Genomic DNA, 70,486 nt, shown 5'->3' with positions numbered 1-70,486 from the left:
TCAGGTTACTTTCTGAAAAACCCCTTTTTCATCCACAATGTGAATTACAGGGGGCACGTTCAGACCAGAGCAACCTCTATGTTTCCGTGTTGGTGGTTCTCAACTGGGAGATGATTTTACCAACCAGGGGATATTTAGCAATGTCTGGGGACATTTGGGTGACAACTAAGGGGTGAGGGATAGTGCTACTGATATCTAGTGGGTATACTACAAACTTCCTACAATGCACAGACAGCCCCTCACAACAAATAATTATCTGGCCTAAAATGTTGATAGTGCCAAGGTTGAGAGATTCTGCTCTAAGCAATAAAATATGGGACTTCACAAGCACCAGTCAAGGACAAGGTATTTGGGCTTATCTTCACTGCAACTTATCATTAGCTTTGAGAAAAGCGTCTTTCCCTTTTACCTGGTCCCATTTCTCTGTGTGTCAACAAATGAAGCAGGATTTGGAGATTTACAGATTCACTTGTTTGCTACCTCTGAATCTGGACATAAAAGTGATTCCCAGTGCTCATGTGTTCACAGCCCTCAGGTGCCTTGACAATTATTTATGAAGCCGTGGCTGGTTTACTCTTCCTTAGAGAAATGGGGGATCAGAGAAAAATGTTAGCCTGGCAATCTTAAAAAAAAAAAAAAGGAAATGGGAACATTCCAGAAAGATTCTTCAAGGGAACCTCCCACTGGGGTAAAGAAAAATGTACAATTCAAAAAAAGAAAAGTAAAACAGGCAAACACCAAATAAACAATCAAAGTCATAGGTGTTGTCTTTGCAACCTGGGACTTTTGCAACCTGTCTTTGCAAGATGGGGAAGGGCACCACTGTGCCAGCCTAGCCAGAAGTTCCAGAGCAAGGGCTGCCTGTAAGAGGAGCCCTGCCTGGAAGGAAGGGGCCAGGCCCCGTACCTTCACCTGGCTCAGTCTTTAGCCAGGGGCCACTTCCAGAATAGCACATCATCAGCCAACCACACTCATGACAGCACCTCTTCCCTACAGGATGGACTGAGTTATGTCTCAGGCTGGCTCTCCAGAAGCAGACCCTGAGATACAGATTTTGTGTGAAAAAGATTTATGAGGAAGCATTCCCAGGAAAAACCTGGGAATTCGATGGTAAACCAGAGAAAGGAGGGAGGCTAAGCAAGGTGAGATCTCAGACAAAATCCCACTGAGGGCAACTTTGGCTCAACCATGGTGAAGGTCATGCTTGGAGGTGACTAATCAGTTTCTACCCTGCCCTACCTGCCCCCAACCCCTGAGTCACAGGCACTTCTGTTCTCTGTGCTGCAGGCAAAGTGAGTTCCCGTAGCTTAGTGACAATCCTGACAGAGACTCAGGTGCTGGCTGTGGGCAGTGAAAGCACCCCAGAAGTAGCTGTGCTTGAAAATGCAAAAGGCCGGAGAGCACATGGGTGGAGCTCTAAGCATCCAATACAGACTGAACCCAAATTTATAATGATTGATGCAGAGAAGGGAATTGAAAATGAATCATTTATTTTAAAAGTTTGTAAAACTGTTAATTTAAAAGTCAACCCTGACATTTTTTTTTTCCTTTAAAAGATCAGGGTACAGAGGCTGGGGGAAATAGGGAGAGGTTGGTAAAAGGGTACAAACTTTCAGCTCTAAGTTCTGAGAACATAATGTATAACATAATAACTATATTTGATAACATTGTATTGTATAATTGAAATTTGCTGAGAGTAGAACTTAAATATTCTGAGCAATCAGACAAAAAAAATAAATATGTGAGGTGGTGGATGTGTTAATTAACTAGATGGTGGGAATCCTTTCACAACGTTTACATATATTGAATCACCACGATGTACTCATATACTTTAAATATCTCACAATTTTGTCAATTATAACGTAATAAACCTGGAAAGAAAATCAGGGTACTATTATGAGGCTTTGAGCTTGTGAAACAAGTGGGAGAAAGCATGTCATCCTGCTTTAGGTTCTGTAGGACTGACATGTCTGCCTAACTATGAGACTTCTAGCAACTCAGCCTGAGATATTGGTGGGGCTGTAGGACACAATGACTGGTCAGTAAGATTTTCCCTAGCAGAGAAATATCTACAGAGAGCAATTCAAAGGGGGTGGGATGCCAATTGCTTCACTGAACAAGTTAAATGTTTTTTCCTTAGTTACAGTAATGAATTTTGCCTCAATAAGTCCTTTGGGTTGTGAAAAAGAAAGTCCATCAATGACTTCAATAGGGGCTGAAGGATTTAGTTAAGCTAAATCAGGAATTATTCTCAAAATGCTTTACCCCAAAGTTATATTGAAAATGCTTACTTACAGACTTATTTTTCTTTCTCTCAATATTTTTTCCCCTTGGGTTGCTAGAGAGAACTTCCCAGAAAGAAACTTCAGAACTCTTTATTTCTCCAGTTCTTGTAGGGGTGGGAGATTAGTCAAAGAGGTCTCCCCACCACCATCAAAGCTCAGATCTGGATTTTTCACAGTTAATTTGATCAGTGTCAATTGTGGATTGACTCTCCAGGTAACTCTGAGCCAAATTCCACCCCCCTTGAAATCCACGTTACCCATCTGGATGGCTTATATAGGTTAGCCAAAAATTGTCAAACCTCTACGAAGGTTTGTAAGCACATGCGATGTAACTCAATTTGCTTTTTCTTTTATTTTGCCTATTATTGTATTTCCTTATTTGCTTTTTGATTTATTTAGAACAGTTTTAGATCTACAGAAAAATTGAGAAGGTAGTACAAAGAGTTCCGATATAGACCCCTGCCTACAGATTCCCCTACTATTGACATCTTACACTAGTATTATATATTTACTACAACTAATGAACCAATACTGACACAAAGTTCATAGTTTATTTGGATTTCCTTAGTTTTTAACCTAAGGCTCTTTTTCTGTCCCAGGATCTCATCTAGGACACCACATTACATTTGGTTATCATGTCTCCTTAAGCTCTTCTAGATTGTGACTATTTTTCAGACTTTGTTTTTTATTACTTTGACAGTTTTGGGAAGTACTGGTTAGGTATATTGTAGAATGTCCCTCTCTTAGGATTTGACTGGTGTTTTTCTCATGAGTAGATTGGGATTATGGGTTTCAGGAGGAAGAGCTCAAAGATGAAACGTGTCATTTTCATCACTTCATATCAAGAGTATACACTATCAACATGATTATGACTGTTGATGTTGCCTTTGATCACCTGGCTGAGGCAGTGTTTATTAGATTTCTTTTATTTCCTCTTTCCTCTTTTATTTCCCCTTTCCCTACTGTGCTCTTTAGAAGGAAGTCACTATGTGCAACCCACACTTAAGGAATGGGGACTATGTTCCAAGACCCTAGGGCTGGACTACCTACACAATTTACTTGGAATTCTGCCTAGGAGATTTGTATCTTCTGCCCCATTAATTTATTCATCATTAATTATATCAGTTTGGGCTCATAGATATTTATATTATATTTTACTACTACTTTATTTAATCTTATTTTATTTATTTTTTTGCTCATATTGTTTTATATTTGGCCATTCGGAGCTCTTTCAGCTGGCTCCTCTGGTCCTTTGACATGCCCTATCAATGTATGTTATATTTTTTCATGCTTCCTTATTTTATAACACTACAAGATACTCCAGGGTCATCCTGTATATTTCCAGCCCCAGTTTTAAAATAAACTCTTTCCCCAAGGAGCTCTATTCCCCTTTAGTGGAGAATGGTATTAGGAGCCAAGATCTGGGCACTAGGTATGCCTGTTACTACTGGAGTGTCATTGCTTCTAAGCCATCTCAGCTGACAGAGCAAAGAAATATATGTGTACACACACACACACACACACACACACGTAACCATCTGTTTTTATATTGAGTTAAACATGGGTTCTCAATGATATCGCTAACTCTAATCCATTATCATATGGATTATTCTAGCCTACACCCCTTGCTTATATGTAAATTCCCACTCCAGTGAGAAACCTGGTTTCCACCATTGCCATCCTGAACATTAACTTAAGTGTTCAGTTCCATATACATGCATAACAGTATCAGATTTGTTAACCCATACCCCTATGTGAAACAAGTTTATCAGCTGGAGTACTGTGACTATATGCAGTTTCTTTTGCTTTTAGACTTACAAACTCCATTCACTTTCAAAATTACTTAGGTTAACACCTTTTCTCCCACTCCCTTCAGTGAAGTTGTTTCGTACTTTTGTAATATATTAGATTCTCTTGTTATAGTCTGCATTTCCCTCCCTGGGATTTTACTTAATTTGATATGGATTTACAACTTTGAAGTAATTTTTCTTTTCCCTTCAGAATGTATCAAATAGAAAACGAGTAGCAAAATTATTTCACTACTAATCCAGCTACATAAAAAAAGTTGTCATTGCTACCAAGGCTTAGAAAATATAAGTTGCCATGCCAGGTGCCAAGGAGAGTAGAAAATTGCTTAACTAATATGTACCTCAGTTTCCCTTCTGTATTAGTAGGATGATGATACTAGTTCCTACCTCCCATGGCTTTTGTGAGGTTTAAATAAGTTTAATACATCCAACATCCTCAGAACAGATCAGAACACCTAGAAAATGTTTCATAATGCCCTTGTTATTTTCAGCACCACAAGTTTTCAGAGGAGTGCTGTGACATGATTAACATCTTAAAAGATCATTCTGGAAGCTGGAGGCAGGAAGATTAGTGGAAAAGTTATTGTAGAAGTCCAAGTGAGGGATAAGAGAAGCATTGTGACAGGCATGGAGAGAAGTTGAGTTGTGAATGGATATGATGAGCTATGAGATGAAAATGGAAGAGTCAAGGATAACACCTAGTTTTGTCTTGAACAACCAGGCGCCAGGACAGTGGTGCTATTTACTGGGGAGAGAAGACTGGGAACCTTGGTTTGGGTAATCCTGAAAGCAGAGCTTGCAACAAGGACTTGGGTACCTGAAGTTTATTTGGAAGGTAATTTCAGAAAGCTGGAGTGAGGGGTAGTGATCTGGAAGGAGAAAAGCTAATTAAGGATGTGTCATTGGGCTGGTCATCACTCCAGGCCACCGGGCTAAGTCCTACTTGGGACCCTCTTAGGTACCATGCAGAACATGCCTCAGAGTTGTCCTCTGAAGGACCAGAGGCTGTGATATTTACCCAACAGCCCCATTCCCTTTATTGGAGAGCTACCCCTGGAGGTATAAACTCCCCCCTGCCCTTCCAGCACTTGCCACAGACTGTGTGGTCTTCCATGGCTTTGGAGAAAGCCCTGGGGCAGCAAAGTGAAAAGGTGCTGTGGTGGCAAAGGCAGGATAAGTATACTCTTGGTGTGCACTAAAGCTGCAAGAACAGCAGAAGTGTGTGGAGGAACTCAAAAAAGTCAGCTATATAGAGAAAGATCAGGTTTCCAAGGGTAGGGTGGAGTACGAATTAAGACCTTTTCATTTTCAATTCAATAATTATTTCTTGAGCATGTATTATATATAGGGTACAAGTATTCTGCTCAGGTGCATGGGAGATAGACATGAAATAGACACCAAAGGGAGTAAAGACATGCTCCCTTCTCTCAGAAAATTGCATCTAGTAATATAATGTAATTTAATGTAATATAACATAATAAAGAACACTGGCTTTGGAGTCACACACATCAGGCTTAACAGGCCTGATAAGGAAAATACTTAGTAACTTAGCTGCTACTAAGCAGGGACCTGTTAAGGAAAATACTTACTAATTTAGCTGCTATGATTGTTGCTGTTGTTAAGAAGAGAGAGTAGTGTGCCATAATCATTATAAGGCAAAAGGATTTTTATAAGAAGACAAAAATCTTATCTCTCATCCATCTCCTAATTATTTCTAGTTACTCCTAGAATTCTGAGGAAGACAAACAAAAATAGGCCTAATACATGATTATTTAATAAATTTTATAGCTAAAAAAATGGATAGTCACTCAAGGGAATCATTTAGGAATATTTCACACAAAATCTTGTCCCTTTCCAACTTCAGAATTGAGTCATTGTATCCTTAAAATCTCCCATTTGTATCAAGAAATGGCCTATAAAACAATTTTTTTCCATAAGAACTGTAGGCCATATTAGCATTATTTAATTGCCCTGATATCTTCATAGTTTATTTCTCTCATTTTTAATCTTTTCTCTGTAGTTGAAATCAGCAATTCTTAATTTGGAGTACGTGTGTGTGTGTGTGTGTGTGTGTGTGTGTGTGTGTGAAAGAGAGACAAGGAGAGAAGAAAGATGGGGGCTGTATCAGTTATCTATTGCCACAATAATACTACATAAATACCTATCACAAAACTTAGCACCTTAAAACACGAAGCATCTATTTAGCCCAAGCATCTATGGGTCAGTGATTCAGGCTTGGCTATGCTAGGCAGTTCTGATTTTAGTGGGACCCACTCAAGTCTGGGGGACAGTTAGTATTGGCTGATCAGAATGAACACAGACTTGACTGGAGAGACTGGGGCAGTTGGACTTGGCTTCACACTTTTCGTCTTCCAGCAGGCTAACTCCAGCATTTTTTCATGGTGAAGGCACAGAAGAAGAGAGGAAGCGCAAACGAAAAAGTGCTGTCTCACACCACTGTATGCATCATATATGTTGACATCCCTCAGCCAAACCATATCAAAGACTGGTAACATGGACTCACTTCTTTAGTGTAAAAACTGAAAAGTCACATGGATGAGGGCCTAGATAAAGGGAGGAGTGTGGAACTGACGCCATTTATGCAAAATCTATCATGGGGTAGGTATCAAGCTGCCTTGGGAAGTTTTGTAATTCCCTACACGTGATATCCCTCTGCCACAAGGACCTTGTCACACTCTGGTCCACCCATATCCCATCTTGCTGGGTGAGAAACACTTCCTCACAGGCCCACACAAACTCAGTTTCCATGTGGGTCATGGACTTCCATTAGCGCAGGGATGTTGAAAAGAATAACATTTGTTGGACCCTGTACTACTAGCTCTGGAGATCCAGAAGTGGGTAAGGAACTGTTACTGGCTCCAAAGGCACTTGACTGATGGGAATAACAATGTGACAAATCATTCCATTGCAACACAGCAGAAAACACGTAGAGGAAAAGGGCAAATGCTATAGTACCTGGGAGATTTGGGGGTAAAACATTTTATTCATTCATCTATGTGCTCTTCTTATACTTTAAAATGCAATTAAAAAAATAAACTCCAGTTTCTTCAACAGACGTAGTGCAAGGAAAAGAATGAAGGGAAAATCTATAAATTAAGAAACTTAGAGACACAGAATAGCACCCTAACCATAGTGTGAATCTTACTTGGATCCCGATTCAAACAAACTGAAAAAATTATGTCATTTACAAGACATTGGAAATTAAAATGGTAATATTAAGAAATTACTGTTATTTTTTGTCTGAAAATGGTATTATTGTAGTTATATTCAAAATCATGCTTATTTTTAGAGCTATATACTTAAATATTTATGAATGAAATCATATAATGTTTAAAATTTGCCACACAATTATATAGGAGGGAGTGTGAATGGGGCAGAACTGGCTGATGGTTATTGGGGTTGGTGAACAGCAAGGGTCCTTCATATGGTTCTATTGACTTTTGTGTATGTTTCAAATTCTCTACAATAGAAAGTTAAATAAATAAATTCATCTTCCTTAGGAAAATTGATGAAATTAACCCACCCAATTATTATTATTATTGTTATTATTATTATTTAAAGATTTTATTGGGGAATTGGGGGAGGAGAACAGCGTTCAGGAAACGGGAAAGGAAACAGACAAGTTGCTGTCCTTTTGTTTTTCAGTCTAGTTGTGGAGGATGTCGCTTCACTGGCCCATGCTGGTATTACGATCATTGCACTCTTCCCGGCTGCAGCAGTTGCTCACCGACCATTGGATGACAGCTCACAGTGGCTCACAGCAGCTCACACCAGCTGCCGGCTGCTCATGCTGGCTGCCAGCCATTCACGGTAGCTCACGGCAGCCCACTGCAGCCCCACTGCAGCCTATGCCATTGCCGGCCACTCATGGCAGCCCAGCTCCAGGTGGAGCTGTTGTTCACCATCCTAGCTGTAGAGGGCGCAGCATCACTGGCCCCCATTTGGAATCTAAACAGGCAGCCCTGCTGCTCAGAGCTCGTGCTCCCAAGCCAACTCTTAACTAACTGAGCCCTTGGCTGGCCTCAACCCACCCAATTCTGATGGGTTCCAGGACCTCCCACATTCACAGTTCAGTCCACACACAACCATCACTGAACACCACATGGTGCTTTGTCGTTAATGTATTTCTCTCTTATTGGTCTGGTACCCAATGATTCCGTCTATGCAAAAACAGTATGTGGTCCAGCATCCCTTCTGGGCCCCTAAAGGAACTGTGAACCTTGTTCATCTCCCTCTTATCCAGGGTCCCCATGGATGTCTCTGCCCTTACTGACCAACTCCTGTCAATCAAAGTCTTGTCAAGAATCTTTATGACTGTGCTGCATTCTCTCTTATTGATGGAGAGTCACAGGTTCTTAGACCCATTCATGCAAATATAAAAAAACATTTAAAAAAAACCAGCCCACCCATAACTCCCCAAAAAGCTCCCTAAGAGTAAAGCACATTCCTTTGCAAATTATTATTTTAAGCATAAATGCCTGGACCATTTCATGTTCAAAAATGTTCATGGTTTTCTATCTTTTATCAAGAAAACCTTGGACACTGATATAACCAAGTCCTTTTACCTGCTCAGGTGGTCATCAGGTTCTTAGCCTACAACAATAAATATTAGTTGGAATTGAAGTTTTAATAAGAATAAGCAAGCAAGTGTATATACCTCCAGGATGCATGAAGCCAGAAGCTGACGCAGCCTCATAACTAAAATTGACAGTCTTAATGCTTCATCCTCTTCTTCAGTGTCTTTGATATGATGCCCCAGAACACTAGTTCTGAGCAAACTGCCAACCCCACAGGTGCAGCGACACATGTAACGGTAAACTGTCCTTTCCTGCAATACAACCCCCTTGCCTACCACCAGATTTTTCAAAAATGCTTCTTCCTGACAAACATGTGAGTTCAGCTTTGGGGGGGATGAGAAATCAGACACTGAAAGCTGAGAATGGTCTCATGTGGAGCCCAGTCTAGAAGCCAAGGATCATCACAAGTGGAGGCTGAGGGAATGAAGAGGTACGATATGTAGCTTTTAAGCCAAGAATCTCATTACTGTTTTCCAGGTGCCTTAGCTACAGAGGCCTTCAGCAGAGGCTTGATGTGGTTTACCTAGACTTAAGATTCTGGGATATAAATGGGTGTCTTCAGGAAGCAGGCAGGCAATGTCTAGGAGTAAAGTGGCCAGAGCAATGTATTTCATATTAAGTAGGCATGTCCTTTGTTTTTAAAAGAGTCATGAATTCTCCTATTTTTCTGAAACACATTGCTTCCTGTAGCTATCATTTTCCTCTTTAGGAGAGACGTGGGTATAAAAATTATTTTATTTCCCTCTTCCTTATATGTGAAACAACAGAGCAAGTGAGTTGAAAATTGACAACTTATATTTAGCCTAGATATGAGGAAGGGGATGAAGAGGGGGTGGGAACTGGGGTGAACTGGGGTCAGTTTACTTTTTGTCAAAAACAAATAAAGTTGGACACTACTTAAAGTGGTAAGGACAGATTTTAATCGGTTATAACTACTGCTATAGGGAAGAGTGCAGTGTGACCTGAATTCAACTTTGATTTGTACAGAGGAAATGGGGAGGGGGTGACGGGGGAATTTTTTAGGGAAGTGAAAAATTATAAAAAGTGGGAAGGGGGATTGGTCCATGTGAAGCCCATCTTAATTTGTTAACTGGCGCTTATTGAAGTTAGGCTCCTACGCTACGGTGAGAGACTGGGAGACAGGCGCCCTATCCTCAGGTGGTTGGCTGAAACAAACAGGAAATTATTTTAGCAGCCTTGAATTTTCCCAGGAAGACACTTTAAGGGAGGCTAGGGTCATCCTAACAATGTGGCCTTGAGCTCATAGAAAATATGTTAGTGTTTGTTCGGTTCTTTATGGGCCAAGGTTGAGGCTCAGTTGAGAAGAGAGCTCAGAGGATTCTGGCGAGGATTTGGTCAAGGAGGGAATCTGTCAATCTCAAGGTAATGTCCACTGCTCAGCGCAAATGGGTTATCACCATTTGGAATTCAACATTGTCAGGTCTTTCATTGCTGAAGGAAAGCCAGAAATGCAGCTATTCACACAAAATCTCCCAAATTTAAAATTTTGGTAACTTATTCCAGTAGGTGTATTTTTAATACACCTACTAATGGTGGAGACAAGCTGGTGCAAAACCTGCCTGTGGGTGAGCTCTGGTCCTCAGACCACCAGTTTGCAGCCTCAGCTGAAACTAATGGGGGAAAAAAATTAAGCCTTGATCTTTATTCTTTCCTCATAAAAATGTCACTCTTTGGCAATGTGCTTTCCTAAATCTTTATTTTGTGTTCAGTTTGATTTACAAGGCATAAATAAAAATGCTTCCTAGCATAAGAACTTTTTACCTCCCAGGCAAGGTAGATGGGAACATTTTCCAATTTCATTAGTGGAATCTATGGTTTTTGAAACCTTTTCCTTTAAGACCTTGCCTTTATCTCACTCCTTTAGGCCACAAAGCTACTTTGCTGAGAAAACTTGGCAGAAGATTATACTTAGAAAAGCGTAGAGCCAAGCAAATTCCCCTGTCAGCTGCACTGAAACCCATGACCCTATAGGAGTGGGAGCTTGCATCTTGCTATTTCTGCTTGGCCTGTGAAGCACCTGTTATTAAACACATAATTGGGCATTTCTAGTTTGTATACCCGAGAGAGGTTTATAAGCACAGTTATTAAAGGTCATAATAAATACCTTGTTGTCATAATTGGAATTGCCTGTTTTTATTGTTACTTTAATGTCAGAATATTAAAAAGAAAGGTTTTTGCATAGTAGAAGGAAGAGTTTAGCGTCTCCTCTTCTTCCCCATCTAGGCCAAGAGCTCATTTCTTTTTTTTATTGGATTTTATTGGGGTGACAATGGTTAGTAAAATTAGATAGGTTTTAAGTGTACAATTCTGTAATACATCATCTATATATCACATTGTGTGCTCACCACCCAGAGTCAGTTCTCCTTCCATCACCATATATTTGACCCCGTTTACCCTCATCTACCACTTCCCACATCCCCCCTTACCCTCTGGTAACCACTAAACTATTGTCTATGTCTATGAATTTTTGTTTCTTTCTTTATTTGTCTTGTTCCTTTGTTGCTTTCAGTTTTATATCCCACATATCAGTGAAATCATATGATTCTCGACTTTTTGTGTGTGATTTATTTCACTTAGCATAATAATCTCAAGATCCATCCACGTTGTCACAAATGGCACTATTTCATCTTTTCTTATGGCAGAGTAGTATTCCATTGTGTATATATGCCACGTCTTCTTTATCCAATCATCTATTGAAGGACACTGGTTGTTTCCATGTCTTAGCCACTGTAAATAAAGCTGCAACAAACATTGGAGCACATATATCTTTATAGATAAACGTTTTCAGGATTTTGGGGTATACACCCAGGAGAGGAATTATTGGGTCATGTGGTAATTCTATTTTTAATTTTTTGGGGAATCTCCACACTGCCTTCCATAGCAGCTGCTCCAATCTGCATTCCCACCAATGGTATATGAGGATTCCTTTTTCTCTACAGCCTCTCCAACGCTTGTTATTATTTGTCTTGATGATAGCCATTCTAACTGGTGTGAGGTATTATCTCATTGTGGTTTTTATTTGCATTTCTCTGATAATTAGTGATGTTGAGCATTTTTCATATGTCTATTGGCCATCTGTATGTCCTCTTTGGAGCAATGTCTATTCAGGCCCTCTGCCCATTTTTTCATTGGATTGTTTGGGGTTTTTTGTTAAGTTGTATGAGTTCCTTATATATTTTGGTATTAGTCCCTTATCGGAGGTGTTGTTTGCAAATATCTTCTCCCATTTGGTTGGTTGCCTCTTTATTTTGTCAGTGGTTTCTTTTGCTGTGCAGAAGCTTTTTACTTTGATATAGCCCCACTCATTTATTTTAGCTTTTACTTCCCTTGCCTTTGAGGTCAGATTTATAAAATCCTGTATGAACCCAAGGTCCATAAGTTTAGTACCTATGTTTTCGTCTATGCAGTTTACTGTTTCAGGGCTTATGTTTAGGCCTTTGATCCATTTTGAGTTAATTTTGGTACATGGTGACAGGTAGCAATCTAGTTTCATTCTTAACCCCTTCTCCTTGCATCCACCTCCTTGTGAACTTGTAAGCAGGCAACATATGTTGCCATTCCAAGTGCTTTACATATTTAGCTTCAAGGAAAATCTACTCAGTTGGGTTATCCTCAAGTAACAGGGGTTTACTCCAAGGAAAGATGAGAAACAAGGCCACAGGAAACTTCTGGGAACTCCCAGCAAGTTGTGCAGAACAAGGCCTCACAGAGACTGAAATTCAGGATTCATGTCTGGAACCAAAAGGGTTTTGTGATCCCAGGAGTTCAGTTCCACCAATGAGGCAATTAACCCCGAGCCCACAAAAAGAGGTCATGAATCCCTCCTCCACTTAATGGGGTATTATAAACTGACTTGTCTCTCCACCCCAAATTCATACGCTAAGTCCTAACCTCTACACCTCAAAAAGTGACCTTATTTGGATAGAGTTTTGAAAAAGGGAATTACGTTAAAATGAAGTCATTAGGGTGGGCCCTAATCCAACATGACTGGTGTCCTTATTAGAAGAGGAGATTAGGACACAGACACATACAGAAGGAAGATCATGTGGAGACACAGAGAAGACAGCCATCTGCAAATCAAGGAAATAGGCCCCAGAAGAAACAAACCATGCTGACACCTTGATCTTGGACTTCCAGCCTCCAGAACTGTGAGAAAATACATTTCTGTATTTTCTTAGTCTGTGGTACTTTGTTATGGCAGCCCAAGCAGATTCATGTATGGGGCTCAGCTGCTTTCGCCCCTGCTGTTACTGGTGCTGCCATCACCCACCATCTTACCCTCTGAATAGCTCTAGACCATGGCTTATGCTGACTCAAAGCTTCTGCTTGTGTATAGTTGCTGTGACCTCAAGACTCCTGTTGGGCAGAGCATTGCAACCAACCCTCCCCTCAGACTGCTGGGTAAGGTATCCCACCCTCTTTCAACTCTGTGGCCAGGAGATCACAGGATATGCTCTGAAGCTATCTGAGGCTGTTTGTCTTGGGGTGAGGCTGTAGGGAAAGACCCCTTTAGGAAGGAATACATGCACGCACTTATCATATGCATGTATCAATGCATGTGTGTGCACATGTGTGTGAAACATGCTTAGATTTGGCCCACTGCCACACTCATTCATTCAAAAGCCAGTTTATTGCAAACTAGCCTATTGTGACAATGAGGTGGGACGGAGGTGAAAGAAAGGGTTTGATGAAACTTTGTGGATAAAGAAAATGTTTTGTTTTGATTGTGGCCAGGATTTCATGGACATAATTGTCTTTCAAAAACTCATGAAATTCTCCTTTTGGCTCTCTGGGCAGCACCATAGCAGTTGGCAAGAATAAGTGCCTTACAAAAGGCAGCAAGAAGGGAGCCAAGAAAAAAGTGATTGACCCATTTTTCTAAGAAAGATTGTTATGATGTGAAAGCACCAGCTATGTTCAATACAAGAAATATTGGGAAAATACTAGTCACAAGAACTCAAGGAACCAAAATTGCATCTGACGGTCTCAAGCATCGTGTTTTTGAAGTGAGCCTAGCTAATCTTCAGAATGATGAAGTTGCATTTAAAAAATTCAAGTTAATTACTAAGAATGTTCAGGGCAAAAGCTGCCTGACTAATTTCCATGGCATGGATCTTACCAGTGACAAAATGTTTTCCATGGTTGAAAAATGGCAGACCATGATTGAAGCTCATGTTGATGTCAAGACTACTGATGGTTATTTGCTTCAACTGTTCTGTGTTGGTTTTATTATACTAAAAAAATGCAACAATCAGATTCGGAAGACCTCTTATGCTCAGCATCAACAGATCCGTCAAATCCGGAAGAAGATGATGGAAATCATGACCCAAGAGATGCAGACAAATGACTTGAAAGAAGTGGTCAATAAATTAATTCCAGATAGCATTGGAAAAGATGTAGAAAAGACTTGCCAATCTATTTATCTGCTCCATGATGTCTTTGTTACAAAAGTCAAAATGCTGAAGGAGTTCAAGTTTGAATTGGGAAAACTCCTGGAGCTTCATGGTAAAGGTAGCGGTTCTGGAAAAGCCACTGGGAATAAGACAGGTGCTAACGTTGAATGAGCTGATGGATATGAGCCCCCAGTCCAAGAATCTGTTTAAAATTCAGACTTTTCACAGTGACAACTGAAACCCATTGGTGAAAACAAGCAAATAAACAAAAAACTCATGAAATCCTATCCTTTACAACATGGGAGCTAGTTATTGTATTAAATTAAATCTAAACAAAACAAAAATCTTCAAAAAGAAGTCTTTTTTTTTTAAGGTTTTATTGGGGAATTGGGGGGAGGGGAACAATTTTGAGGAATTGGGGAGGGGGACCAGGCAAGTTGTTGTTCTTCAATCTTCATTGTGGAGGGCACCAGTCGCCATCTGGCTGCCCATCAGCAGCTCATGGCCTCTAAGCTCAAGGTGCTGTGTTCAATCTTAGTTGAGGGTGGGTGTAGCCACCATCCCATGTGGGAGCCGAACCAGCAGCCTTATTGTTAAGAGCACAAGCTCTATCTACTGAGCCATCCGGGCGGCAACTCAGACAAGGTGCCGAGTTCAGTCTTAGTTGCGGGTGGGCGTAGCACACCATCGAACAGGCAATCTTGTTACATCAGCTAGCCATCCTGCCACCTGTTGGCAGCTCAGCGACAGCTCAGCTCGGGCACAGTGTCACTGGCCCATGTGAGAATTGAATGGGCGGCCCTGTTGCTCAGAGCCTGCGCTCTTAAGCCAACTCTTAACCAACTGAGCCACTCAGCTGGCCCAAAGAAGTCTTTTCTTAAAAGCCATTTTAAGAGGTTAGTTTCTGGATATTTGGCGCCTTGGTGTATGACAAAAAAAGGTGAAGGCTTAGGCCAAGCTTTAGAGATAGCTCAGAAACCTCCATCTGTGACATGAAAGTATAATTTCTCCACCTTCCTTGGCCTGGCAAACAATGAAGTCAATAGGCAAAGAGTGGCTGTATTGGGAAATAAGTGAGCAAGAGGGTCAGATGGAGGCATTAAGTAACGATGAATGAGGAAGGCTCAGCTTATTACAATGATTATTGCTTTTTTTAAAAGATTTTCTTGGGGAATTGGGGGAGGGAACAGCTTTGGGGACAATGATTTTTGCTTTTGAGAGTGTTCCAGAAACCTGATTCGGGGAGCGTAAGAAAATGCCCTCTAGTCTGAGTCCTACTTTTGTTCATCTCTGCTTTGTTCTGGAACTAAGTTTTCTCAAAACTCAAATGCAAACACAGCTCAGTTTTCACTTTGGAGTGCAGGCTTTGATACTCCCCTATCAGCACAAGTAATTAATGATGCAATGTTGACTACAGCAGAACCTGGAATGAATCCTGCTGGCATCAGAAGGGACATGCCCAGACTATGCCCAAGGACTTGCTTCATTCTTGTTGGTTTTAGTGTATGCTGAGGAGGGGGGGGCAAGGGTAGATAGAACCATTATATCATTGCTAATTTTAAAACAACAGAGTTCAAAGATACAGCCAATTTTTAAAAAAATGTTTAAAAAATAAAGATATTTTCACCAGATATTCCTTTTTAAATGAACTTTGTGCTGAGACATAGCATACATAGAGAAAAGCACACCAGTTATACAGGAACAACTTGATGAATTGTCACAAATGGCATATGCCCAGGTGAGCATCCAGATCGAGAAAGAGACCATTATTACCAGCATCTCAAAAGCTCCCTCATGCCACCTCGCAGTTGCTGTTCCCCTGACCCATGCAAAGATAACCACTATCCAGACTTCTAATAGAATTAAATAATTTTACCACTTCTTGACTTTTATATAAGTGAAATCATGCAAGATGAGTTCCTTTGTGTCTGGCATAGTTTATTCAAAATTATATTTGCAATATTTCTGTATTTTTACTCACAGTTGTAAATATTTACTCCCATCACTGGATAATACTCCACTCTATGACTATACCGCAATTTATTTATCCATCCAATCTTATTAGGCATTTGGATTGTTCCATGTTTGCAGCTAACATAAATAATGCTGCCATGAATGCTTTAGTACACTTCTGTATGAATACATGACCATAATTCTGCTAAGTATATATCTAGAAGCTGAATTTTTGGCTCAGATATTTAGTTTTCATAGATTCTATGAAATAATTTTCTAAAATGGCAATAGCAATGATCAATTCCACCATTTGTGTATGAGAATTCCTGTTGTTTCTCATCTTTGCTAGCATTGGTTTGGTCTTTTAAAAAATCTTTTTCATTATTGCCATTCTAGTGAGGCAGAAACTCTTTTGAGAAAAAAAAGGGGAGGGGAGGCTAGGAAGGAGTAGTCACCTTAAATATTTCCCCAACATTAGGCAAATTTTATTTCCTACAGAATTAAATATGTAGAAAGTTTTCTGACCTCAGTCAGTTGTACACTTAATAACAGAAGACCTTCCAATGTAACAATATTTAAGGCTCCAGTGTATTCTGTGAACAATATTGTGATGTGGTGGTAGGAATGGAAATTGGTACAGCCATTTGGGAGTGTAATTTGGAAGTATCCACCAAAGTTTAAAACGTGCGTTGATGAAACAATTTCCCCTTTAGAAATAATAATACAGAAATACCTAAGCATGCAAAGACTTTTATACAGATCTGTTCCTTGAGCCATCATTTGTGATAGCAAAAAATTGGAAACCACCTAAATGTTTGTAAGCACAGAAGTGGTTTAATATATCATGGTGCGTCCATACCATGGAATACTGTGCAGGCATTAAAAATAATGACATAGATATTTTGTACTTCCATGGAAAAATGTCCATGATGTGTTGTTAAGTGAAAAAATGAAATTTAAGAACAATATGTATAGTATGACCTTATGTTTGTTTGAAACAAACATTGAAAACAGTCAGGAAGACGACACTAAAAACTGTTAACACAGATTTGCTTCTTGATTGGATTAAAATACTGGAATAAGGAGAGATGTACAATTTTAATCTTTTGTATTTTTGTTCTTTTTAAAGTTTTTGCTATGAGCAAATATTACTTTATAATTTTTTAAAAGTACAGCCTTTTCAGTATAAGACAACACTAATGAGGGTATGGCCTTGTTATGCCTTCCTCATTAAGGTGATGGGTTTCACTAACTCAGTTATCCCAACACCTCAGTTGTTCGTTCTGGTAGGTTAGATTGTTGTTTAGCAAATAGTCACTCCTCCACCTCCAACCTCCATGGGAGGAGCGTACTTTACAATCCCAGTTATGTTGGTCATGACCACATAACTTGCTTGGGTCAATGGGAATTGGGCAGAAATGACAGTGTGCCAGTTCCAGGGCTAGGCCTTAAAAGACATCATGTGTTTTCACATACCCCCCAGGGACTTTCCAATTTTTTCCATGAAAAAAATGTATTCCAAGTAAACTTGCCTCTCTAGCCTTGGGGACGCACAGTGAGGAACATGGAGTTGAACTGCCCCAGATGACCACATGAGATCACGGGAATACTTGTTTATTGTTGTATGCCACTGAATTTGTTCTGTTTTGTAGTGTTCTGTTTTGAAAGCCAACTGAGACATTCACTAACAACTTTCTTAATTTTTGCTCCATTGACATTATTTGTTTTTAAATGGGCTCACTTTTAAACACTTAATTTCCTATTTAGCTCTACTAAAGCTGTAACAATCATGAAATCCTGGGCTTCATATGAAAGTTACATGTCAAATACATATTAGCATAAATATATGAATATTAAAATTTTTGCAGTTGATCTTTCTAATACCTAGACTTATCTGACCCACCATAATAGTATAAATACTACATTTTTCAGAAGTACTGATGTAATCCACAAATATATTCACTCTCTTTTCTTATTTAATAGTTGTAGGCATTTGTGTGATGACAGGCAGAGTCTGTGGCCCTAAAACTAAGAAGATTTGATTGTCAGATGTGGAGATAAACCAATATTCTTTGTGTTTTTAGCACTGTGCTATAAGTTAATGGGTTTACCCGCTCAATCTATGGGCAGAGTAATATGCTACAACGGGAGCCATTAGTTAATTGTAAATGTGCAGTGTTTGCTTCATGTTTCTTTACACAAATAAGTTAGTCACATAAATTGTAAAAACTCAAGATTTTGTTCTGTTCCTGGGGCAGTATGAAGACACCCTGAAAAGAATTCAAGCAGCAACAAAAACTCAGCCAGCTCAGAAGCAAATCTATTTGAGACCTACCAATGGCCAAGTGTCAATATATGGTAAGTGATGACTAGGAAACAGCCCACCATCCCAAATAAGTTTCTGGTGTCTTTTCCCAAGCTTCTTCCCAGCATGTTGGTCTCAGGAAGATTTCAAGAGGTTGAGAATGGAAACAGGCAGGACACTCGAGACCTGTGCTTAGAACTTGCACACGTCCCTTCTACCACATTCTATGGCCAAAGCAGGTCACAAGGCAAGCTCAGAATCAAGGACAGGGGAAATAGACTGTAGCTCTTGATAGCTGTATATTTAATCTACTATATGTGTACTTCTTTGGGATCCAGTAGAAGGAGGAGGAACCAGGTCAGACTGGACGTGGGTGCTCAACCTGCTATGGCTCCTGCCCTGGTGGGTACACTGAGGATTTGATGAAGACTATCTCACCCAGGGGGTACTGAAACAATTGGTGGTGTTGGGAGACCAGGGAATGGCAGCTGTGGCTGGACCTCCCATGTTTCAAGGGAGCAGAAGGGGATAAATGTCTGAGGAGAGTCACATGTTACATCCTGTCCACAGGATTCATAGACACAGGATGGTAAATGTTGATCAAGTCAGAGGGAGTTTTGAGAAGACCCAGAGTATGATTTAGGAACTGAGGAGACGGCTCCAGGAAGCGGGGAGGGTGTTCAATACAACCTGAAAGTTGCCAAAAAGCAATATGAGGACATTGGATGCCTGATATATTAAAAGGAGGTCAAGGACAACTGTAAAACAAATTTTCCTGCTGCCTTGCATTTTTGCCTGGTGCTGAAAGGATAGATCTAAGTTTAGACCAAAGTATCAGCTAAAACATTCTTTAATTCATTAGCCTTTTAGTTTTTAGTATAATTTCAATGTTAAAGGGCTTCTGGGTTTGGTGTCAATCTCAGCCTTGGTTTTCCCAGAAGAGACCCTAAGATAAGGATAAGGGTGCAAGCGTTCATTTTTGAGGTGACTTTAGGAAACACTGGTAAAGAAGTAGGGAAGAGAGACAAAAAAGGAAAAGAGTTAATAAAGGCAATTTACTGAAGGGCACCTGGGAAACTTTGGGAGATCACATGGAATGCACCTCAGAGTCACCTTAACCCATGGGCAAGGCTGATGGAATATTTATTAATCTAGTCCCACCAGCCCTAGGTGGAGGGCTACTTCCAAGGACAGAGGGACCCCAGAGACCCCAGCAGGTGTTTGAGGGCTCACAGCTGCAAGCTTTTGGGTTGGAGTACCCAGAGATGGGGGGCTATTAGAAAAGGGAGACACCAACAATGTGTGCTCCAGTCACCATCCATGTTTTGAGAAACATACAGCTTATGAAATCAACATATGAAAGAACAAATCTGCACTTTTGGCAAACACTATCAGCCCCAATAATTTTTTTCCAACTATTTCCATCCTTTCCAACTCGAAGTCTCAGAAAACACAAATTACCAAAGAATGGCTTTAAAAACATACTAGCCACTGCAGTGCAGTGAACTGAAATGACACATAACGGGATTAGGAAATATTTTGCTCTAGGCTGAAGTTACTGAATTCTTGTTCATTAATACAGAGTTCGTGTAACAGTTGGCTTATAACCTCCCTTTATATTGTCAAACTTCCACAAAACTTCTTGGTTTGGCAATCCTAGCTTCTTGGGCACCACATGACAATGCAAACTGAAATGCCCAGGGCAAGGTCTCCTGGGCTCATTGAAAGCATCCCGTGGGTGGTGATCACTGCATAGGAGCAGTTTTGCCCTTGGTTTATGACTTTCTTACCGAGCTGCCATACGCCCTGCCTTTCTAAGACTGTCCGATTGTCTTAAAGATAGCTGTGTCAAGTTTCCAGAGGCTGCTCTGGCATGGTTGTCAGGGAGCTGAGGCTTCCTCAGGCAAGGCGATCACATTTTTACCTTGTCTGAATATGTTAATAATGTCCCAATCCCACTAAGGCCTCTCAGTGGCCTGAGGGTGCAGTGCTGTAAAAATAACCAGCTGGTTTTAGCAGCAACACAGGGTTTGCAACCATCTTAGTAAACTGTCATTTCAGAGCATGAAAGGAAAGATGGAAGGGAGGGAAGAGAGGAATGTGGAGGTTAAAAAGTGAGAGAGAAGAAGGAAAAAGGAGAGAGAGAAAAAAAGGAGATTGAAAGTGATAAGAAAAAGGCTTTATAAGAAAGTGTCCCTTGGCACTACACTAGTAGCTTAGCACATGTAGATGCCCCTTTGAAATGAATATCATTTCAGTCTGGATTCCTTTAGATGTGATCCTAGAATAAGCATTGACGTGCAAAGAGCTTACATGACAAGTGAAGGTTAGGGAGCATGGAAGTGATACAAGGTGGGAGAACTGCTAATCAAAGCTGTTATCAAACCAGCTTTGATGGTTGGCAGGGGAGCTTAGCCCTATTGCAGAATACCCACCTCAGAGTTATCCAACCCCAATAGTGAAGGAGTTGGCCAATTTATACACCAACTTATCGTAACCATTGTTTAAAGGATGCTCCAGAGGAATCTTAATTCTCCTACTGCTTCTGGTCTGTTGCAAGAAAATGCTCAGTGGAAATGCAATGAATGCCAATAGAAATGAGGCCAGTGGGCATGAATTAGGTGGGCAGGGCATCCAGGGTATGCCACAGGTATATGCCCAGTTTTTTTAACTTTCTCCTCTTATAAACCTGTATTGCTGGCATTCCAAAGGAAAACAATGATCTATCTCAGCTTGACTTGAATTTGATTCCAACACTTTGTTATAACATCCCAGACCAAGGTGATCTGGTGAATCCTCTCATTGGGGAGCTATATTCTGTTGGGAGAGCAGAGCTGGAGATGGACAGCTCTGGGCACACAGCCATGGAATTGCCTCCTAACTTCTGGTAAACTGGTCTCACTTTCAATTTTCCTAGAGAAAAAGAAAAAGTAGTGACATGTATTTCATATGAATGCCTTTCAGTAAAAATTCTCATTGCTTGAGATAACTCATTGCAGGTATATACAGCTGTCCTAAGCAAATAAGAGCAATGAAAAGGAGCTTCAAAAAATTATATTTCTTATAGAATAGACTGTGGTTGTATTTTGGATCATAGCCAACAAAGTTCCAGTTCTGAAATAATCAAAGCATCTTCTATAGAGTTCTCTACTTAAAACGTGATTCGATGGTGTGAATTTTGAAGGCAAACTTAATGTGTTTCTAAGTAAGATATGACCCAATGACAGTCTCAAAACGATGACTAAATCACTTGTTTAAAATACTCATTCACTTAACAAATGTTTCTTGAGAATTTTGTAATAGTTGAGCTCTATTCTCCATGCTGGGAGAACATCAATGATCTACACCCACAAAGACCTCTACTTCGGTGAAACTTGTCAAGTAGTTGTGTGAAACAGATAATAAATAAATATGCAAAATATAAAGGATGTCAGATGGTGATAAGCGCAATGGGAAAGGATAAAGCAAGTCCAAGAGTGAAATGGAGTAGGTTGGAAGTTGCAGCTTTAAATAGAATGTACTGGGCAGGTAACACTTGAGCTGAGTCTGGCAAAATGGGGAAGGGAAGCCATTTTGGGGAAAAGAGACTTTCAGGCAGAGAGAACAGCATGTGCAAAAGCCTTGAGGTGGGAGTGTGCAGCTAGAGGCTGGGGTGGCCAGGGATGGACCACTGTGGGGTTTTGATAGAGGAGTGGTACAATATGAATTCCTTTTCAGCAGAATCACTTGGGCAGCTGAGGTGGAATAGGCTGGGGAGAAGAAGGGAAAGGGCAGGGCAAAGTGTCAGGAATAACTTAATCTCCCTCCTTGGTGTGAATGTCTGAGTATGCTCATTTTCAGGGTACTCATCTTCAGGGTAGTAATAATGGAAGGGACTTCTGACAGCTGGCCAGAGGAGCAACTCAGAAAGAGTCAATGGCTCCTTCAGACAGGAACACATTCCACAAAAGCTTCTTTGCATTTGGTGATTGTAGTCCACATACATGGCCAAAGAAAATGAGACACTAACCGTGAAAGGCAGGCTGAACCTGATTTTAAAATGAGCCAAAGACCTAAACAGACACTTCTCCAAAGAAGATATACAAATGGCAAATAAGCATACACAAAGATGCTGCACATCATTTATCAGCAGAGAAATGCAAATTAAAAAAACCGAGATACCATTGCACACCTATTAAAATGACCAAAATTCGGAACACTGATAACACAAAATGCTGGTGAGAATGTGGAACAACAGGTACTCTCATTTGCTGGTGGGAATGCAAAATGATGCAGCCACTTTGGAGGACAGTTTGACAGTTTCTTACAACACTAAATATGCTTTCACCATATGATCCAGAGATCACACTCCTTGATATTTACCCAAGAGTTGAAAGCAGGTCCACATAAAACCTGCACACAGATGTTTATAGCAGCTTTATAAACTTGGAAGCAACCACGATGTCCTTCATTTTGAATGATTAAATAAACTGAATGGGTAAATAAACTGTGATACATCCAGACAATGGAATATTATTCAGCCCTAAAAAGAAAGGAGATATTGGGGGCTAGCTGAGTGGCTCAGTTGGTTAAGATAGCGAGCTCTGAGCAACAGGGTCACCGGTTCAATTCCCACATGGGCCAGTGAGCTAACCCGAGCTGAGCTGCCACTGAGCTGCCAACAGGTGGCAGGATGGCTCAGCTGGTAAGAGCACGTGCTCCTACAACAAGGTTGCCGATTCGACTCCCACATGGGATGGTGGGCTATGCCCATCCTCAACTAAGATCGAACACGGCACATTGAGCTGAGCTGCCCTGAGCTGCCGAAGGGTGGCCAGATGCCTGAGTGGTTAGAGCGTGTGCTCTTAACAACAAGGTTTCCAGTTCGATTCCTGCATGGGATGATGGGCTACGTCCACCCACAACTAAGATTGAACACAGCACCTTGAGCTGAGTGGCCTCAAGTTGCCGACAGGCGGCCGGATGGTGACTAGACTTGGAGCTGAGCTAGCTGCATCCTCCACAACTAAGATTGAAGGACAACAACTTGGCTTTTCCCCTTCCCCAACTCCCCAACACTGTTCCCCTTCCCCAATTCCCCAATAAAATCTTTAAAAAAAGAAAAGAAAAGAAAAGAAAAAGAAAGGAGCTATCAAGCCATGAAAAGACATGGAAGAAACAAATGCATATTACTAGATGAAAGAAGCCAATCTGAAAAGACTACATACTATTTGATTGTAACTACATAACATTCTGGGAAAGGCAAAACTATGAAGAGAGGAAAAAGATGGTGTTTGCCAGGGGTTGCAGGGAGAGAGGGATGAATAGGTGGAACATAAAGGATTTTTAGAGCGTTGAAATTACTCTGTATGATACTATTGTACAATGGTGGATATATGTCCTTATACATTTGTCCAAACCCATAGAATGTACAACAGCAAGAGTAAACCCTGATGTAAACTATGGACTCTGGGTGATGATGATGCATCAGTGTAGATTCATCATTTATAGCAAACGTACCACCTTGGTAGGGGATTCTGGGAGAGCCCATGATGCATAGGACTAGGAAATGTATGGGAAATCTCTGTGCTTTCTGCTTAATTTTGCTGTGATCTTATAACTAAAAATAAAGTCAAATAAATAAATAAAGGCTGATTTGCATATCAAATGTTCTCATTAATTAGCAAAAGGTGGGAAATAGGCATTTGATGAGCTGCTGTATGTTGGGCACTCATTCCTTGTTTCATGGTCACCAAAGCCCTTAAAAGGGAGTGATGAAATTTACAGGTACTCTATGATTCATTTTCCAGTCATTGGTGGGGGAGGGACAGACCCAGCTGGTTCTATGAGAACTTTTCTTTGGAATTTATTTCCTTCTGCCCAGTTATACTAAAGTTCTCTGGTGGAGAGTGGGGCAGATCCAAAACTATTCCCTAAATGGAGCACCTGTGCAATAAATTCTGGTAATCCACTCAATGGAGTTTTACACAGGCGTTTAAAATAATGGCTATGATGACTATGCAGCTATTTAAGAAAGACTTTGGGGGAAAATGAAAGAAACACAAAATTAAATACATGCCACAATTCCAATGATACACATTTTAAGAAAACAAACAAGAAAAAAATAGTTGGAAGAGCATGAAAATAATAAAAGTGCTATAAGGATCATTTATGAATGCTATCACTGTGAGTGTATTTTATTTTCAAAATTGTTTTGAACTCCTAGCTACCTGACTTCTTTGCTACAAAAGAAGGGCTGGCTTCTGAAAATTAACAGTTTCAAAGAGTTTGAATGAACAGCTGAGTTGGTCTGCTCTGTTTCCTGTTTCTGGAAGCTGAGACTCAAGTCTTATTTCAAAGGCTCTTTTATCCCTCCTGGGAGGCCAATCTTTTGAGTCACACTCTCCCTTTCAAGGTTCCTGAGAACAACATAACAATTTCCTGGCAGTAATCACTAGTAGTCAGCAAATTAAATTGACAAGGATACATGATATTGTCTTTCCGCTTTTCTTCTTTCAGAAATTTAGTCAAACAGGGATTTCAAAGGTCATCTGTTTTGCCACATGATTTGAATACCCTTCTAACAACCTCAGACACTTCTCTGCAAATTTAATAAATGAACAATCCCTGCTAACAAACATTAAGGGAGGAAATTAAAAATTTGTGTTTTAGCTAGGAAGTGGGGTAAAAAAATATGATTTATAAAGAAGTCTGAGTTAATATTCAATTAAAGGTTTAAGACACTGAAGTCCACAAATATGCCTATGCAAAGGCTGCCATTTACTTCCAAATAATTCAATGTATATTTTTTTGGTGAAGCAATTTATATATAATCACTCAGGATCTTAATTTTTTTCTATAAGAATTTCTTAAAACTTGTTGTCCTAAAAGACTGCTAGTAGTACTACAATGATAGCTGTTGAGTGAGTATTCATGCTACCAAAAGATTTTTGAGGGCTGGCTGAGTGGCTCAGTTGCTTAAGAGCTCCCTCGAGAGTGTGAGCTCTGAGCAACAGCGGTTCAATGCCTGGCCTGAGCTGAGCTGCTGCTGAGCTGCCAACAGGTGGCAGGATGGCTCAGCTAAAATATATATATATATATATATTTTTTTTTTGATCTACTAAACAAGTTGCCAGTGTCCCAAATGCATTTAAAGAATGATTGGATTTATGAAATCTTTATTTTCTAGATTAACACCTAGTAAGATGCTCCCATATAACAGTTGTGGGTTTTTATGACTATTTCTCTTTCCTCCCTCCCTTCCTTGCAGACTAAAAATATAAGTAATCCTTAGTCACTTGTGTTCATACTACTATATTTCTTATAACATTTAAATTATTGAGAGTACTTCACTGACAAACATTTTTCTTAATTTTTAGTTGGTAAAAATGCATTAGCTACATTCTCCAATATATTTCTCTTGTCTTCCCGCTCCTGCCTTGCTTTTATTACTTTGCCTTTGTCCTGCAAATTGGAATGTGGGTAAGCCACACCAATATTCAGGGGGAGATACAATGAGGCCCCATCACTGATTACTGCTCTAATTAAAGCGGTTGTTGGAAGTGTTCTTTCCGATGAGCTGCTACATCCCATTTCACAGCTGTGACCTCTCTCTTTGATGTAGCTGTTGTGTGGCTCTGCTTCCATCCTTATGAAAATAGACCTCAACGAAAGTTGGCATATGCCTGTTGTAATAATCTCCCTGCCTTCTTACAGAAGCTGCATAGTTCCTGCTCTGTTCTAAGCCACGTTGGTTTATCCTTCCTTTCTTCCTTCCCTGGCATGTAGTTGTAAAACATTCTTTTTTATTGTTGTAGAGATTTGCACTTCCATAATGTAAACAGATCACAATTCGTTCTATTATTGCTGGGAATTTGGTTGTTTTGTTTTGGCTGTTACAAATAGTTCTGCTGTGAACGAGCATTCTGGTGTATACATATGTCTTTCGATGCACATGTATTTTCACTTTTAATGAGTATGCTTAGAGCACACTTGCTGGATCCTAGAGAATGTATGTGTTCAGCTTTATTTGATACTGCCAAAGTGTTTTGCAAAGTGGTGTTTTGTCAATTTACACTCCCACCAGCAATACATCAGAATTCCAGTTGTTCCACAACCTCACCAACACTTGGCATTACCTATGTTTTTCATTTTAGCCATTCTGATGGTGGCTGTAATTTGCATTTTCCTGATGACTAATTAAATTGAGCTTGTCTCATATGTTCATTGACAATTTAGATATACCTTGGGGGATAGATTTTTATTATTTTCAGAGAGTGTTTACTTGTGCAATATAAAATGAATAGAAAAAACATTGTCCATTAAAAAATAAAAATATAAAACTAATTTTTCACCCTCACTTAACTTTTCATTCAGGCATACAGACACAAATGAACATTCGTTTCCTGGTGGGAAAAAATCTCACTTTGAAGGATTATTGAAGAGACTTCTACAGTGGTGCAGGCAGGTTTACCAGGGGACAGAGAAGCACCCAGGTACCCATAGCAGTGAGGAGCCATTATTACCCCAGACCTAAAGAGGCAAAGGGAAGGAGAAGTGTTCCAGAAACCCAGTGAGAACTGCTCCATGGAGGAGGGCATCCTGGCAGAAGCCATAGTTGTGGATAAATACAGCCACTGCCAGGAAATACAGACCAGAGCAGAGAGGGAATGGAGAAGAGATACTTCAATCTCTCTCCTGTCTTCCCTGCCTGTCTCTCTTTTGCTGGTGCCTGCCATTGGCCAAGTCCAACCTAAATCCAGAAAACAAGGGAGCCGCAGTGGGGCAACCCAAAGGCATAGAGCAGGAGAGCAGAATAGACCTGCGGAGGATGGAGGTGGAACAAACAGGTTAATCAGCACACATGGATACTCTAGGGCAGTGGTTCTCAACCTGTGGGTCGCGACCCTTTTGGGGGTCGAGCGACCCTTTCACAAGGGTCACCTAAGACCATCGGAAAACAAAAAGATATTTACATTACGATTCATAACAGTAGCAAAATTACAGTTATAGAGTAGCAACGAAAAAAATTTTATGGTTGGGGGTCACCACAACATGAGGAACTGTATTAAGGGGTCCCGGCATTAGGAAGGTTGAGAACCGCTGCTCTAGGGTGTTGGGAGGAACACAGTACCAAAAGCCTTGGGCTCTATCACTACTAGCTCTGTGTCTTTGATATGAGAAATAACCTCCCTGAGCCTCACGATCCTCTTCTGTAACGGGGAGGTTTCCCTAAACTGTCTGTAAATTTCCTTTCCATCCCAAGATTGTGTTTTGTGAAAATTGTTGTGTTACTCATTGAGGAGCTGCTGCCATCTTTATCAGGATGAGCTGGCCAGGTCTCCATAGGTCCTTAACCACTTCCTATTGTGCTATACTGCCCCCATTGACATTTGAGTTTGTAGACCATGCCCTAAATTTCTAGGTAGAATAAGATCTCAATTAAAAACCTCTCCTGGGTAAATCTTATATTGCAAGATATAAATATTTCCTGCTTCATTAAACAAGTGCTCCAGTAAGAAATAAATGATGTAGCTACTCTGGATTTCAGAAACTCCACCTTTTCCAGCAGAAAGCAGTCTAGATGCAGGGCAGGCCCTTTGGGGATAATAATGTGACATAAAGCATAGGGTGGCTTTAAAGCCACTGAGGAGACAGTAAGACAGAGGTCCAGCTGTATATGCTAACAAAATGTGAAGGGAGGAGGGAGCAGAATTATTAAAAATATCACTGCGAAATTTAACAGTAGCTATTAAAACTTAAAACATGCACATCCTATGACCCAGCAGTTTCACTTCTAGGTATCTCCCCTAAAGAAACCTCATGTATGCACGTATGTAAGCTTTGCTTAAGCTAACTTGAATTAGGGTTCTACCATTTATTACCTACTTATTACATATTCTGTGTGATAGGCTTAATTTCTGCAGCCTATTGGAGTGTTTTTGTTACAAGTCATGCCATCCAGAGAAATTCAATACCAGGAAGTGTTGTCTAACAGATAGAGGGCCAAAGGGAAACCCAGAGGGCCAACTGCACCAGCCAACTCCCCTCCAGATTGCAGACGACCTTGGGTAACCTTGCTTACTGCTCTTGTTTCTCTTATCTGTGCATGCAGCTCTTTGCCCTGGATCCTGAGGTCACTTTCATTTATAAAGAACCTTAGGAGGACCTTAGGTCTTTCTCTGCTTCAGAACAGATGAATACCTTTCAACCATCTAAGGTGGATATCTTATCCTTTTATCAACTGTATTGGAGTTGCTGGTGAGAAATAGCTGTTCAGACATCAACTTATGAAGTTGTTTATTAAATGAGACTAAAGTTAAATTGGCATTTACAGCCTCAGGCAAGTCAATGAATTTATGTGATGAAAATTTTATTTAGCCATATAGCTTTTTATCTGTCTTCAACTTTAGAAGTGGAAATGCAATCTGACTTAAAAAATGATGAATAAAGAACACTACTAAAATTACAGATAGAATTATTCAAAATTGTTATAGTATTGCAAAATATTACATTTCTTTGACAACTTGTGATGGTGGGATTTTTAGAGCATATCAATCAAGGCATGAAATTTTAGCAGTTTCAACTCTCTAATTTTTTCTAATGTAAAAAATAGCCCGAGTTCTCTAAGAGAAAATTGTATAGTTAAACAATGGAGAAAAACAACAACATGGATGGATTTCACAGATATAATGTTAGGAAAAAGTATTCAAATAGAAAAAGGCTGTGTACTATAGGATTCTATGTGTATGAAGTTCAAAAACAGACAAAGCTGATCTATACTGATAGAAGTCAGAATGGTGGCTACTTTTGGGGGTTATAGGAGAGGACCCAAGAGAATTTTGTCTAGGTGCTTGAAAAATTCTATATTTTGGTGGTTTCATGGGTGTAAACATATGTAAAATTTATCAAGCTGTATACTTGCTATTTTTACCTGTTATTGTATATGTTATAGCTATAAATAAATAAAATAAAAAGTGTTTTAATTGAGTACAAAACACCTGGCACACAGTGGTAGTCTAAGAATACTATTTTGCAAATAATCCATCTATAATTTAGAGTTATTCTGTAATATGTTAGGGGCTATAAAAACAAAGAAAGACAATCCACAAATAGTTTGACCTTTATTTATAAAACAAATGATTTAGGTGATTAATAAACCAATTTATTTTATATGAGTCTCTCAGAATGAATAATAATGAAGAGGCATAATCTTTACTAAACATGATTTATTTCCCTATCCAGTAGTCTTACTGTTACTATTACTGTTTGATATTTGATATCAATGATTTGGGTCATATAAAATATTCTGTGATGTCACATATTTTAATTACTTTATTGTCCATAATATCCATATCTAATTACAAATAATTGTCCCATAATATTTGCTTATATGTGTTTGTTTAGATGTTATCTTGTGAAGAAAAGGTTGATAAACATTTTTCTTTAAATGTTTTCAAAGATTTTTAGTTTTCTGGAAAACATCAATTGTATTGTCAAAAATGAATCTATTTGTTGTTCTGTTCTGCTGGTTGTTGGATGGAAATAAATGTTGACAAATTATTAAATTAATCTTGACATTATAATTATTGTCATTTCTTTTGCAGCAATCCATTTAAAAGAAAAGATGTGTCAAGCCCCTAAATTACCAGTGAACCAAGAACACTTGTTAATAAATCCTATACACAGAGCATGCTTGACAGTTTTATGTTTATTTTCAATTACACGCACAATTACTGTTTCCAGCTTATTTTTTTAACTTCTGCCCTAGAGTCCTGGCACTAGATAAAGCTCATACATACAACAAAACAAGGAAGTGACTGATAAAATTCATATCATAGAATCTAGAGCTAAGCAGCTTATTCTGTCCATAGAGATCATAAAAATTCTTGCTCGTGGTCATTTCTGGATGAATTCCACCACATGGATTGGGCAAGTCCCCATCTTTCTAAGCCACAAGGTTAGGTTCCCAGGGGTTAAAGTGACCTATGGCAAACACTGTTGGCACTCTGCCTAGATTTACTTCCATGCCTTTCACTGTGTTTATGTGCAATCCTCACCACTCCCCACCAACTCCCAAACTTTGGTGTATATTTCCTTCCAGCACCCTGACATACAGCTCTTCTTTGGAGGCATGTTCTTAGCCACTGGAAGCATTTTGCCCAAATGTGCATACAGCCTGCAGAGTTGGGAAGTTACTCCTCTCCTGTAATTGCTGGATGTGAAACTATAAAAGTCCAGTATTTCTTTTGTCAATCACTTTCATCTAAATCTTCATCTTAGGGTTTGCTTCTAAGGAACCTGAACTAAGACATGACCAAAACCCCTACTCTGTCATCTCCAACTTGGTTTTCACAAATGCTGCTTCATTATTGAGATTTCAAGAGGCTCAGGAGCTGCAGTCTGTTCACCATTATTGCTTTTTCTCCACTCTCTTTTCACTCTTGTAAGAATTCAGCACTTCTAACTCCTCCACACTCCCTTTTACACATTCATCCCCTTTGGGCTGTCAGCTTAATGTTATCACCAAAATCTACACAATTCAAGGGTAGATTGTATATAACCTCAAAATGGCTGTTAGTGCAAAACTGTTGAAACCATAAGCTACCTACCTATTTGACCTCTGGCAGGTTGGGAGCATACATATAAATCTTTCCAATCAAATTCTTACCAGTCCAGTGTTATTATAAAGTATTATTATTACAAAACAGCATAGCTAGTTGAAATATAAGACAAATCCTCATTTCTCATGCATTTAAATTATGTGCAATAAAGATCTCTCTTGCCTATTTTTCACTCCATGTGCATAATTGCAAGTGTAATGGTGAAAAATAATTCAAACCTTTTGGAGGACTACAGCCAAACATTCACTCAGAGGAGTGATCATGAATTCATAGTATTCCTTAGTATAAGTGATTGGCTACTAATTTGAGCTTTAAGCCCAGGCGACCTTATTCAACAATCACATTTATAATTTCTTACATTAAAGAAAAGTTTTACTTGTGCAGTTTCTTTTAAAATCTCCCTGGAATAACAGAGAAATAATTGGATAACTGTTAGTGCAAATAATTCAACTTCTATTTTTATAAATGCATTTAAAAATAATTGACCAATCAAGTACTTGCTATGTCTCTGAGATTACAACAGATGTAGCATGTCTAAAAGTAGGACATAAAAACAGGGTAATTCTTTTCACCATAATACTTTTTTCTCACAATTTAAGGATTAAAACACAACTAATTAGTTGGGTTATTAATTACTACAAACTATTTTTCTGAAGAGTGGGTTTTTGATAATTCGGAGGACAGTTCTTGTCCCCAGGCCATAAGAATAAGGTAATAGTGATGACAGAGCATGGAGATGATTGACCCAATAAATGGAACGTGGTTCTGGGTCTTTATGGAACCGGGTCTTTACCCAAGGACTTTGGACATAGAAATTCAGGAATGGATGGCAGAGTTCCACCATGGATTTCCTCAAGTTCTTTTCCTATGTTGTACATGCATTTTTGGGGGATGGTGTCTGTGGCTTCTACCAGATTTTCACATAGGTTCATGCTCAGAATTTGGTTAAAAATTCTTGCAATAGAGTATCTCGGTTCTGCTCACACAGGATACAACCTCTGACCCCCATCCCGGTCTCGTTTCTTGCTATGACAGGCTTAACACACAAGATGAGGGATGCTGTTGTTCACTTTGCTACAAGTAAGGAGCATCTTAGAGACTGGAAATGAGATGCAAATCAAGGCAATAGGAACAGTTCTGAGATGTATATGCCATACAGTCATGTTTTCCAAGTTGTTCTCAACTTGACTTAAAATTATGACATTAATGCACAGCAGCAACAAAGGGAGAATTCTACTATCAAGCCAAAGACAGCTAATAATTGTCAGAGGTAATATAGGTGGCTTGGACCAGGACAGTAGAAGTACGATGTAAAACATGGTCAGATCCTGGATGTGTTGTGAAGGCAAACCCAACAGTGTTTGTTATGAATTGGTGGAGGGTGTGACAGAAGAAGGGAAGTCAAAGATTGGGTTTGAGCATGATCAAATGGAAGGATGGAGTTACCATTAGCTGCATGGGAAAAACTAAGGAGCGAATTTGGGTGGGAAGATCCAGTCAGTATTCTGTTTTGTTATTGTTTAACAATATAAACAATCTTTAATTATTTTTTTCAGTTATTGTTGATATTCAATATTATTTTGCATTAGTTTCAGGTGTACAGCATGGTGGTTAGACATTTATATAATTTATGCAGTGATCACTCCTGTTAGTCTAGTACCCACTTGACATTATATATAGGTGTTGCAACATTATTGACTATACATTAAGTTTGAGATGCCTTTTAGTCATCCAAGAAGAGGTACTGAGTAGGCAGCTCATGAGAGAGTTTCAGTCTGGACGTATAAATTTGGTCATTAGAATATAGGTGATATGTAAAGCTATGAGACTCTTGGAGATGACCAAGAGGAGAAGAAAATAAAAAAGAGAAGCCCCAGGACAGAGTTCTATGGATTGCAAATTTAAGGAGTAGAAAAGATGAAGAGGAATCAGTGAAGCAGGGTAAGAAGAAGCTGCCATTGAGACAGGAGAAAAGCCCAAGAGAATGGCATGCCCTAAAAGCCAATTGTGGTGGATTATATTTTCTATAGATGGCCTCAGCACTATCTCCCTAACAATGTAATGTTAACACCACTCCATTGAAAGGTGGGGCCTTTTGCTGTAACTACAGCAAAAGTGAAACTGTACGATTTCCAAGGTGAGAGGGTAAAAAAACAAGGTGGTACAGCTTTTGCCTAGCATTGTCTCTCTTAGGGCACGTGCCTTGAGAGGCATGAGAAGGTAAGAAATCTCTACCCTGATATTGATGCTGCCATGCTGGGAAAACAATAGACAAAGAGACAGAGACAGAGAGAGGTACCCAAGGAGCCCAAGTGTTCCAGCCCCTAGGTCTTCCCAGATCAGACACCTCAGATGACTCTAGCCTTCGGCCTTCCAGTTGTCCTAGCTAACACAGAGTGAAGAAGAAATGAGTTGTCCCCACTTTTCTTGTCCAAGTGGTAGATTCTTGAGCAAAATAAGTGCGTTCATTGTTTTAAGTTATCAAGTTTTGAGATAATTTGTTATGCTGTGCTAGTAACAGGAACACCAAGTAAATACAGAGTTTCAAAGAGAAACAAGTTCTCACTTGTGTCAAAGGCTGCTGTAGGTAAAATAAGATGATGTCTGAGGACTATCCACTGGATTAATAATGTAAAAGCACTGGAGACACTGAAAAGTGGTGAGGGCAGAGCTGAAATGGAATGAATTTAGGGAAAAATGGGAATTGAGTTGAAAGTAGCCAGTAATAACAACTCTTTCAAGGAGTTTTGCTACAAAGTAGATTTAGGAAATGGGGCAGTATCTGGAGAGGAAAGAGGGGTCAGGAGAGAGACTTTGGTTGATATGGGAGAGGTAACAGTATGTGTGTTGATGGGAGCAAGCCAGTAAAGTGGGAGAAATGGATGATGCAGAAGGGAGGAGAGAGAATTACTGGAGCCACTTCCATGAGAGATAAGAGGGCCTAGGGTTTATGACCCTGCAATGCAGGTAGAAGGGAGTGGCCTTAGCTGGAACACAGACAAGTTTATTCTTAGTTACAGAAAGGAAGGCAGAGTCCACTGGCACAGATGCAGGGAATTGGGTAAATATGGTGGTGGGAAGAAGAGCAAGTTCTTGTCTGCATTCTTCCATATTCTTAATGGGAGAGTAAATGGACTGGGGCAATACATGGGCTTACCAAGCAACATTAGGGGCCCACTTGAAGTTCATAATCACGAATTTAATGGAAAACCAGTTAGTATGGTTATGCTGTTGTCCATCCACATTCAGTGACCTGGATGCAAATACAAAGTAGGTGGGGCATTGAACTTAATCAGGGTTACAGTATTGCCAAGAGAAAACTAATAAGAGTGAGGGGCAAAGGAGTTGAGGGTCTATGCAGGGGAGTGATTATGCTAATTGGCTGTGGCATTTAAGCTGGGCTAAGAGAAAAGGAAAGGTGTGGGCGAGGGGTGGGGGGGTTGAGGAACAGCAAATATCTATGGATTGTAGGTCCCAGTAGAGTTCAAGAATTGCTTGAGCTCCTATTCTTTAATCACCCCCATTGTGAGAATGAGGAACTTCTACTTAAAGAGGTGAAAGTACATTGTGAATAAAGTAATCAGGGAGTGGCAAAGCTGGGATTCAAATGCAGCCTGTTGAACTCCTACAATAGTGAGAATGTCTCCTTTAACAGCCCAGCTTCTGATCAGAAAGAAAGGAGAGGAAAAAAAAGAACATTCAATGTTGGTGGTCACCAAGGGCTCCAAACACCAGATCTAGAGAAATCTCAGGGAGAGGTCCCTTGTGTCCTAAAAGCTTGGTTTGAAGACTTGAGTGAAATTATATCATGTACTTTTTGAAAGGTTCATTGTTGGAAACCAGTTCTTAATTGAGTTCTCTTTAGAACAGGGATGCAGCAAAATAGTTGGCATACAGGTGGAGCAACACACTGGTCGTTTCAGTCTATCCCGTGTGACTGCTGCATGGATCCTTCCCACCGAGGCGTTTCCTGCAGCTCATAGATTTCATCAAAGGAAGCCTGTGTTAGAATTACATCACCAACCGCATTGTTTAAAGTTTCTATTACAGCCAATTAATTATAATGAGGACCAGGGGGCTCTCTATTTCAGCCCTGATGAAATACTTTGACCGATGGTTCACACCACAGTTATGAGAGGATATTTGTAAGAGGAAGTTTTGTAAGAGGAATTTGACAAGGCTCGCATGTGTATTATGCTCTCAATTGTATTTGCAATATCATTTCCTATTGTTGATTGTCCTGTAATTCTGGTCGTGCGGCAACTCTGGCTGTGGTAACGTGTATATTTCCAGAAGTGGTCATTTGGGTGGAGAAGAAGGAGAGAGCTAAAAGGTCATTCCTTATGTGTTTGAAAAGGGCAGGTTAGCCTGAAGTTAATTATCTTCTCTCTCTCTCTCTTTTTTTTTTTGCTGAGAGAGAGAAAAATATAAAACCTAGACAATTCTATGATTTATGTTAAAATACTTGGAAGGAAATTAGGTTATTCAAAACCAAAATAAGGCTATAAGGAAGGAATAATTTTCTCTACCATTTGCTCAGACCATATTTCTCCCACCTCATCCAACCATTCCACTTCACTCCCACCCCCACTGGACTTTTGGAACCTCCCATTACTTTATAAATACTGATCCAAGGCATAAGAGAAAGAACATAAGTTATAGTCTCAGAAAGACTTGAATTTTTAGTAGTTACATCTACTTATATGTAGCCTTGAACCAGATAAGGCACTCTGAGACTCAGTTTTGTCCTTCATAAAATGGGGATCATAATACTTTCCTGATAGGGTACTTTGTGAGGCTTAAATGAGATAAAGTATGAAAAGCATCTGGTTGCTCACAATTGGCACAACATTTTGTTACCTTCTGTTTCTCAGCCTGTTCTGTGATTCTTCCCACCATATTGTCCTTATTTTTTAATATAGTACTTGGAATGTCTCCCACATTTCAGCAAATCTGATGTGCCTCCCGCCCTTCCTTTCTCCATTTATCCCCACTTCCTTCCTTCTTTCCTTCCTTCAGGCCCCCATATCCCAATTCCTCAATAAAGCCTTTTCAACTATTCAAGAGATATAGTTTACATGTCAAGTTTCCCTTGCAATCATACATAAGTTTCCGTGGCTCACATTACTATATACTTATCATGACATCAATCACACATTTATGTATTCATTCATTTATTCATCCAATCATTTGATTTACATGCTGGTTCAATGTTTCCCTTCTTGTTTATGCATCTCCATGTTGGTATTGTACCTGAAATCTTATTTTTTATAGTGTTTCAAACTTTGTTTCCAACATGTTTTATCATATATTATCTCAGTTGATCTTTATACCATTCTGTGAGGTAAGCAGAACAGATATCATCATCATTTTCTACTTTTATAGAAGTGAAAACAAGCTAAAGGGAGTAAGTGGCTTACTTACCCTAGATTACAATGTTGGTTTCCAGAAGCCTGCCATAGGCCATCTTGACCCAAAGCATACTTATGACCTTCACAAACCACTTCTTACCTTCTTTAATCCCTCTTATGTTGTATGTGACCCGAATTCTACCAGTGAAATTCCCTGGATGCAGAAGTCCAAGAATATGGATCTCTGTATACTCTAGTTGCTTTTTTCAGGCTAGACTAGGGCCTGTTTGAGATGTCCTTACTATCACGTAAATCCCCATTTTAATTTAATCTGATATCTCCTTAAGTGCTAAGGACCCATAGAGGCTGGTTTTGATTTTCTAAGACTTTAGGGCCATCAGGAGCAATGCCTTAATTCTTATAGTGAGTAGAGAAGATCCCCAGCAAAGCATTAGGTTTTGGCTTAAAGATTTGGCAAGTATTTGGGCTAGTTCTTTGACCAAACAGGTTCAGCCATCCCTAATTATAATTCATAAGTTCAAGAGTATGCTGATTTTTATTGTTGCAGAAACTGCTTATCCCGTATCTCATAAACAGTTGCAGTATGTTTAGATTAAGTTGATCACTGTTCTTTATATCTCAGTCCTTATCCCTCTCAGTCACCATATCACACCTCCATGAACCAAAAGTTTGAACACTCCCATATTGGCAATATAATAACCTACTAGTTATATTTGGGTTCTAGAAAAGGCAGCATTTGAGGGAATTTAAATGTCCTCAGAGAAATCTGTGAAATCTTGATGGCCTCATCTGTATTGCATATGGCCTTATTTCAAACTTGAACCCCAACATTAGGCAAATGAGCAAAAGAAAAAATACAGCACTGAAAAATCCATTCGGTGTTTAAAGCTTTTATTAATATGTATGCTGCCATTAGAAATAAGTCAAGATGCTTTTCTGAATCAGGTTTTGCCTCCTATGTCACTAGCCATTCTGAATAAAAATTATCTTGTTTTCTTTCAAATTTGTCTTGACAAATTTTTTATATTTTGAATATGTGTTTGTGTCTTTGTGTCTTTTCTTTTAAGGAAGCTTTAAATGCTTAACCTATTACACATAAAGCTGAATTAAGGTAAATGTTGTCTCCTGGTCACCTGAGCCAGACGTAAAAGACAATCCCATATGCATGAAGTAATATTTGGAAATGAACTTTCAATTCGCCAATATTTACTTTGTAATAAGCAATGGGAGAGGGAAAAAGATATAAATATGAGCTTGCTTTTGGAGGATATGAGGTTTGCTGATAAAATAGAGAACTATTAAATATCATTTAAAATAAACTGCTAAAGGGAATATAACCAGTTGATAGATGAGATTATCTATACTACACCTAGCAAAAAAGAGAATTTTCAATACGAACCTAAGTTGTTGAGGAACTGGGCACACCAAGCCCTTTGCCTTCTGGATTCTCAGAATATTAGGTGTAATGAATGATGGATAAAGAAAGTTTTCATTAGATGCCAAGAATTTTATTGAGAGTATGTTTCAGTTATATATTGCCAGAAACAAGACACTTCAAACTTAGACAACAATCATTTTATTATCTTTTCGATTCTGTGGGTTGACTTGACTCAGTTGGGTGGTTCTTCTGCTCCATGTGATGTTGGCTAAAATTCTCGTCAACTTTGTAAGAGCTTGACTGGCTGGAATTCCACAATGGAGAACTCACATGGCTGGTGGTTGGTGCTAGCTGTTGGTTGGGGCTGAGCTGGGCCCATAGACTGAGTGTCTTGGTTCTCCTCCATGTGGCTTGGAAACCTCACAGCATGGTGACTATGTTCCAAGACGCAGGAAGTGGAAACTGCCTGGCCTCTTAAGGCTCAGGCTCAAAAGTCTGAGAACATCATTTTCCATCATAGTCTATTGACCAAAATAGTCACAAGGCCAACCCAAGTGCAAGGGAGGAGAAATAAAGACCATCTTTCAATGGCAGAATGACATGTACATAAAGGTGAGAGATGGAATTTATGGTGGCCATCATTGTAGACTGTCTGCCATAGAACTCAAGCAAATGCACAAGACATGAATGGTGAATCCAAAACCTTTGTGTTGGTCAGCCTGCCAAAGTCATGGCTACCAGCTCTGCTACCAGTCCCCTGTCTTCATCTTCTACCCATCTGTTCTTCCCTTGTGTGAACTAAACCTATGACTTCTGCGTGCATTCCAAATTCAGGATTCCTGCATCTTGCCAGGGATTGAAAGTCGTCTGCCATGGACGACTAGGCTTGACTGTCCTGCACTCAGCTCCACAGAACTATCCTTAGTGTAATGGGGTCTCTCTCAGACCTATGTTTAGAACACTGATGCCCAGTTGCCTCTGTGGGGTTTCATGGACCCTTAGTCCCAGCATGTAGAATCAGATTTGCTGCCCCAACACTCTGGTTCTAACATTGACAGAGCATGGGATGGAAGTGGATAGATCACCATGAAAGAGTCTGTAGATCTTAACAAGTTAAACGGATTTTTTTTTTTAAAGATTTTTTATTGGGGAATTGGGGGGATGGGAACAGCGCTGGGGAATTGGGGGAAGGGGAACACACAAGTTGCTGTCGTTTTGTTCTTCAGTCTAGATGTGGAGGACGTTGCTTCACTGGCCCAAGTTGGCACCATCATTGCGCTCTTCCCGGGAGAGGCAGATCAGTCACCGGCTTCTGGACGGCCGCTCACAGCGGCTGCTGGCCACTCACGCTGGCTGCTGGCTACACACGGTAGCCCATGGCAACCCAGTGACGCAGGGGCTGCAGCCTACGCCGTCGCCGGCGACTCACGGCAGCCCAGCTCCAGGTTGAGCTGTTGTTCAGCATCTTAGCTGTGGAGGGCAGTGTCACTGGCCCTCATATGTGGGATCCGAACCGGGGCCCTCTGGCGTCCCAAGCCAGTTCTTAACCATCGCGCCACTCGGCCGGCCCAAGTTAAGCAGATTTTGATTGAACAGAGGATGATGAATCTGAGCAAAGCTGTACAATTAAGACTAAGCATACAGAATCAAGAGGGAGGGGGAAACTTGGCTTGGAAGAGGAAAAAGGTGGGGTTGGGTGGGAAAACTGGGATGTAGAGCCAGATGATAACAGTAAAGCAAAGTAGTTTAGACTTGATGTGATAAGAAGTGGTAAACCACTGTGCATTCTTGAGCAGAGGTGTGACCTGGTGAAGTGATGTTTAAGCAAGATTAGTGCAGTGGAGGAATGTAGTGTAGAATAGAAACTAAAATCAAGAAGGCCAGAGGTTATTGGGCTCATGGATGATGTGTACTAGGATCAAGGGGACTGTAATGAAAATGATGAAAAATGGATGGACATAAGACAATTTGAAGAAAAAATCTATAGGGTAGAGACTTTTGGATATGGGAAATTAAACTATAGATGACTAAGAAGCAGACTAATGAGATGGACAATGGGAAGTTGCTGTGGGCTCTAGAGAAGAGAGGAGGGGAGTTGAAATTATTTATGGCAGTGTGTAGGAAGCAAAGGACAGAGAGAGACCAGAGGGAAGAAAAGGTCAGTTTAAACAGTAATGACTCCATTATTTAGGTTGGTAGATGCTGAAATGAAAGAGATGACTCAGAGGAAATTTTAAAGGCAGAAGAGATGGACTTGAGTGAAAGTTTCAATCAAGAAGAAAAGGAGAAAGGATAGAGTAGAAGTGACACACTGGATTTTGAAAATTTTGGAGCCATTGAGAGAAGAAGGACATAGTGAAAGAAAATTAGCTTGGGAAGGAAGCTGAATATCACACAGGCTGAATCTAAGGTAACACTTCTAGAAAAGCCTAAAGGTGGGGTGGGAAGTTAGATGAGGTAACATTACAGGGTAAATCCCTGTTCAGAGTTGAAATCCTGCACCAATGCAGATGTGGTACCCACCTTTATTCTTGTGTCACCTTGAGTTTGTTTTTTTACTGTTACGAGGCAAGGGTAAAATGGCAGGGTAGGATAACAGATGGTACAGGGATAGTATGGGGAGCCCCAAGATACCAGCTTTTGCATTAATTAATTAATTTATTTATTTTTAGTTTTCAGGTGGGCTCTCTTATTGCACATCTGACCTCCATCATCCAGCCTTTCTCAGCTCTGTTTCTCTCAATTATCAGCCTACATGTAAAGAACGTCTAACAGCTAGCTGCAAGCTTTTAATCAGTTAGAAGGCTCCTTCCTTTCCTCTTCAGCTGATATCAGGATTTTCCAATCTATTCTCTCTCCCTCTCTCTCTCTCTCTCTCTCTCTCTCCTTCCTAAATCTTCCAAAGGTAAGTTGTATACATAATAAACTTTTACCCCTAAATGCTTTATTGTATATTATTTAAGAATAGGGGTATTCTCTTACACAACTAATGCAGTTATCAACTTCATCTACTGCCTTTGTAAATAGAATTTTAAATTGCACATGTAAGACAGAAATCCACATTTAAAACAATAATATTACAAATAAAGCTAAACCTTTAATAATCCCCTTCTCCAACCCTGGTTCCCTCTATCCTCCCAGAGCTCATTGTTGTGAGTTTGGCTTCTATGTTTCCAAAATTTTATTTTATTTCTTAAAACAGTGTTACATAAATAACAGCCCAATTAGGCAACACATTTGAACAATTAAAAGGAACTACTGAGGCTCTGGCGGCCCAAAGTGCAGCCCCTTTCTCATCGCTTCGAGGCACCCGATCAGGCACTGTCCTTTCGCCTTTCCTCCCTGTGGTGGGGTCCAGTTGCGGCCTGGTGGTTGCATCCCCATTGGGAGACCACTGGTAGGATTGAAGAAGACCAACGAGGAACCTCTTCCCAAAAAGGTTCGACTGAGTGAAACAGACTTGAAAGTTATGGCACGAGATGAATTAATTCTAAGATGGAAACAGAATGAAGCATATGTGCAAGCTTTGGAGGGCAAGTACACAGATCTTAACTCTAATGATGTAATTGGCTTAAGGGAGTCAGAAGAAAAACTAAAGCAACAACAGCAAGAGCCTGCACGCAGGGAAAACATCCTTGTAATGTGACTAGCAACCAAGGAGCAAGAGATGCAAGAGTGTACTACTCAAATCCAGTACCTCAAGCAAGTCCAGCAGCCTAGTGAGGCCCAACTAAGATCAATAATGGTAGACCCAGCCATCAACTTGTTTTTCCTAAAAATGAAAGGTGAACTGGAACAGACTAAAAAGACAAACTAGAACAAGCCCAAAATGAACTGAGTGCCTGGAGGTTTATGCCTGATAGGTAAACAAATCATACTCCCCAGTCAAGACTTCCCTGACAGTCCCACTTCAAGAAAGCTGTGGTGGGACAGCCAAGTACTCATTTCCACACCAAGACTCAGACTTTTTGAGCCCAAAAACGCCACATTCTTATACTATCCAGCTTGTAATGGTTAATGTAAAACTTAGCAGATGAACCTTGTGTTTCAGCTTTTTTCTCTTCCCCCTCCCCTTGCTTCAGAGGCCTGATGGCATCGGACTATTCCGAAGAAGTGGCCACCTCCAAAAAATTCCCCTTCTAGAACATGCAGACACTTGAGAAATGTTCCTGTTTGAAGAAAATAGAGGGAGAAACAGAAGTCTTAAGTCTGTGGCACACTGTGTCTTCAGACAATTTGGAGGAATGAAAACCTAGAGATATAAAATCATGAATTGAACATGTAAAATTCCAGTAAAATGTAAAAATGGAATGCATCGCTCTTAACCTTGAGTATAGTGACTTAGAGACACTATATATCCATTTTGCCAATATGATTGTGGTCTTGTGATTATTGTTGAACTTCTGGGTCAAAACTCAAATGGGGTGAATTTTGCCTTTAAAGGATTTATTTCCTAAGAAACAACTTAATAGCTATGAGAGAATCAACTAATAGATGTCAGTACAAGTAGTTCATATATTTAACCATTTAGTTTGGGGCTCTATATTACTTGATCAAGCCTTAAATCAATGTGGTTTTAATCAATGGTTTGTTTTCTGAATGGTTGCAAATACTGTAATAAATAATCTTATTGAGGACTGTACAACATGAAGGTGTGGTATCAAGCTTCAGGTTTAAACTGTTTGAAGGATTATAAATATTCATTTCACAACTAGATTGTATAAGGATATTGGCTATAATGAGACTCACTGCATTATTTTTCTTTAGTAGTGAAATTTATTAAATCCCCATTCCATTCAACAGGCATATGATGAAAGAGAATTGTCGTTGGTGTTAATGGGGGAACGTGTTCCTTCATTGTATTTGGGCCTTTTGTATTGCACTCTTGATATTAAATTAAATGTGCCTTGAAAAACAAAAAAGGAACTACTGATATCTACAACAATATGGATGAATCTCAAATGCATTAAGCTAAGTGAAAGAAGCCAGACTCTGTGATTTCGTATATACCCCATACTGTATGATTTCGTATATACCCCAAGGAGATCTTCATGCATCAACATTTGAAGGGGTTTGAGGATTTTTTTCTATTAATTTTGCATATAGATGAATTCACTTAGAAAAAGAGCAGAAAACTCAAGCTGGACCTTGGGAAATACCTACTTTCAGTTCAGGGAGTAAAAATAAAAGTGGGTGAGGAACAGAAAGAAGTGGTCAAGGACACAAGAGAAAAACTAAGAATCAGGAAGCCATGGGAAAAGCTGACAAGCAGTTTAGGGGTAGGAGGGCTTGTGGGTGAGCAAGGTGTGCTTACATCTACTGATCCCTCATTATGTGCTGGGCTCTGTGCTAATTGCTTTGCATGCATATTTCATGTAATCATCACAATTAACTTTATAAGTAATTAACATGCCCATAACTCTGAGGCAGGTTCTACATTATGTATATCTCTGAGTTGAGGTGGGTGGTGGCAATTTGCTTGATAATGCAAGCTCTATTGGCTTGTCCCTTCCTTGTAAACTTTCTCACTCCCTGCTGGTGTTTCCAGTGTCACATCCAAATAAACTGTTAGTACTCATACACTGTGTCAGGGTCTCAGCTGAGTACCTTTGGTGAGGAGGGCCCTAAGGTATAGTTTTCCCAGGCTCCTCATGGGTCCTGTGCATTGAGAGCTTAAGTATCTGGATGGCCTGCTAAGTGGGAAGAGGTAATGCCTCCAGGGAGGCTGGGCTGCTGCTCAGGCAGCAGTCTACTGGAGGATTTGGCAGGGTTTGATGGTCTGCAATCAGGGAGAGCCAAGGTGAACTCTGATCAGCCACAAGATGCTGATGCTCCCTGTGGGCAGGGGGCAGACCTTTAGTCTTCTAGCCACAGACTGCTGCCCCGAAGGCCAGCAAGATCTCCAGGAACGAGGGATACAAAGGGCCATTGCTCCAGGAAGAAGCAGGAGAATACCACCTCCAAGGACTCCAAATCTCCCTCCTAAATTTCCAAAAGCCATATCGCAAAGTATTCTGGGAAAGATCCTCAGGCTTGGGGGGGGGGGGGCGGGCGGGAATCTGAATGACTGAGCATCGCTCCATAAGAAAATGAATTGATCAGATGGGTGAAATTAAAAGTTAATTGTTTTTTTCTCTCTCATGGGTAGGAAGAGGTTCACGATCAAAATTAGATAAGAAAAGGAGCTCCTTTTACTCTGCACAGCCAAGGTGTGCTGTGCGTTGAAATATGTGATCCCACTGGAGCAGCCAGTGGGGCTGAGCTGTGGGCATCCACATTGGGAGCCAGTTGGGACTCAAAAATCTTGGAGAAACATATGCCACCTCTGATGGGTAGACAGGAAACACACTTGACAATATCTTCTGAGGACACAGGGATTTGAATTGATCTCTTTTCAAACTTAGCACATTTTTCAGGAGTGGCTCTTTGTTTGTTTTAAAGTACCTCTCCACCCATGAATTCTGGCCCTTCAGGAACAGGATGTTATACAAATAGGCCAAGTTTTCCACGGGGCTCTACTTCTATGGGAGTGTCAATATGCAAAAAGGAGCTGTTGTCCCCTCTGTTTTGTATTCTGCTGGAGTGGCTCTTTCTGCAAACTGCTAAAATAGGCGCTGGCCACACTCAGCTTGGTGGGACCCACTCCAGCCTCTCTAGGCCAGGCTGGTGGGGGCCACGGGCTTCCCTGCAAGGCATGGAGAGCTTGAGTTAAGACTGCTATTGAGAAAGTGCCCATAAGGGAAAGGACAGCATGTAAGCCTTAAAACTCAAGCTTCTGCTAAATAACAACACAGATATGATTATTTGAAGGGTAGGGTGGGGATGCATGCCATTATGGAGAAAACAGGAGGCTGCTCTAAGGAATTTACAAATGTGTTGGCACTTTGTGTTGGCAGAAGTTTATTTATTCATTCCCAGCCAGCCAGATCACAAATGCTCAGCTGACAAAGCTTCAGCCCTTCTCTGCAACCATTAGAAGAAGCAGTTTGAACCCTCTCGCTTGAGTAAACACACAGTGAGTCGGGTTCTCAATATCTGAGAATAGGGCTCCAGGCCATTTCCTTTACTGGCAGAATAGTGATTTCTCATAAGGATAAGCTCAAAATGTAAGGGCCAGAGCGGGTTGCCATGGGCTACCGTATGTAGCCAGCAGCCAGCGTGAGCGGCCAGCAGCCGCAGTGAGCGGCCGTCCAGAAGCCGGCGACTGATCTGCCTCACCCGGGAAGAGCGCAATGATGGTGCCAACTTGGGCCAGTGAAGCAACGTCCTCCACAACTAGACTGAAGACCAAAACGACAGCAACTTGTCTGTTCCCCTTCCCCAATTCCCCAGCGCTATTCCCATCCCCCCAATTCCCCAATTAAAAAAAAAAAATGTAAGGGCCAGAGGCCCATCTGCAGCAAACATGGGAAGAGGGGGCTCGTAACCATAGCAGCCACAAGGACACTACCAAGTAGGAATTATGCATTGAGCCCGTTCTACATGCCAGGCCATATTAGGCATCTTCCTTGCACCCAGGGAAACTCCTTTTATCAATGTTCCCCCATTACACTTGAGGGAAGGAATTTGCCTCAAATTCTAATGCTACCACTGCTAAGTGACTGAGCCAGGATGCCAGAATTACAATTCAGGTCTACTCACTATCTGTCTTCATCATATTCTCTCTCTCTCTCTCACTCTCTCTCTCTCTCTCTTTCTATCTCTCTCATCTTTCTGTCTCCATGGAACTATCATTACAACCTTTGGTTTTACAAATAAAAATTGAGACACATAGTTGACAATTTTTCCCCCAAAGCTCTAAAACCAAGTCACTTTATGCATGACTTTAATAAAATAATATTCCAAAATTCTGTACTGTCTCAGAAAACTGGGTGTTTGTCACCTACCATGAGTTTGTTTTCCAATTTGACACAGGGTGAGTAGGGTGAGTGGGTTGAAAATTTTCATTTTTATTTACTGTTTTTTTTTAGTATAACCTTTGTGCACAGTCCCGTTTTCCCCTCACACTGGGAAACAAGCAGAGTGACCTTTGTTTGAAGTCTCTGAGATATTGAATTTTCTTTACCAAATTTCTCCTCTTACCTCTCAACACTGACTCTTGCTCCAGTTCCAGAAATAAGGCTGAGGAACAAAGACAAGGCAGAAAAAGAGCAGCTACCATCCCTCCCCCCAACTAAATAAAGCAGGTCTTTAGAGGTGTTCCATTGACTACATGTTCCTCTTTTCAGTTCCTAGACAAGGTTAATGAATGCTAAATGGTCTGTTTCCATATAGCATTTTTAAATTAGTGGATTCAAGTTATACTACAGATCCTATAAGTTGTACCTGTGGTTTAGTTTCAATCTTAACAATTTTATCTTCATGGCAATCATATTGCAAATATATGCACATTCCATAGCAAGGTTACTGAATATGAATTTGTTTCCTGTAGCTCATTATTCACTAAGGTGTCCTGTAGAATGGTTATTTCACACCTTTTATTTCTATGTGCCCACTATCAGTGAGGCAGCAGTACCATCTCCCAAAACCAGTCCTAGAAGACTAGGTTGATCTAGCAAGGTACTACTAAAATGTTTTTGTATTTTAGGGAACAAATGGGTTTCTGCTGGATTTTCCTCTGCTCCAGAGTAAGAATATAGACAAAATGACTCTGAGACATTGTTAAAAGGTGAATTTTTTAATCATCTCAGTTGAGCTTTTCTTCTAAATCAGATTAATGTCACCATTAAGGTGGTCCTTGCCAAACTGTATTTGCACTTCATTGCTTTTGCCACAGTGCCCTGAGTGCCAGGTTAAAACTCCCTCTCATGTTGACTTTAATTATACAATGCTTGGTTTTCGAGATCCTGTGTTTTGGGCCATTTATAACAGAATGCTTCAGAATGACACCCTCCTTAGCTCCCTTCCAAAGCAACTATGCATTTGTCACCAGCCAGTGGGGCTCCCAAGGTTGATGTGAGAAGCTATGATACAGCACAGTGAGAAGCATTTCTAAAGCACATCTGATGTCCTGGGTAGCATGTCAAGTGCTTTAGAAGAAAATTGATTTATTTCTCCCAGCAGCTCTGTGCTGCCTATGTCAGCCTGCATAAGGCAGGTAACAGGTGGCACTCAAAGAGTTCAACTGAAGGGAGTTCAATAAAGAGACATTTACAGGGGTGAGGGTAGGTAGGGCTAGGGACCAACATGGGATGGTGAGGTGCCCATGGGATAACAGCAGTAGGCAGCCTTTAGCACTCTAGGCTTGATGGAGCGAAGGGGAAAATAGTTTGGTGAGAGCTGAAGGGGGGCCATTTGTGGAGACACATGCAAAGACTGGGCCTGAAGGGAATATGGTGAATTAGGTGGGGGTAAGGAGACACCGGAAACTTGGGAAAATGTCACACAGTGTTTTTTAAAAATATACTTTAAAATTGGTACTTAGGTCTGGGGCATTTTGAGTGGCAAAGTAAGTAATGATAGTGGATCATAATCCATAGAATATAATAAATATCCAGTAGTCCATATTGATATAAACAAAAATTGAATAAATAAATGCATAAATAAATACATAAATAAGAAGGGAAAGGTTTCATTACAGAATTCCAATTAATAAATGAAAAAGGAATGATGGAACTAGAAAAATCAGCATTTAACAAACACCACATTAAGAAACATCAATGGAAAAAAAGTGGTGAGGAAAGTATGAAAACAAATTACTTGCATAGTCTCAAAGTATCCTCCTACAATAAAATTATTAATTTCAAAGGGCAAAGGTAATAATTTTACACTGGAGAAACCTGGTGAAACCACCTTAACAAAACGATCAAAGTTGACAGCTCTATAATGAGACCTATTGGCATTTTTTACCTTCTGAAATGATGCACTGAGAAAGGAAAAACATAATTTCTGTATATACTCACCAAAAATGCGTGACCTGAATTTAATCACGAAGAAACATCAGACAATTCCAAATTGATGGACAGTATCCAAAATAACAGCCTAGAACTTCTCAGAAGTGTCAAAGTCATGAAAGATTAAAACTGAGGAACTAAAGATTGGAAAAAATTTGAGAAGACATGACATATAAATGCAACATGGGGTGTCTGATTGGGTCCTGGACCACAAAAAAAGGACATTAGTGGGAAAATTGCCAAAACTTTAATAAGAACTATAGATTAGTAAACGATATTGTATGAATGTTAATTTCTTGGTTTTGATAATTGAACAATGGTTATGTGAGATATTGACATTAGAGTGAACAGTATAAGAGAAATCCCTGTACTTACTGATTTTGTAATATTTTTGTAATTATTTCAAAATGAAGTTAAACAAACATGAATTAAAAATAAACAGACTTGGGGCCTACTGGGTGGCTCAATTGGTTAAAGTGCGAGCTCTGAGCAACAGGGTTGCCAGTTCAATTCCCACATGGGCCAATGAGCTGTTGCTGAGCTGCTAAAAGGCAGCTGGATGGCTCAGCTGATGAGAGTGCGTGCTCTTAACAGCAAGGTTGCTGGTTGGACTCCCACNTGTCAACTAGATTGAAAGTGGAGACTGGACTTGGAGCTGAGCTTGCACCCTCCACAACTAAGATTGAAGGACGACAATTTGACTTGGAGCTGATGGGTCCTGGAAAAAAAACCAAGCAAACACATTGTTCCCCAATAAAGTTAAAAAAATAATAAAATTAAATAAAAAATAAGCAGATTCTTCCATTAAATACTGTTTCCCTATACATTTAAAACATGATTAGATTTAAAATGTGGATGTACATAAATTCACTTCTGTTGCATTTCTTGTGCATTTTTTGTCCATTCTTTACATGATCAGTCTCTTTATTCCAATTTACTGTATGGAAACATTTCAAAACTATTCACATGGTAATATATTGAAAACTCTCCCTCTGTTTCTCTATCTCTCAGAAATATGGCCCTGCATTGTTTTTTGTTTCCATACCTCTCCCATACTTCCCAATCAAAATATATGGCTGAGTGGGTAGGTGAACAAATGGATAATGCCAAATAACCATGTTTAGTTGGCCCTTCGGGACAGAGCTGAGGCTCTGACAGAGAAAATTAGGTTAGGGGACAAAGGTGTTTGGGAGGAACACTACAGAAATCAAAGAGGAAGCCTAATGAGGATCCATCACATTTTGAAAACAAACAGGACCATCTCAAGGAGTTCAGAATACATGATGTCACTCTTGAGGGAGAAATCTAAAGAGCAGGTCCCAGTGGAAGCACTGTGAGGTGGCTGAGGTGTGGCCTGTTGTAGCAGATACTGCATAGTTCCTCCAGTTTGCCTGCAGATGGTTCCTCCCATTGATTCTTGCATCTTTGTGTGCAAGGCCGTTTTTGACTAGTGGTGGTGGTGGGGGGGGATTAAACAGCACAGGGCAATTTGCAAGTGCTGGGGAGTTGAAGTTAATGCCCAAGGCACACAATTCACCCACTGACAGGTGGAATTTGTGGATAAATATTTCAGCTTCCTTGCTCCTCAGTAGGATAACAGTGATTTGTGTTCCACATGTCTCACAGGCTCTCCAGTGGGATTGAGCTTCTGTTGCCCAAAGTCATAACCTGCTCATTGACATATCACATATCCTCCTTTCACAGAATACTTTCCCATTGCTTCACTGAGCTCCCTGGAATCACCTTCCAAGTCAACTACTTGTATCAAAATCCTGTCTCAGAGTCTGCCTGTAGGGAGAACCTCAGCTAAGAAAAGGGGATCTTCCACCAATTGCACATGGAATGGGCCACTTCTAATTCCATGTTTTCTGTCAGGCTTATGTTTCATAGCCCTTTGGGGATAGCCCATGGCACTTGATCTTGCTTGCCTCCACCACTCCCTAAATTTGAGAAACAAGAGATTGGATTCTCCTTATGATTCTGGTCTTAAGTTGTCACAGGTACAGCTCTGATGCCAAATAGATGCTCAGGTCACCAAACCCAGTTGAGGGAAAACTAATGAGACACCCTGGACAGCCTTCATGAACTCCTTAACTGCCCTAAACAGAGTGGATCTGGAACCCAAGGATAATCAGACCAGCCTAAACCATAGAGCAATTACCATGGAGGAGGAGACTATAATTAAGCTCTTGTCAGCAGAGATTAATATGAATCTCTAAGTGTCCACTTAAGATCTTTATGAAATTGTTGGAAATGGTTAGTTTTTGTTATGGACCTGTATATGCTTAAAAACGAAAATATTTTTACAAAGAAGTTGAATGATCCAAGTAGAAAGTTGTCAAGCTTTACTATTATAATTATTTTGGTTCTTTAAGAGAATACCATTCAAGTTCTCACCTGTTTTATTTTAAATGATTTTTTCTGTTTGTCAAAAGTAATTCATGTTCATGTAATGAGTCTGAAAAGTCACAGCCCTGAAAATAGAAATCATTATCTGCCTAAAATTCAGGTTAATGTTTTGGGGTTTTGTGTTTTCTTTTTTTTTTTTTTTGCATTACATAGAATTGTAGATGCATGCATATATTTATATAGAGTTATAAAATCTGCATTGTATTGTACATTCAATTTTTTAGTCTTTCTTTTTTATCTAGAATTCTATTATTAACATTTTACTGTGTCATGATATATTTGTAAAATAATTTAGTGGCTAAGGTAAAAGGGTTAAGAAGTACAAATTGGCAGTTACAAAATAGTCATGGGGATGTAAAGTACAGCACAGGAAGTAAAGAAAAAAATAATTTTAGTGGCTGCATATATGATACGCCATTGAATGAATATATTATAATCTATTTATTTTCCCATTGCACACTTAAGTTAATTATAATTTTTGGTATTATTAAAAATTGCTGTGATATCTGTATATAAATGGTGATGTGATGGGTATCTATGTACATATTTCAATTTTCCTATTATTTCCTTAGTTGGTTTCTATATAGGGAATTATAAGGCTAAAGAGTAAAGACTTATTTAAGGCCAAATTTCTTGTTAGAAAGGCAGTTCCAATTCATATTCAGACTAGTGATGTGCTCATTTAACTGGTCATTTATAAAACACTTTGCTGGGCCGGCCAAGTGGCTCAGTTGGTTAAGAGCGCGAGCTCTGAGCAACAGGGTCGCTGGTTCAATTCCCACATGGGCCCGTGAGCTGTGCCCGAGCTCTTAGCAGCAAGGTTGCTGATTCGACACCCATATGGGATGATGTGCTGCACCCCCCTCTCCTAGCTAAGATTGAACACGACATCTTGAGCTGAGCAGGCCCAAGCTGCTGACAGGGTGGCTGGATGGCTCAGCGTGCAACAAGGTTTTTGGTTTGACTCACACATGGGATGGTGGACTACACACCCACCTCCCTCCTGACGCTACCCCCTCACCCCAACCCCCCACAACTAGATTGAAAGCAGCCACTGGACTTGGAGCCAAGCCCTCCACAACTAAGATTAAAGGACAACAACTTGACTTGGAGTTGATGGGTCCTGGAAAAAAACAATGTTCCCCCTCCCCAATTCCCCAATAAAAATCTTTAAAACAACAACAGCAAAAATACTTTACTAACTTGATAGGATAATAAAGGCATCCCAATTTTGTTTAATTTGTAGTTCTTTGCTTGGTATTGACACTGATACTTTCTTCTGTATTTCTTGTGAATTTCTTGTTTATATCTTTTGCCCATTTTTCTGTTGGAATTTTGGTTATTTTCTTATCAAGTAATATGATGTTTAATATACACTAGAAATAGAATCATTTGGTCTATTACATCGATTGCAAATATTTTTCTAACTTGTCTTCACACTCTCAACTTACTATGCTTTTTAAATATTTGCCTTCATGTATTTCTAATTTTAAAAATGATTTCAATTTTTACATTTAATTCCTTACTATCTCCAGAATTTATTTTGATATAAATGGTCTACTTCTATTTTGTAAATACATTACTTTAAGTTTAAGTAAGTATTTTAGGTAAAGAGCACTAGAATTTTTTTTTTTAACTGATAGCTAAAGTTGTCCTTTGTCCAAAGCTGGAAAAGAAAGAATCTCCAAATGCTCTTTGCTTCTTCAGAACTGTAGATTCAGATTTTGGAAAGTGAATGACCAAAAAGTGTTTCAGAAAGCTTACCGGTAAGTGTTCCTTAAAAACTATCATAGGAAGGTGGGAAGGTTTGTTTGCCTTTTGGGGTAAGTAGAGATGACCTAATACCTTTTTATCTGGAGATTTTCTGTGACTGCATAAAAACTCAGGCAGCCATTCAAACGCTGCTTCTTCAGCATTTTCCCCACAAGTCCTCCCTCAGTTATAATTCTGCTGGGAGGTTAGGGACTGGAAGCCCTTTTCATCAGGCAACTGTCTAATACAAAAGTGTTTGTATTAGAATGAAGTGATGAAAGAGGAAGTGTCAGGCATAATGATCTAATGTTTGCTGCTCATCTGAGGCAGCTTTTAGATATTTCAGCAAGACAATAAAATTGAAACCATTCCTCACACATAAAATTCCTCAGCCCACCAAATTGGAAGTATTTAACTGATATCAATACACTTATTTTCCTGGCATACATTAGAGTGAATGATAGCATTTAAATAGTGCATGAGGAGCTGGACTTTTATCTGTCATTTTGTTCTAATAGTACAGTGACCTTTGTGGGTTGTTTGATTTTCTCCCTTCCACAATCATTCATTTTACTTGGAAAGCTGCCCCCTGGTTTTCTTTTGGGGAGCTCTGTGCTCTCATTCTCTCACAGGTGGCTTAGCGTTCCTTCATTTACCAGCCACAGTGATTGGTGGGGCCCAAAGCAGGTTCAGTCCAGGGCTTTTGCTTGAGCTGCTAAACTGCCATGGCCATCCTGCTACAGGAAGGTCCTGCAAGTGAGTCAGCAGAGAGAGAAAGCAGAACAGAACTTAGAGCTGGGGAGGCCCAGTGAACCTTGAACCCTGAAGCCAACTACATGCCTGGACTTCTCAGTTGCATAAAATAATAAATTCCGTTTTCTGTCCACCAGCTTGAGTTGGGCTTCCTAAGAGTTACATCAGGAAAAGTCTTCACTAATATTGTTAGGCTGTTTCACTCCAAATATACTCTGGCAGATTTAATTCCTCCTTATGAGTAAAGATATGGTTTTATGTTATTGTTTCATCTTGGAATTGTTGAGATTAGCCTTTTTAAAATAACTTTTTTTTACATATAACAAAATACACACTTCTTAAGGATCCAGTTCAATTATTATTATTATTTTTTTTTTTTTAAGATTTTTATTGGGGAATTGGGGAATGGGAACAGCGCTGGGGAATTGGGAGAAGGGGAACAAACAAGTTGCTGTCCTTTTGTTCTTCAGTCTAGTTGTGGAGGACGTTGCTTCACTGGCCCAAGTTGGCACCATCATTGCACTCTTCCCAGGTGAGGCACATCAGTTGCCGGCTTCTGGACGGCCGTTCACTGCAGCTGCTGGCCGCAGCACACTGGCTGCTGGCTACTGGCTACATATGGTAGCCCGTGGCAACCCACTGCCACATGGGCTGCAGCCTACGCCGTCGTCGCCAGCAACTCACAGCAGCCCAGCTCCAGGTTGAGCTGTTGTTCAGCATCTTAGCTGTAGAGGGCAGTGTCACTGGCCCTCATATGTGGGATCCGAACAGGGGCCCTCTGGTGTCCCAAGTTTTTAACCATCGCGCCACTCGGCCAACCCCAGTTCAATGATTTTTGACAAATGTTTATAACTGTGTAACAAATACCCAAAACAAGATATAGGTTTTTTAGAATCTCACCTCAGAGTTCTCTCATTCTTTCTAGTTAATCTCCTCACCCTACATGAAGAACCACATTCTGATTTTTATAACTAGAGATTCACTTTGCCTGTTCTACAACTTTATGTAAATGGAATCATACAATAGGTGTTCTTTTGTGTCTGTCTTCTTTCACTCAATATATGTTTCAGTATTCACCCACATGATTGTGTGAATCAGTGGTTTTTCCTCATTATTGCTGAGTAGTGTTCTGTAATATCAATGGACAGTTGTCCATCCTTTATCCTGTTGGATATTTTCATTGTTTTGAAGATGAGATGTTTTCATATTCATATCACACAAAACTCAGGAGCCCAGTGTTACCCCCATAATATCACAAACATGAAAATGCACATGCCAAATCTGATTTCTCAAGTAGGTACTTGTCAAAGAGGGTGGACCTGATAAATATACCACAAGGGAACAAGGAGGAACTGTGAAAATGACAGTCTCCCCTGCTTGAAATAGGCATATGGATCTCATTAATTCAACACACATTCATGAAGTACCCATTATGTGCCAGGCACTTATTTTTTTTAGAAAGTTTGGGGAGGAGAAATAACTTTAAAAAAATTTTTTTATTGGGTAACAGTGTGTTTTTTCCAGGACCCATCAGCTCCAAGTCAAGTCGTTGTCCTTCAATCTAGTTGTGGAGGGCGCAGCTGAGCTTTAAGTCCAGTCACTGTTTTCAATCTAGTTGGGGCGGGGAGGGGAGCGCAGCCCACCATCTCATGCGGGAATGGAACCAGCAACCTTGTTGTTAAGAGCACACGCGCTAACCAACTGAGCCACCTGGCTGCCCTGCGAATAAAACAGAACCCTGGCCATCATGGAGCTCACATTATACAGGGAGGTCTTGTTATGGAACATTGTCCACACGCACTAGAACAAGAGAGTTTCAGATTGTGAAACGTACCTTGAGGAAAATAAAACATGCAGGAGGGTTAGACACTCCTTTAGTCTGGGGAACTAGCAAGGCCCCTAGAGGTGGAGATGTTGGAATATAGAGGGTCAACTGAGTGTCAGCCATGTTCAGAACTGGTACCAATTTCCAGCCAAGATGACAGCAAGTGTGAAACCATGAGGTGGGAACATTCGAGCGAAATAAAACCATTTCTAACTCCAAGCCCACCAAGAACAGCCAATAATTTCGTTCTTTTCTCTTTTCTGGGTGCATAAGGACACATTTTACATCCTTCTATTTCGATCTTTATCCATGTCCTATAATATTTGTCATTTGAAAGTGTTGGCTAGAACATCAGAGTTAATTGGCCTGGTAGTTGGGAGAAATGGATTTCTTACATGGATTACCAATAATCTAAAGAAGGATTTTAAATAATGACTTAAGACTTTGGTGTTTCCCCTAGAAAAGTAGTAGATGGGCTTCACAAGAAGATGACCTGAGTTAAAACCTTGGCTCCACCATTCTATAGCTATGCAACCATTTCCAACTTACTTAGCCCCTCTGAGCCTTAGTATGGCAAAGGAATCAAGAACATGAAGTGAAGAGCCAGGCTGCCTGGGCTCAATTCCCAGCTCAAGCGCTTCCTAGCTGTGTAACTTTAAGTGAGTTTCTTAATCTCTCTGTCCCTCAGCCCCCTTATGTATTTATTGGGGATAACAGTAATTTACCTCATGAGGGTATTGTTGGATTACATGAGATTACGTAAAAAAAGCCAGTAACAGTGCCTCACACACATTATGTGCTATATGAATTTTAGTTATTAGTGTTTTTTAAAAGTGTTATTTTCATTAAGTAGTTTAAGATAAACTACTGACAACCTGATATCTGCTAGCATAAAAGTGGCTTGAAGTCTCATTGATATTTTAAAACACTTTGAGATCTCTAAACTGAAAAGAATGCTCAAAAAGAGAAAGATTCATTATTCAGGGTATCACCTCTAAATAGCAGCAGAGTCGTTGCTGCCTTCATTAGGTAATCAGTGTCCACAAAACAGCTGAATCATATCCCGTTCTCCTAATGGAAACTCACATGGTCATTATGCTCACGTTCTATTTTTGAAATATATGTTCATAGATGGAACTTTTTGTGAGGAAGTGAGGGAAAACCAGGCTATCTCATTCAGAAATCATGTGTGCAATCACATCAACTTTGGTGAAAATAATTTTTTACCAAAATTCAACTGATTGGAGGTGGGAAAGGAATAATAGTCATTTTTTCCTAATTTCTAGCAAGAATAAAGAGGTGAAAAGGAATGAAATAAGCCAAATCAACCTGCTATTATTTTAACCAAATAAGATAAAACAAGCCAAATCCTGAGTCACCTTCCTGGACAACTATTTTTATTGACTTGAAATAACAAAAGATGAAAGCTTGAAATGACCTAGATTACTTTTCTTGCAGAGTTGCTCGGTTTCAGAACCCAATGGATAAAGCATATCTTGGAATTCCCCAAGAGGTGAGGACTGCTTGTTTACATGAGTCAATTTCTGAAAATGATTTTTTAAAAAGTTGGGGAGTGAAGAAGAAACTTAAAGTCAGAGAAAAACTTGGTTAGTTAGATTAAATAATTCTTTCTTTCTATTAAGAGTTTTGCTAACTTTGCACAGGACTAATTCTATTTCTCTTTAGTACATACTTCTTGAAGGCATCAGTTATTGCAATGTGCTTGACAGAAATTTTGAACATATAAAGGCAACAAAGTAAACCAAAAAAGGGTTGTATCTGGGTCCATTCAAAGCCAGAGCAGATTCATATATTTTTAAATAATGAACAATGTATTTCAGACATACAAAGAAGCACTGGAATAACAGAGCAACACTCGTTGAACAATTACAGTCCTTCCAAGGACCCTACTATCACTATGCCCGCCACCAGGGTGACAACTGTTGTGAATTTAGTATTTTCTGTCCAGCAAGCCCACTCCCACATATATATCCTAGCAACCCCATGCACACATAGGCATGCATGTACACACACACACACACACACACACACACACACACGCGCGCGCGCGCGCGCGCGCATTGGGGCTAGGCACAGATAGGAATGTTTACCACTGCTGGGCTGCAATCATGAAGCATGAATATTCTGAATATCCACCTACAGGAGAATGAATCAATAAATTGTGCTGTATTTGTGCACATGGACTACTATGAAGCAATTAAGATAAATGTGCATACATCAAGATTGAAAAAACTCTCAGAAACATAATGCTGAGCAAGAAAAACAAGTTGCAGGAGGAGCCATAGGGAATTATGTTGTCCTCTCTGTAAGGCTTTTTGAAGTTTCACAGTTAGGTGGTAAAGATCAGAGGCTGTCTTTCCTGAAATTTCCAGTTTGTTTACCTCTGACCTCCAGGCTAAGACAGACTCATAGGTCTCACATATGGCTGAAGCCGTTGTTTTCTCTATGTGTCTATCTGTCTGTTTGTCTGTCACCCATCTAGAAGCCCTGGGATTTTTCTTACTTGAATCTCATTGACTTAAACCACTTTCACTTAGCTTGTAATATCAGTTCTTACTTTGCTGAATTCAACAAAGAAAAACTGAAAATCCTAGGTATTATTCTAGCAACCTCAGCTAGAATATTACTTTGACTTCTCTTGTGAGACTGAATGCTTTCTTGGGTTGAAACACAGATTTGTAAACAAGGAGTTGATTTGGAGGGGGTCCCAGGAAACATTGGTAGGAGAGTAGGGAAGTGAGACAGGGCAGGGAAGGTGGCCCACATGGGGTTCATTACCAAGCATGCAACCACTGCAAGACTGCATAGAATACATTCTTCAGTCATTCCATTCCACTCCAAAGGTGTGGGAGCTGGGATCTTTACCCATTGCCTTCCTGTCATTGGTTGAGGGCTGCTTCTGGGAGCATTAACTCTCTACCATGTTTAGCTTTCCCTGTGCATGGACCAACCACGCTCCCACAATGAGAAAAAAGCCTTGGGCAAAGAGCCACAGTTTTTCATAGTAAGTGGCCTTTGGGTACAGAGGTGAGGGCAGAGGGGATGGGTAGAACACCAAGAATGTCTGCTTAGCTTCTTGAATGTAGATTAACAGGGGAAGTTTTATGTCTGCCAGTATTTTCCAATCAAGTTCCAACTTTTCGTGTGGTCTACCAGAGCCAGTAAAATACAAGTTGCTATTTGCTAGGATTTTCACTTTCTAAAGAAAGAAATTGACAAGCCATATAAATACTCCATTGAATGCCATGTTTTTAGTGAAAAATTTCCTATTGTGTCAGGACAGCAAACATACTTCCAGGGGTCAGGGCTCTATCATTAGAGGCTCACCTGATGTACTAGTCTGTAGCTAAAGAAATGCCAACTGGGGGGGAATGTTGCAGTCTCAGAGTGCCTTACAGGTCCAGATTTATTAGTAGGATCACCATGAATCTAGTTTCTGGTTATGCAGGTCCAGAAACTCAGTGTTATGTCTGCTTGTGGTTTTCAAGCTCTGGGTAACTAGCCCATGCCAAAAAACCCAATTCATAAAAGACTTTATAAAGTCAGGCAGAGTTAGAGCAGTGGGAATTGGCAGTTCTTGAATGATGCTTCTTACCTTCCGGCAATTTTTCCCTCTAAGTAACCATTAGAGTTATAATTGACAGGTGCCCTGTTTTAGTCCCTTGGAAGTCCAAGAGAAATACAGGAATACCTAGCTTTACTGCGCTTTGCTGTCCTGCACTTCACAAGTGCTTCATATTTTACAAACTAAAGACAAGGCACTCCACCAACATAAAGATTACAACTCACTTTATTATGATACTTTATTGCGGTGGTATGGAACCAAACCTGCAATATCTCAGAGGTATGCCTGTATTGGCAATGTCTTACTATCTAATTTGCCTTTTAATCAATCATCCAAGTCACCTTTATTTGCAATAGGAAAAGTATAATATAATGAAGTCTGTTGTGTCATTCTCATTTCAGCAATTCCTTCCTGAGAATACACCTGGGTCTCTTAACAAAGACTTGGAAAACCCACTAGTATCACAATTACTGCATTTATTTCCTATCCCTCAGGACTGCCTCCTTCTTCAGACCCCAAAGTCCAGCGGTCTCTATGTGCCTTCAAAAAGGTGGGGGATATTGAAGGGTGGTCACAAAAGGACAGTCATGTGAATGATGAGGCAGAAATATGAGTATCTTTAATGTGAATAAAGGATTAAGGACTATGCAGAGCAGCAGGCACTCCTTGCTAAAGAGGCAAATTTGCTTTGCTTGAGTCCCTAGGGACTAATAACGCTGTCTAATCAGACAAAACGTCCTGATAGATCCTTCGAGAAGCTGTCTTCTCATTTTCAAGGTTGATTTTTAGAAAATAACCTGGGTGATATATTGATTAATGGTCATAATTCTTAATCCCTCTATATATCCATTCCCTTTGTCCTTCTCCTCTGACTCTCAGCTCAGCCATGTGAGTTGCTTTGGCCAATAGGATAACAGGAAAGATGTCACAAATAGAGGCTTGAAACTGCTTCTGCAATTGAACTTGCTCACTCCTGACCTTTGTCATTACCATAAGAAAAACATGCCCATGCTAGTCCCAGGAGCAGGATAAGAAAAATATGGACCAGAGGCAAGTTACCCCAGTCATCCCAACAAAGGCCACCCTAGATCAGTCAATACCTAGTGGAAGTTGACAGGTCAAGCAATCTCAGGCAACATCAGCTAAGCCCAACTCACATCAGATGAACCCCATAGACTCATGAGCTGAATAAATGTTTATTGGGACGCCACAGAAGTTTTGTGGTTGGTTGCCATGCAGCACTTTAGAGGCATAGATAATTGATACACCCTCTTCCCAGCTCCACTGGAGACTCTATCTATGTTCCTGCCTGCTTACCAACTGCAGTACGTTTTTAAGTGCTTCCTTAAATGCTGGATGAATAAAAAAATTTCTCAACTCAATTTCTGTTAGCTTGTCTATTTTAGGCTTGCCTGGCGCTTTCCCTATGGATATTATGTTATTTATGCTATAAACACCCCCAATGTCTTCTAAGGAGACAAACTTTGGTTTTTCTTTCCTTGCTACCAGCACCCAGACTCTTAGAGCTTCTTCTGTCTGCTTCTGACTATGAAAGGCCATTCTTCTTCCTTTCTTGTCACCTACATTCTACTCCTTGGTGGGAAAAGCAATCCTTGTCAGGCCAGTCACTTTCTAGGAACAAAAATCTCTTTATCATGTAAGCTTGTCTGAGATCATAGGATAGGCCAAGGAGAGAGTCACAGGCTCAAATAATTTTAGAACCAGAAGGACATTAGAGATGGATGACTACAGTGTCTGGCTTTATCCAGCTGAGAAGATAAGTCTTTGAGATTTGTTAATTCCAGACCCTTGGGACCATCAGCCGATACCCTCTGTTTCAGCTACTTATTGCTATGTAACAAAGTATCTCCAAACTTAGTGGCTGACTACAACAAACATTTAGCTTATTTGTTCACAACCTTGCAATTTGGGTAAGGCTTTGCTGGGACAATTGACCTCTGCTCTACATGGCTGACAGGTTTCACTGGGGCTGGAGGATGCACTTGCAAGATGGTGTCACTCCCACGACAGGCAAGTTGGTGTTGGTTATTGACTTGAAGGTTAGCTGAGGCTGTTAGCCAGGGGTCTCAGTTCCTTTCAGAATGGCCTCTCCACAAGGCTAGATCAGACTTCTTACAGGATGGCAGTCTCTGGATAGTCAAACTTTTTACATGGTGGTTGGCTTCTCTCAGAGTGCAAAAATGAAAGCTTTCAGGCCTTTTTAAGGCTTAGAATTAGAACTGACACCCTGTTACTTCATGTTCTATTGGTTAAAGAAGGTCACGGAATCAGCCCAGATTCAAGGGGAAGGGAAAAATACAAGGGTATGAACACTGGGAATTGTGGTTCATTGAGAGCCACCATTGTGAAAGATTAGCCCACTATCCATCCTTCCAGCTTTTATTAAAAATTGAGCTTCCACTGACCTTTCCAGACAGAAAATGATGTGGTTAAGTGAACACTGGCCTGGGCGTCAGGAGACCCGAACTTCTTACCTACCTTGACTGTTAATTAGCTTCAGAGAAGAAGTCATCTAACTCTGTAAGTTTCCTTGTCTGAATGAATTTTAATGTAGCCTCTGGCTCTAAATGCAGAGTCCTAGGTCTTGGTAGGTCTTCAATTCCTACCTAGGGCTTTTTATTCTCCTTCAAGAACTTTTCCTACTCTCTCTGAACTGATCTATCTTGATCTCCAGCTACCAGTGGACTAACCAAATCATTTATTTACTTCCTATGCTCTGCTTTTCTAAGTCCTTCTTCTGATTTATCTTTTGACCTGCTTCTTGTGAGCTGTATTACCTTGAGCCAATCATAGAACTTCTGTGAGTTTAGGTGAAATGGGGATAAGAACCCCAACTTCATGGACTTTGGTGAGGATTAAATGGGAGAAGGTGTATGACATTGCTTTGCAAAATGGTATTCAGATGTGATGGCATTTTTCAGCTATCCTAATGATGCCAGAAGCATCATGTCAGAGTCAGGCGAGTGTTTCCATCCCCAGTTCTGGCAACGATCAATCACTAACCAAGTTTGGTTCCTCTTTTTCCCTCTTTATAATGAGGGAATACAGCTGTCAGTCACATTTTACTCTCAAAATTTTCTATGATTCTAGGATTTTCTTGCTAATAATTCTTGACAATTATGTAAAATTATTTAACCTATATTTACAAAATGCAATATCATGACCAGGGTTGGGATGGAGGCAAATTACACAAAGGCAAAGCAAGTGAGGGACTTTTCTTAATACTTTCTGGAAGTTAAAAATAAAACCTTCATTGAGGGCCGGCCGAGTGGCGCGATGGTTAAGAACTGGCTTGGGACGCCAGAGGGCCCCGGTTTGGATCCCACATATGAGGGCCAGTGACACTGCCCTCCACAGCTAAGATGCTGAACAACAGCTCAACCTGGAGTTGGGCTGCCGTAAGTCGCCTGCGACGGCGTAGGCTGCAGCCCCTGTGGCAGTGGGTTGCCATGGGCTACCATGTGTAGCCAGCAGCCAGCGTCAGCGGCCAGCTGCCACAGTGAGCGGCCGTCCAGAAGCCGGCGACTGATCTGCCTTGCTCAGGAAGCAGCGCAATGATGGTGCCAACTTGGGCCAGTGAGGCGACATCCTCCACAACTAGACTGAAGAACAAAACAACAGCAACTTGTCTGTTCCCCTTCCCCCAATTCCCCAATAAAAATCTTTAAAAAACAAACAAACAAACAAACAAACAAACAAAAAAACCTTCATTGAGCTCTGAGCAACAGCGGTTCCGGGCCCAAGCTGAGCAGCTGCTAAGCTGCCAACAGGGGGCAGGATGGCTCAGCTAAAAAAAAGAAAAAAAAATAAATTAAAAAAATAAAACCTTCATATTTATTTTGCAAAGTGTCAACTTTGCAAGTTAGCTTGTCTCTTCCCACTTTGGCATAATCACCATTCAGCCCTGTTCTTTGTACAAGGCTACAAAAACATACACATATTTCTGCAAACCCAAAGGTTACTGAATACAACCACCACAAGCACAAACCTGGAGAGCAACCACACAAAACCAAATTGCTTCTGGTGATCTTCACTCAGCCCATTGCATCGTACTTCCTTGCCTTACCTTGGGTGTGTCCAGCACCTTTCCCCAGTTCAAGTGTCACCTTTTCTGGGACACCCTCTCTGAATCCTCCTCTCATTCCTACTGCCCAGTCCTTCCTGGTATCTCCTATAATGCCCTGCATATATCACTATTATTAATTACTATTACCTAGTTAGGTGTCTGTCGCCCATCTTTGACTGTGAGTTCTCTGAGGTCAGGGCTGTGTCTGTCTCTTCCCTTAGACTATGATTCCTCTGAGGACTGAGGCTGTGTCCTCATTATATTTATAACTTCATTGCTGTGCATAAAACTAACACAGAATAGGAACTCAGTCTATTCACTGGATCAAAAAGATTACCAAGAAGGACAATAAAACATGATAAATATTAGTATGGCTCATGGAGGTGTACTTTATTTCAGAGAAAAGAAGAAAAGGAAGAATAGTATAAAGGGAGGGACTTAATAATGTTCTCCGTGGCATTTGAATTCTTCAATTTTGGTTAAACAGAAACAACAATATGATTCAATTCTTTCCAATTATTCACTATGATGATATTTTTTAATTGCATAATTTACATGTACTTTGTGTGTAAGTGACACCATGGGTTTCCCAGTTAAAATTTGAGGAAAATAACTATCAAATGTAATTCTTCCATAAAGCTTTACTGAAAGCAGTAAATCATGGCTTTCAATCATCTTATTGAAATACAAGATCTTAATTACAAACCAGCCCTATAGGTGGATACTTTTCTTACTCTAGGGCATATATTAATTTGTGTCAAATGAATTGTAAATAATCATGATTCTGTTCTTTTTATTGCTCTGTGAAAAATGTATTGGTTTATTTTTGTTAGTTTACCTATTCAGCATCCAATATTCCTTTCTCCAACAAAGCACTCTATTGTTTTTTGTTTTTTGGGGTTTTTTTGGGGGGGGGGTGGCGAGATGTGATATCCTGTATAGTCTTGGTAGGAGGTAGTGCACACCTCCTACTTACAAAGAGGGCTAGCGCCTCAGATTTTCTGACCCAGAGCAGCCAGGGAGGGTGAACACATGATGGGCATCTGACTAAGACATAGGCAATTGGATGTTCTTGAGACTTTGAGCTTGAAGATGTGAGGAATGGTGGGAGGGGCTTCACTGTCATGGAAGCCATAGTGTGCTCACCCCGATGCTCTGCTCTATGACCTGTCAGGCTTCCCAGAGCTGCTTTGGTATCTAATTTTCTAGTTATTTTCTAAACCCAGTTCTCCAACCTTCCATTGATTTTGTGAGCCCAGCATTCTTTGAATGAATTATCTTTCACTTACATAGCCTGTCAATTTTTGTTTCTTACAACTGAGAAACCTGTCTGAAATAGCAGATAAAAATAATCTCAACTTAAGACATACATTTAATGTGGATTAGTAAAAGAATTCATATTCATGTTTTGTGTTTCTCAAGAATTATTATGTTCCCCAAGAATTAAATCCCCCAAGAATTATATTGAGATTCAATTTTTTAGAAATTACAGGAATTTAAAAGTAAAACAGACTATGTGATGAATTTCTACATTTTGAACTAATAGTTTTTGTTGACATTCTGTAGAAAATCTAGTAACCAGTTCTAAATTAGGGCGTCAATCAGATCTAATATTAAAGCTAACGGTGGCAATTTGTGTATTGGGGGCAGATGTGAGGTAATGACCAGCTTTTCAAAGGCTGCTAACTTTATGTAATTTCTCTTTCTCTCTAGCCTTTGTCCATCATCTTCTATTTAAGTTTTATTTTCTATATAGTTTCCATGATTCCTAATTTTTCCAACATTATCATTTAAACCTTTTTTTTAAACTTATAACTGTTCTCATGGTATTATACTTACTTTTGGGCTTATATTTTCTAATGTTGATGTGTATCCATGATTCAATAGTGAAATGTTAATACTGTTTTGATGATAAAAAAAACGAAAATATATCCAAAGCAGATGACATCGTGGTTAAAATGCACCGTTGTGAAAACATCTGCTTGAATAAATTTAGAAAAATGACTAGGTTTCTTGTCCTTAAGGCATTACTTTGTTATCAGGCATCCATCAGCTATATCAAAATGGCTAATACATTTTCAAAAACTTTTCAAGTCTGTCTTAAAGTGAAATTTTCATATAAAATGATTTATCATCTATTTTAAAGTTAAGTATTAAATCTCCTTGCCTGACAGATAGTTGGAAAGAAAAGAAACTAATAGTTTCCTACTAGAAAAGAAACTAAAAGGAAATATTTTAGGAGGAGAAAAAATGTATTTTTAGTGTATACAGTAATGTATCACCTGGAAAACAGAGACATTGTGTTTCTTGTATTTTAAGCATTAAATTTGGCATTTCATTCTTATGAAGGGTTGTTGTCCCTTCTTAGGAATTTTAGGTAGGTGTAAATTGTCAGGAGCACAACATGCATATTGAACACATAAGTCAACATTTCAGGGTGAAAGCTGATACAAGGAGAAAAACATGAATTTGTTAGATTTTAGCTTTTTTTTTTTTAAGGAAATAAGAATGCAAGGGGTCCTATGATCAATAAAAACAGACTCTGTGTCACAGCTGTCCACCAGAGGTTGGCTCTATGAGGCAATAGCATCCAAATGAAGAGTCACAGTATGTCTGACAGGCTCAAAGATCTTACTCTTGAGGACAGGCACAAGGAGCTTATCTGACAAGAAAATATGTGGCTAGAAGTTGATTTTTTCTGTATACTAAAATTAACACAATATTCATAACAATTAGGATTAATGTGCAGGCACAAGATATTTCAGTCAATCTGAAAAAATCAAACCCTTCCAAACTGAAAAACTCTGATGAATGAAAAATTAGGAAATAAAATATATTAACATTTAGGTTATCTGGAAACTACAGCGTTAGCAGATCTAAGCATCTAGAATGATTCCAACTATTAAAGTTAAAGGGTAAACAAATTGTCTTTGATAGCAATGATTGAGGTTTGGGGCAACAAGTAGACAAAATTAGATGAGGAAGGCCTACCAGACATTTCTTCTTTGTTGCTAGTAGCAACACTAATTTAGGAGGAGATGAAGGGAGCCAGAGTTGGGGAGGAAGGATAAATTATGGTTTCATAAATAATGAATAATCTGTTTAAGAAGACAGGAAAGCCTGAGGCATATTTTAGAAAATTTTCTGAGAAAACTGGGTGCATAATACATTAGTTAAGTTGAAAACATCATATTGAACAACAGTTCCTAATTATGCTGACTGAGATATTAATGGAGGAATGAGCAAACATTGATTGAATGTTGACTCTGACCCTGTTCTGGGCACAAGACTGGCAACAGTGAATTTCAAGAATTGTTTGATAAATATTTACCAACAATAAATAGGTGTTACAGTTTTCACATAGGCCCTTGAAAGACCATTTTTCAGTACAATAGACAAGAATGGGAAAATGCAAAACTATGATCACAATTTCATTGTAATAGCTGTTCAGTAAATATTTATTGGCTTGAATTTATGCAAATAGTATGCCAAAAAAGAAGCTAAAATTCTACTCCAGACAATATCAGGAATTGATGAGTGTTTTTATTTATTTTGGGGACCTTCTTGGTCTCTCATCTCATTTTCCATAGTCACTTGGTCACTGTCTTCCTCAAGAACAAAATCCAATTGGGTGTTGTCAGGAAAACATGATTTTTTCTGGTAAGTGATCAAGGCAGGGAATTATAAATCTCTAAAGCTCTGCGCTTACCCTGATTAAGTTCTTAAAACACACACCCAACTAAGATCATGTTCCTCATTTATTACTGAGGAAGGGTCTTAGCCACCTGAGGATTCTTGAATTCTTTTAAGTCTGCCTGAAAGCATCGAAAGTACAAGAAATGTTTTCTACTTGAAACACTCACCTTGTACATTGAAAACAATTCTTTTGAATACCATTTTGGATTCTTGAATTTTTATTTATTCAATAATGTTATAATCAATAACAGTTATTTTTTATTTTTATGATCAAATTATTCCACATTTGGTTATAAGAAGCCCCTTTAAGCTGACTGGCTCCCGTGTTTTAGAGAATTCCCCATTGATCTTTGGGCACAGTATTGTAGTCATTCAATATTTTCCTGCTCCAGACATGGAATTCACCATTTCTCTAAAGAACTCTGATTTCTTTGGGTGGGGAATGATATTTAGAAACCAAGATCTGGGTGCTAGATGTGCTCATTGTCACTGGGTGCCATTGTTTCTGGGCCCTGTCAGAGATCAGAGGAGCTAAGAAACACAGATTTTTGTTTTTGTAAATAGGTTAATTGATTTTAAAATTTATATAAAATTAGAAAAAGATCTAAATAGGTAAAATAATCTTGAACAAGGCAAATATACACTACCTGAAATCAAGACTTACAATAAAGCTTCAGTAGTCAAGATAGAGGGGTAATAAGATAACCAGATCGATGGAACAAAACAGGGAGTCCAGAAATAGACACACACATATGTTTAGTTGATAACTGACCAAGGTACCAAGTTAATTCAATGAAGGAAAGGAAAGACTTTTTATAAATATTGTAGGAACAACTACATATCTGTATGGAAAAGAATGAAACTTGACCCATGTATGTAGTTTTAAATCATGAGTTCAAGTTGATATTTCTAGGTAAATATTAATTTTATAGAGTTTTTACTTAATTTCTTTGATTTTGATATTTGTGTGTCTCTTTTCTCTTACACTGAAAATCTTAGTCTTAATAACAGTTAATATTTCTTTGCAGATCTTTTTGCCCTTAGAATGCATTTATCAGAATACTATCTTTAAAAGTCACATGAAATAATTATTTTTTCCATATATTATGTTACCAATTAGATATATGTTTGGGTTCATTAGTTTATTGTTTATTTATTTTCAGTTACCAGGTTTTTTTTCTTTTTCTTTTACTTTTTGAAGATGTAAAACATTTAAATGGTTCAAAAGTCAAAACTATATTAAAAGGTATACTTGGACAGGACCCTTTGCCACCGCTTATCTGTTCTACCTCATTCTCTATCCACTTAGACATTAATTTTGGCTTTTGATTTATCCTTCCAATGCTTTTTTTTTAAAGTAAGCAAATAAATATGTATTTTATGTTCTGTCCATTGCTTTTATATTTAACAATATATCTGGGAGATTAGGTCAAATGAGGAAACAGGAAATTTTCTCATTATTTCTATGGTTGCATAGTACTGTATAGCACTACATCATATAGATATATACTTGATTCAATAAATTACTTTTAGATGTGTACGCATGTACCATATCCAATCAGATCCCATTAAACAATCACACTAGGTTCTATCCAGTACCTGGCAGTATTCATTTTCTAGTCCATTCCTTTTTATTGCTGAGTAATATTAATTCAGTATAAATATATTCCAGTTCTATTAATGCTATTTTGACAACTCTAAAAATAGAGGCTCTAACAGTTATGAGATATTTTTTGCATGTCTGCGTAAAATATGTAGGACCATTTTGACTCTTTATTCCATTTTACTTAATGAACCTTTATTGACTGCTTCTAGAGGCCCAATACTGTGCTCAGTGATGAGGATAAAAAACTGTAAATCCCCGGCTCTTCCTTCAAGTCACAATTCAGCTGAATTAGAAAGAGACAATTATGTTGTCCCAATCTGATGGAAACTACATGACTTCAAACAGTAAGTTTAAGTACAGTACTTGCTAAAATGCTGTCAAAATTTGGAGCATCAAGGGATCCAGATGCAGTAAGTAACTATAGATCTCTTGTAAGACATCTCCAGACCATCATCCATCTTAAAGTCTTGCTCCAGGTTGCAGGCGCCTGGCTTTAAAAGTCATATTGGCCTGAGTGAGAGTCAGGTCTCAGGTTCTATTTCTGGTTTTGCTATTGGATTGCTATATGGCCTTCTATGATGCAGAGGATGTGAACTTCCTACAAAGCAAGAGGCAAGATCCTCAGGAGCTCTCTGAGGCACTCATACATACTCCAAGTGAAGTTGGGTCTCAGGAAGCAAGGGACTCTGAACAAGACCAGCTCGTTCAACCGAATGCACCTGACTCGTCAGCCAGGAGCTTACCGAAAGGGTACCTGAGAGGACTGGGTGGGAGACTAGAAAAGAAAGAAATTAGAGACGAAAGCTGGGGACAGGAGGTTCACTCAGTGCTGATGTCAGAGAGTGGCCTTGTTTATTGTTTGTATACAGCTTTTATAGCAAAAGTAGCTTTTCTTAGGGGGTTTTGGGAGCAATCTCCCCGAAGTGAGACAAAACACAGCAACTAGAAACTGTTAATAGGATGGCCTTCCGCTCTGTAACATTTAAGGATGTCTGTGACGTTGGCTGTTCTTTCTTCAGGGGCACCCAGCAACCTTCCCACTCTGCTCCCCACAGGACAACTCACCCCGAGCCTAGGCATGCCCTTCCCTCCTGCCAAAGCCATGCATTTTAGTGGGAAATCGGAGTTCCAATTTTGATATGGTCAAAGGGATTTCCACTTTCTTCCTGGCTCCGTGGTGTAAATGAAGAAGCCAGAACTTAAAATGATTTGCATTTTAAAAGCCTTGAAACTTTTCTTCCTGAGATGTTTCTGTGGTGCTTGTTGCACTATAGCGAATTGCGGTGGGCACAGAGTGAACATACGGGGACCCTGGGCCTTCCAGGGTGGACTGCAGGAGGACGACGGTGAACCCCTCCCGAAACTGGAACGCCAGTCGCAGCGCCCCGCCTCCTGCATAACTACATTTTCCAGGAAGCTTTGCGGCCCACGGCGAGGGTGGACGTGATTAGAGCCCGCCCACTGACTGCCACTGTGCTAAAGTCACGCCAGTCTGATTGGAGGGCTCTATCGCGGTGCGTCCCGGGACTTGTAGTACAGCGTATACGTGGGGCAAGCTTCTTTGTGATTCGCGGCGCAGGCTCGGCGCTCCAGGCGCGTCCCTGCGAGGAGTAGGAACCGCGCACACGTGCGCAGCGCCCGAGGGGTCGGCTGACACCTCCCGTGGGGCGGGGCCGTCGGCTTTGCGTTGACACCGCCTTCCTGCCCCTCCCCTCGTGGTGGCGTGCCCGCCCCTCCTTCCTGTAGCCACAGCTTAAGCGGCAACGGCGGCGGCCGGGAAGGGGGCGGCGAGTGGCTCGCGCGACACGCGCCGGCCCCGACCCTATGCAGTGACTCGCGCGGCGCTGGCGCCTCCTGCCCCGCCGGCGGGGACCAAGCTTCCCGAGGCGGGATGTTCTCCCGAAGAAGCCACGGGGATGTGAAGAAGTCAACCCAGAAGGTGCTGGACCCCAAGAAAGACGTGTTGACCCGCCTGAAGCACCTGCGGGCGCTGCTGGGTAAGGCGCGCGCCAGGGCGCCGGAGCGCTGGGGCCGGGGGCACTGTCTTGGCGCGGGCCGGTTGAGGGTCGGGTCTGGGATGCCCGAGGGCGTGGGGTGGGGGTGGAGGGGCGTCAGACCCCGTCTCCGGGTTTCGGCATTGTTCACCGGAAAGCGGGGAACCCGGCCCTCCGGCAGTGCCCTATCTCCCTCCAGTGTAAACTTACCCCAGATTCTTACCGGGTAACCTCGAGGCAGGGCACAGCCATGATTATCCTTCCACCAGTAAATACTGGACCCAAGTGTTCCTCGCACACACACATTGAACTGTCATCTCTCCTATTTTTTAATTTTAGTTTTTCAGTCCGAGACGCTTAGTGAACTGAGACCCCAAGTATTCCTAGCATAAACTTAATTGAAATGTCTTCTCGTTCGCTCCCCCTCCCCCTTTTAAATTTTATTTTTGCTTTTGAGTCTGAGTCCCCAAATAGACTGTGAGACTCCCAGTGGTCCCAGGATAAATTTAACTGTAATATCTCTTCCCATGCCCCTCTTTAAAATTTTATCTTTATTTTGGGTCTGGCTGCTTCAGTTTCTTTGTGTCCTTGGTTGGAGGGAGGAGTGACTTTCCTGGGTTCAAGGAGGCTGCTTCTCCTTTATCGCCCGGTTGACAGTGATGGGTATATATGCCTTCTTACGTCTTTGTGAGATTGTTGGGTGGAGGGTCTGCAGAGCCCAGGTGGGCCTGCAGTTGATCAGTGATGAAGCTCACCCCGTGGATGTGAAGTGTCCACAAGGCTTCCTGTCACCTGCTGCATATGAATCTGGAGCTGGTTTGCTAGGCTGTTTTGGTTTCTATTTTCTTACTTCCTTAGTCTTAACTTTTGTTTAGGATGAAAACACGTTTGCTCTCTATAGACAGACTTGTCTTTGTGTATTTGGGGGCTGAGAAAAGGACACCTTATGTTTTATTTTAGATGCATTTTTATTCTTAAAATGAGCAAAAATTACCTGATTTAGGGCACATAGTCAGTCTTATTATGTCTGCCCTTCGAGGAAATATGGCATAAAAGAATTAATTTTATATGTGAGAATTTTAAATAAAGATCTTGTTCATGAGATTAAAAGTTGCAAATTATTTTTATTTATACCCTGTGAAGTACCTCTAAAGGGAAACTACACTCCCC

At 40.1% G+C, this 70,486-nt stretch overlaps 1 protein-coding gene and 2 pseudogenes across 7 annotated transcripts in view; all 3 read left to right on the top strand.

Annotated features, from left to right (window-relative positions):
* Positions 1-13,625: 13,625 nt before the first annotated feature.
* LOC109388418 (40S ribosomal protein S3a pseudogene) lies at positions 13,626-14,276 on the top strand (annotated as a pseudogene).
* Positions 14,277-39,738: 25,462 nt separating this feature from the next.
* LOC109388415 (pre-mRNA-splicing regulator WTAP-like) lies at positions 39,739-41,931 on the top strand (annotated as a pseudogene).
* Positions 41,932-69,084: 27,153 nt separating this feature from the next.
* Positions 69,085-70,486, top strand: part of RALGAPA2 (Ral GTPase activating protein catalytic subunit alpha 2) — a 367,104-nt gene continuing 365,702 nt past the window's right edge. For 5 of the 7 annotated variants that reach the window (XR_002125215.1, XM_019653124.1, XM_019653126.1 and 2 more), the window contains exon 1: positions 69,088-69,319. Coding sequence is in view for 6 of the 7 variants with exons in the window: in XM_019653124.1 (XP_019508669.1) it covers positions 69,214-69,319 (106 nt within the window). In the remaining variant the exon portion in view is untranslated. Of the gene's footprint in view, positions 69,320-70,486 lie in introns of all 7 variants that reach the window. The other 2 variants (XM_019653128.1, XM_019653122.1) reach the window with 2 other exon arrangements.

The sequence above is a fragment of the Hipposideros armiger genome, unplaced genomic scaffold, assembly GCF_001890085.2.
Source record: "Hipposideros armiger isolate ML-2016 unplaced genomic scaffold, ASM189008v1 scaffold_195, whole genome shotgun sequence".
Lineage (NCBI taxonomy): Eukaryota > Metazoa > Chordata > Mammalia > Chiroptera > Hipposideridae > Hipposideros > Hipposideros armiger.
This window is presented reverse-complemented; position numbering and strand designations above follow the sequence as displayed.